This window comes from Lactuca sativa, chromosome 6 (assembly GCF_002870075.4).
Source record: "Lactuca sativa cultivar Salinas chromosome 6, Lsat_Salinas_v11, whole genome shotgun sequence".
Lineage (NCBI taxonomy): Eukaryota > Viridiplantae > Streptophyta > Magnoliopsida > Asterales > Asteraceae > Lactuca > Lactuca sativa.
This window is the reverse complement of record NC_056628.2, coordinates 169,395,990-169,457,272: the sequence shown is the minus strand read 5'-3', so window position 1 is coordinate 169,457,272 and position 61,283 is coordinate 169,395,990. Positions and strand designations below refer to the sequence as shown.

At 34.9% G+C, this 61,283-nt stretch overlaps 1 long non-coding RNA gene, 7 other non-coding genes and 1 pseudogene across 8 annotated transcripts; all 9 read left to right on the top strand.

Annotated features, from left to right (window-relative positions):
• The first annotated feature begins 7,852 nt into the window (after positions 1-7,852).
• On the top strand, positions 7,853-9,024 carry LOC128126661 (uncharacterized). The gene is made up of 3 exons (XR_008224631.1): positions 7,853-8,425; positions 8,534-8,623; positions 8,760-9,024. It is a non-coding gene; the product is annotated as an uncharacterized LOC128126661 (long non-coding RNA).
• Positions 9,025-20,653: 11,629 nt separating this feature from the next.
• Positions 20,654-20,772, top strand: LOC111895966 (U5 spliceosomal RNA). The gene has a single exon (XR_002851738.1). It is a non-coding gene; the product is annotated as a U5 spliceosomal RNA (small nuclear RNA).
• Positions 20,773-21,904: 1,132 nt separating this feature from the next.
• On the top strand, positions 21,905-22,022 carry LOC111896006 (U5 spliceosomal RNA). Its single transcript, XR_002851757.1, has one exon. It is a non-coding gene; the product is annotated as a U5 spliceosomal RNA (small nuclear RNA).
• A 5,571-nt stretch (positions 22,023-27,593) lies between these two features.
• LOC111896055 (U5 spliceosomal RNA) lies at positions 27,594-27,714 on the top strand. Its single transcript, XR_002851797.1, has one exon. It is a non-coding gene; the product is annotated as a U5 spliceosomal RNA (small nuclear RNA).
• A 116-nt stretch (positions 27,715-27,830) lies between these two features.
• LOC111896062 (U5 spliceosomal RNA) lies at positions 27,831-27,949 on the top strand. Its single transcript, XR_002851798.1, has one exon. It is a non-coding gene; the product is annotated as a U5 spliceosomal RNA (small nuclear RNA).
• An 827-nt stretch (positions 27,950-28,776) lies between these two features.
• On the top strand, positions 28,777-28,894 carry LOC111896017 (U5 spliceosomal RNA). The gene has a single exon (XR_002851767.1). It is a non-coding gene; the product is annotated as a U5 spliceosomal RNA (small nuclear RNA).
• Positions 28,895-34,534: 5,640 nt separating this feature from the next.
• Positions 34,535-34,641, top strand: LOC111896029 (U5 spliceosomal RNA; annotated as a pseudogene).
• An 18,250-nt stretch (positions 34,642-52,891) lies between these two features.
• Positions 52,892-53,012, top strand: LOC111895992 (U5 spliceosomal RNA). Its single transcript, XR_002851753.1, has one exon. It is a non-coding gene; the product is annotated as a U5 spliceosomal RNA (small nuclear RNA).
• Positions 53,013-53,887: 875 nt separating this feature from the next.
• On the top strand, positions 53,888-54,006 carry LOC111896043 (U5 spliceosomal RNA). The gene has a single exon (XR_002851793.1). It is a non-coding gene; the product is annotated as a U5 spliceosomal RNA (small nuclear RNA).
• The last annotated feature ends 7,277 nt before the right edge of the window (positions 54,007-61,283 follow it).

Genomic DNA, 61,283 nt, shown 5'->3' with positions numbered 1-61,283 from the left:
TATATTTCTTCATCCAAATCACCATGGAGAAAGGCTATTTTCACATCTATTTGCACAAGTTCAAGATCTAGATTGGCAACAAATCTTAGTACAACTCGAATAGACATCCTCTTCACAACCGGAGAAAAAATTTCATCAACGTCGATTCCTTCTTTCTGTTGGAAACCTTTGACAACAAGTCTTGCCTTATACTTCATAGTATTTCCCTTGCTGTCTTTCTTCAACTTGAAAATCCATTTGTTTTTCAAGGCTTTCTTTCCTTTGGGGAGTTTCACCAACTCGTATGTTTGATTCTTCTGCAAAGAATTCATTTATTCTTCTATGGCTTTCTGTTAATTTGCTTTGTCAATATGAGATTCGGGTTATTGAAAGCTCTTTGCTCCCCCCTCTCTCTCTCTCGCAAGAAGGATGTAGTTTGTAGTCAGATATCTTCTTGATGTAGCATGAACTTGTTCAGATCGTCTAACTTGAGTTCCTTCATTTGTAACTTCTGGCGATGTATCTAAATTATCATGTGGGTGGAAGCTCCCCCTGCTCTACACTTTCTTGATCTGCATCATCAACTTTTTCATCCTCTTTTTTAGTGGAAACATCATCTTTATTTTCATATATTATTTATGAAACTTTTGATCTTAGTCGCTCGCTAACTGATGCCTTGAAATTGCAATATTGGTTGTTAAATAAAACCACATCTTTGCTTCAAATAACCTTCTTCAGTTTTGGGTCCCATAGCCTATACCCGAACTCTCCATCTCCATATCCAATAAAGATGAATGGAGTGGATTTGAGGTCTAACTTCTTATGCAATTCACTTGATACATGTGCAAACGCTTTGAACCCAAATACTCTCACGTGAGAATATGAAATGTCTTTACCTGTCCATATTTTCTCTGGAACTTCAAAATTCAATGGAACAAAAGGTGACCTATTTATTAGATAGCAAGTTGTCAATACAACTTCATCCAAAAATGGCTTTGGGAGGTTAGTCATGTTGAGCATGTATTTAACTTTCTCAACAATGGTGTGGTTCATTTATTATGCTACACCATTGTGTTGTGGGGTTTGTGGGACAGTCTTTTCATGTCTGATACCATGTTTCGCGCAGTATGTAGAGAACTCATGGGAATAGTAGTCGCCACCATTATCTGATCAGAGACATTTTAGCTGCTTTCCTATTTGTCTTTCCACAATTACATGAAAAGCTTTGAAGCAGTCCAATTGTAACACCCAAAATCTAGAAGGTCGATTAAGGAAAGAAAAATACTCAAGTAGAAAGCCAAGTCGTCGAGTCCATGGGGGAAGAACTCGACGTGTTGGAAATCAAGGTCGTGTGTTTTTGGAATACCAACTCGACGAGTCGGATAGGGTTTGGGAAAACCTAAAATCAGGACCCTATTTTAGCAACTTAAGCTCTTGGGTTTGGTCTCAATTCCATCCTCTACTTCCCAAAACCATAATATCGAAACCCTAAGCCATTTTTGGTGATTACGAGCTAATCTTGTGCATTCTTGGAGAGTTTGAAGAAGAAAGAGATTGAATGAGGAGCAAGAACGTGTAGGAGGATTGTAGATCTAGAAGTTGGGCTTCATTTATGGTTCATCTAAGGTATAAAACTTCAACCTTGTACATGGCATGCTTAAATCTAGTCTTAGGATGTTTTGCTTCATGTTTTGGTCCAAGTATGTTGATGGTTGGGATTTGGACGTCCTATTTGGGCAAACCCTTCGGATCTAAGGTCTTGAGGGGACTTAATGCCTTAAAGGTGCCAACTTTATGTTCATAGAAGTCCCATGCAACCTTTAGACAATCATTTTGGTCTTTTAAGCCCTATTAGGTCATGCATGTAAGTAAAGATGGGAGCTTTACGTGACCAAATTGTCCCTTGAGTCCAGATCTATGACCTCATGGTCTATCTTGAAGTTTTGATGGCTTTTGGAGTTGGATCTAAGCCATTTTGGGTTAGGGTTTGAGATTATTCTCTTTAGGAAGGGATTAATGGGTAAAATTGGAAACTTTACCCTTCTAAAAGGTATTTCCAGTCTAGATCTAGAGTACCGGGTTCAGATTTGAAGAATAAAGGCTTAATGCATTGAAGAGTAAACAGACTGAAGAACTCGACGAGCTCACGAAGCAACTCGGCGAGTTGATGTGAGTATGACCCGAATCTATTAAAAAGGAAAGAACTCGACGAGTTGATACGTAATATCACGATTATGTGGTTTATGGGAACTCGTTGAGTTGTGAAATAACTCGACGAGTTGAGTCAACTCAAAGCATTGACTTTGACTTTGACTTGGATGTTGACTTTGACCTTGACTTGACTTTGACCAAGGTTGACCCCTTTAGGGTTATGAAGTACAAAATGGGTTCTAAAGGGTAGTTTCATGTAAGGCTTTTGGCCCAATTTGGAAAATTGGGCCATTGATTGGCTTTCATGGATTTTATAGTTTGGGCCTTGATGTTTCAGGGGTGAAAAGGTCATTTCACCCCAAGTAAGGATTATAGATCATGGTTTGGAACCCAATTGCTAATTGAGTGATATTTTGGTAGTGATAGCTCGAGGAATTGCCAGGGTAACAACTAAGGATTTCTTGCAGTGAGCTTCAGCAAAGTGAGGTGAGTTACATTCCCGGTAGCAGTGGGACTAAGGCACCAAAGCCGACCCACTAGTAGTTGTTTATAGTATAGATGATTGTATTTGTGATAATTATATGGTATGCCACTATCTTTAGAGATTTATGTGCTTGTATGCTATGTATTATGTGGTAGTGGTAAGGAGGGGTGGAATACACCCCGTAGCCGGTTGAAATAAACTGGAGGGTAGGTCGGGCACCCAGATATATTTGACAGTATGTTTATGTTATGTTATTATGTGATAGTGGTAAGGGTGAGATATACCCCATAACCGGTTGGAATATACCGAAGGGTAGGTCGGGCACCCAAATATGCCTAATAGGGTAGGTCGAGCACACAAATATGCTTGGCATGGGTAGGTCGGACACCCCAGGTATGCTTGAAATGGGTAGATTAAGCACCCATGTATGCTCAGTAGGGTAGGTCGAGCACCCAGATATGCCTAAAAGGGTAGGCCGGACACCCATATATGTCTGGTAGTATGTGATTATATGGTACGATGGGGGAACTCACTAAGCTAGTGAATACCATCACTACAAGAAAAAGACCCTTTTACGACGCGCAAACCACGACACTCATTGATTTATGTTTCGCAAAAGAGAGTGACATTAAATAAGTGTCATCTCTTCAAAAAATTTAAGGATTTATGTCACGTATTATTGCGTGCCCTTAAATTAGTGTCTAATGTAAAAAAATTAAAAACACGGAGGGCATTTTATCTAAAATATGCGTCCTCTCTCAGTGTCGCTTTATGTTTTTACTCAAAAGGCGCGTTTCTTAAAAGTGCGAAATGAAATTCTCTTAAAATTCTAAAATTTTTAAATACCCCGCTTCAGATCTCCCTTCGTCCTCTTCTTCCTTTCTCTATGCAAACCCTAATCACGATACCTGCTATACACCTCGACAACTCATATAACCATTCTACAATTTTTTTTCTTAAAAACTCGCGTTCATTCCCAAAGATCACAAAATGGAGACCAGCAACTATACGTATATTGTTAGCCCAATACTTTTGTGTGTTTTTTTACGGTAACTGCAATGTTCAAGGCAGGAACTTCAATCCACTTCGTGTGGGTTAGCTTGACACCCCTGATTTGTCCGATTATGCCGCATGAGTAAAGTATCCCGCCCTATCGAACTGCTATACATCTCCGCTTCAAGATATCCCATCTTAATGAAAGTGATTCAGGTCTCACTCCTCTCTCATAGCGATTTAGGTTTTTTTGGTACAAGTTATTGACTAACACACCGAAGACTTAGGGTTTTTTCATAAAAGATGTGTATGTGCACTTCCGTTGGTTCTGGCTCCCACGACTTCTCTCAGGTATATTTATTTTCTTTTATTTCAATGACTTCACAATGATGCAATGCTACAAAGGAGTAGCATTTGGGGAGCTAGATCGTCATGTTTTCTCAATTGCAGATTCTGATTTTAGGTCATCTCCTCTCCTCACCTCTTCTTTTTCTTTTCTATTCTACTTCTACATATATACTTCTTGTACAGAGGATTAACATTCTTCCATTCTTAAATATTTATAAAATCGGTATTATTTGAAGTTCAGTGATTATGGTCTAGTTAGTACTTCATATTTTATACTTGGCACTTGTATTTGTTTCCTTACCCTTTTTCATGTTAATTTAGACTAATCTCTGCCTATTTCATCTTTGTAGAGAGATTAATGATAAGGTTAAGATGATAAAATGTGTGAATTATTCTTATGCATGATGTGTATATTTTGTTTGTCTATAAGCATGACGAAAGAACTCTGATTATAAGTGCTTCAAACCCTAATTGATGAGTTCAGCCCAATTTATTTCTCACATACATACAAAAGCTGATTTTGAAAAGTTCATGTGATTTGAGAAATAAGAAAATAAATATGTGGGTCCTCGGCCATTGGATATATATTTGATGAATGATGATTTTCTCTTGCCTCTTCTTCCATTACAATCCACCTGCTAGCAAATTGTACCACCAAAAAGAGACATCAGGTTCTTCTCTCCACCAAAAAGCAAAATTTGAACCATTGACACCAATGATTCACCTTTCATCTATGAATATGTGTGTTTATGTGTAGGAGAGAGAGAGAGAGAGAGAGAGAAAGGAAAGAGAAGAGAAGAGAGAGATGTTTTGGGTACTCTACAAAGCTGTCCTATCTTAAACCTACCCTACATCTCTCATAATTTTCTTCATTTCTTTATTGTCGATATTATTTATCTTGGTGAGTGAATTGTAAGTTGTGCCCCCCTTTTCACAGGGATTTACGCATGAAAATTCTCCACTCATGGCTACAGGACAAGACCCCCTACCTGTTAAAAGACACCATTGTCCAAATACAGTTCATCTATATATTTATTGTATGCATAATATATATATATATATATATATATATATATATATATATATATATGTATGTATGTATGTATGTATATGTGTTTATTTATTTTTCGAAGAACTAACGGTAATTGTTTTTATTAGTTAAGCATGAGGTCAGTGATCTTCAAAAACTTGAGGCAACTTCTTAGATGTTTTAGCATTGCATCGGGGTTAAAATTTAATTTCAATAAGTTCATCTGGTATGGTAACCATGGCCTTGGCTGTGGTTTCCTTCCACCTTAGCAAGCACAAAGCACCACTACATATGGTACCTGCAGAGTGCTCTCTATTAATACCTAAATCTATTTGAGATGGTTAGTCTCCACATAAATTAGATTGAGAAAACAGAATAAGGCTAGAGCAATTTTCGATGATCTATTCCTAAAGCAAAGTAAAATTTTATAAACTCTTTCTCCGATCAAGATAGCAGATTTCGTTATTATGCTTGTGAAGCTTTATACAACATCACAAAGGTGAGAATTAGTTGTGAGCTCATCAGATGGTGTATAAACTGTAAACAATATATTTAGGGCTTACTTTATGCCTTTTGCAGGTTGTGAGAGGAGACTTCATTGTGTTATTAAATAAGATATTTGATGCTTTATGTAAGCTTTCAGCAGACTCATATCCCAATGTACAAAGTGCAACTCATCTGTTAGATAGACTCATTAAGGTAAGTAAATGACTCATCTTTTTATTTGTTATATTTGTTCTAATGCTGAATCACAGTTGTTCTTATTGTTGAAAATAGGACATTGTGACAGAGACTGACTAATTCAGGTGATCATCTTTCAGTTGTTTGTATAAATTTGATAGGTTTACTACTGTAAAATGTATTTAACTTGGGATCCTGAATAATCTTTATCTTTTATCAGCATTGAAGAATTTATATCTTTGTTGAGAGAGCGTATGAATGTGTTGAATCCTTATGTTCGCCAATTTTTGGTTGGATGGATCACTGTGTTGGACAGTGTTCCAGACATAGACATGCTCGGTTTTCTTCCTGATTTTCTTGATGGTAAATGATCTCACTTCACAGTTAAAGGGTATTCCCGTCAATTTGCATGTGTTTTTTTCGCACAACATTGTTGGATTCATCTGACATGTCACATGTGGAGATCTCAGGTTTATTTAATATGTTAAGTGATTCCAGCTATGAAATCCGGCAACAAGCTGGCTTGGCACTTTCAGAGTTTCTTCAGGAGATGAAGAACTCTCTGGTAAGACTCTGTAGCTAATGAACAAGGTAATGGAATCAGTCATTACATTACATTCCATGATCATGTTTAGTTGACATGTAATGAATTTTCATATTGTATGTAAAATACAACATATTGTTTTGACTTTACTCTTTATGTTATATAGTTATAATTAATGAACTTTTATCTACAAATTAAAATTAAACATAATGATATTTTTTTAAAGACCAAATAAGATTATACTAAAAACTATATAAATTGTAATTCGATTAAACCTCATATTTTTTAGTAGCAAATTTTGTCATTTATTTGTAAATTTCTGACTTTAGGAGTGGTACTGATGAAGTCTGTAGATTACGGTCGCATGGCAGATGAACTCACCCGTTGGACTGCAATCACATGGGTAAGTGTTTTTTTTCCTTTTTGTAAATTTAGTTGCACATTGTAATGAGATTTTTTTTTAGAATTCCTGCAAGTTTTTATTAAATTTATGCAGATAAATGAGTTTGTAAAACTTGGGGGTGTTCAATTGACAAGCCCCTTTAATACAACACAAGGTGATGATGTAAATCAAAGTAATGAAAAAGATGAAGACGCTTCAGAGGCTGGAAATGAACTTGTAAGTATCTAATCTATAGGTTTCTTGATCCTTGTAACCTTTTATTCAAACTTTTTACTGATTCTTTTGGAGTTGATTGTAGGTAGGAGTTGTCTCTGATGAGAATTTATTGGAACTTTTGGAGTTAGCAATGTCATCAAATACAGATGAAACTGTGAAAAGGGCCAGAGAATTGATGGAATTGGGAGTTTACCCTATGGTCCTCATGTCTCAAATGGCTACACTTATTATGGACATTATTGCTGGAACATATCAAGTAATTGAAGCTAGTGCTGACTCATTGTTTGATGGTAGAAGCTGTAAGTTCTTCTCAACTTTTTTCTTTATTATTATATTTTGATTACTATAAACTGAAACTATGGATGATTGCACAATTCTTCAGTGACAGAAGCAGAAATTGAAAGATTAAAGCATGCATTAAAAATTCTTTCTGAGTCTGAAAAACAATTAAGACTTTCAAGTGAAAGGTCAACATGGTTCACATCAACCCTATTACAGCTAGGCTCAGTCCCCTCAGCGGACCCCACTCCTTCCGGAAGCAGTAGAGCAGGTTCATATACTAGCAGGCTTGTCTGCATATAAATATGATACATATATCATTACACCTTTCAAGGTTGTTGAAGTAATGAGTAAAAATGGCATAGGCCCAAATGCCAAAAAGCAAAACGGTGAGGCCAATGGGTCCCCTGTTTTTGCAGTTACAAGTCCTGATTTTGTCAACGGTGTTGTACCATGGAGCTGTAAGGGAAGATTCTATTAAAACTACTTTAGCACAGGACAACTATCAGTTTGCTAAATTAAGTGATGAATGGAATTGAACTTATTTAACTGAAACTTATTATGTATGGTCCAGGAAATAATGCAACATAAATTGGTATTCATTGAGACATAAGATGTGGTTGGAACTACTTTAACACATGACAAATATTAGTTTGATACCGATTTTGTTTTTTCAAGTATGAGTTAGATGTCTAAAATAGACAAAATTGGAGAACTGTGTAGACCAAAATCAATGTCATTGGTTATTTTGTAAAATTGTAAGAAAGTAAGTGCTAGTTTGTGATTTAGTAGAGTTTTGTTGATGAACAGGAACTTGATCAATGAAGTAGGGTGCTATAATAAACAAATAAATGAAATTGTGTTGCTAATTCTTGCTTTTAAACTTTTAATATTGTGTTTTTTTTCTTTGTTTAAAATTTGTTAAGGTTTTTTTTTAATAGATTGTAGCCTCGGAATCCATACAAGACACTGGAGCAGTTGCAAGTTCTCGGGCTGCTGAAATTGGGCTAGCACAAACAATCCAGGTGTCACCTAGTTATTAAAGTTATATTTGTAAACATGTATATAAATACAAGGGCATTTCGGTCATTATACCCCCATAAAAGTTTTTAAAAAAGATAGGTAACTATTTGTTGCGCTTTATTTATGGATTTATAACATTAAAAAAAATCATATCTCATAGTATTTTCAAATATACATTTCTCCTTTTGTCTTAAAATTGTTATATTGAATGTTCAGGATGATTTAGATATCATAACTCGTTTTCTAATACTAGCAAGATAACCTATAATCCCAGGAATTGACAAGCCCCATAAGGTAATAAAAAAGATAATTTATTTTATTGTATTTTAAATCAAATTATCAAATCATATATAAACTACCCAAACAATATTCAAATTTTATTTTATCGCCTCAATTTTGCAGACGAGCATTGTGTTTACATTAGAAGAAGGCCCTAGGGTCTTGTTCAATGCTTTAGCTGTGTTTTCTCTAAGGGAGATCAACTTATCAAAAGTAAGTTATTTTTTTCACCCTTTTATTTAATATTTTTGTGATTGAATGAAAGTCTTAATGAAAGTAATTGACAACCCTTTTTCTGTAAAGGATGTTGTGATTGTGGGAGAGGTGTTGTGTTTTTCTCTGTTGCTAGGTAACCTTCTCAACAACAACATTCTACTTAAGCAGGTGAGTAATCAAGATTAAGGGAGACTTGTAATCATGTTTGGCATTCCTTTCCAGTACACATTAAGCAGGTGGTACGCACACAAGGCGTTGGCAGAAACAAATAACATGAAATGTTTCCAGTAAGAAAGAGAGTTGTATGATTATTTGTTAGTTTTATAGGAATGTATAACCCATGTTAGCAATGTATTATTTTTGTTTAACATTTGAATGATTCTTTGTATGACATTATAATTTGTGCAATTTATTTTATTTTTTGAGTACGAAATTTTATTTTATATTATGCAATGGATTGTATTTTTTGTATATGGTATTTTATTTCTATTATGAGAAATTAATTGCAAATTTAATTTAAAATTAATAAATATATAAATTTATTTTTTTTAAACATTTAAATTTACGATACGTAAAAATGTGTGTCATCTTCATTTATGACATGACCTTTCTTGACAAGGGCTTTCTTGATACGCATTGCGTGTCATTAACACGCGCGTCGTTAGGTTACGACACGTAAATGCGTGTCGTCTTCTTTTATGACAGGGCCTTCCTTGATACGTATTGCGTGTCGTAAACGCGCGTCGTAATTGCACGTCGTAAATGAGCGTCGTAAATGCGCGTCGTCTCTCTTTATGACAGGGCCTTCCTTGACGCGCATTTGCGCGTCGTCTGAGCCTTTTACGAAGCGCAATGAGCGTCGTAAAAGGCTGTTTTTCTAGTAGTGCATGATGGGGTTCCCATGGAAGCTAGTGAAGACCATGTAGAGGTTCCCATGGCAGCTAGTGAAGACCATGTATGGGTTCCCATGGTAGTTAGTAAAGACCATGTGGGGGTTCTCATGGCAGGTAGACCGTGCGGGGGTTCCCATGATAGGTAGTTAAGACCACGTGGGGGTTCTAGAGGCACTTGGTATAAGACCTTGGAGGGTTTCCATGGCATCCCTATATGTTGTATGCATGGCTTATGTGGTTTATGTAGCTTATATAGCTAATATGGATTATGTGATTATGTGAATTGTGTGGGGTATGCTATGGGGAACTCACTAAGCATTACCTTACAGTTTGTTGATTGTTTCAGGTACTTTGGAGCCTAAAGGCAAGGGCATGGCTTGATGGCGCGGCGTGCACTCTTCGATATTTTATTTGGGGACACTATGATTTTTTGAATAAAATGTTTGTTATTATGGATTTTGAAAACAATTGTCATTAAGACTTCATATTTTATGGGAATGTTTTGGTAATTTAAAAATGAAAATTTATTTGAAAATTTGGGTCGTTACATGGTGGGAATTGCCTATTTTTGGAGAGTCTATTCTTATTGAAGGGCTCCATCAAATTTTAAGGTTCAAAATTACACTAGTTTTGGTATATCAATAACTACTTAGGTGTTGTTTGCTTCGTAGAATGTTGCTGAAGGAATTGGAAAAGGAATATGTCATGCATTAGAATCCAATTCCATATATATTGTTTGGTTGGTGGGAAATATAATTAGAAATTTTGAATTAATTCCAGATTTTGTTCGGTTCGTAGGAAATGGAATTATAATCCATGTAAAATCACAAAATTATTCTTTTTGTTTGTTTTTCTTAATTTTACCTTGTTTTCTAACTAATATGTAAATATACATTATATAAAATAGTAAAATAGTAAAAATTTTATTTTATTGATCGAGTAACATGTTAATATAACGTGCAAAATCAAGCAAAAAACATCATAACCTAAAATCATTTCAATACACATCCCAAAAATGTTACCAAAAAACATAACAATATATTGTCTTCTTTAGTACATATCCTAATATGACTTGTCATACCTGTAAACATAACGAAAAACAAGAGATAAGAAAACAAGTATAAAAAACCCTTTAGAAAGAAAAGGTGGTTTCTCCGAACACTCATATAGCTAATCAATATATTCATGGTGATAACCAAGAAGTTATAACTTGGTAAATAACAAGCAATTAACTTCTTGTTCTACATAGCAAGCAACAAATTTCAAATCTTCACATGAAGCATCGATTTTCAGTAGCAGTTGGATTTTAAACAAGCATATCAGGAACCATTCGATCTTTGATTATGATTATTAGAAAGCAATCGATTGTAATGAACCATCAATTTCAAGGAACCAATCGATCCTCACATAAATTAATTCATGAAAAGCGACAACTCAAAAGATGGTAAAAACACAACAATCGATTTACATATCAGATAGAGAGAGAGAGACAGAGAGAGAGAGAGAGGGAGAGAGAGAGAGACATCGACATCGGAGGAACCTGGCTATCGACAATGTGAAGAAATGAAGATGACGATCGCGGTGTGTGTTACCTGTCAACCGGAAAATAAGGAGTGCATGTGTAAGGTTTAAAATTGATGAAGTGTTTAGTAAGTGCAAAATGGTAATCTTCCTATGTCCACTACCAAGGAATTAATTCCTTCAACATCTTGATGGAAACATCTTTTCTTCATTTGAAGGATTTTTTTTCATTTAAGAATCATTTCCTCCCTCTAAAGTTGAACTAAATACATAAATTCGAAGGAATTGAAATCCTTTTCTCTAGAATTTTGTTACGCTTGGATTAAGCCCGTTAACAAATGTGGATGTTGATCATGGCCCGTCAGCTTGACTGGCTAGTAAGGAAGTCCGATAGGGTGGTGGTGAAACCCGTTTGGCAGAAAGATTATCAGATGGGTAAAGTCGTGAAGTAGGATAAGATTGGTTCCATGCTTTTAAAGTATTCCTTAGGATTTGGATTTTTGTTTGGATTGAGTTTATATTTTGGGATTTCTATTGTGAACTTGATTTATCCTTACGTTGTTATTATTTAAACACTAGCAAAGAATGGAATACAATAGTTTTTTTTATCTTCTTTCTTTCAGTTTCTCATGGAGTTTGCACTCACTCAAAGTAGTTCTCGTTGACCACATAGGCTTGAGTGTATCAAATTCCATTCATTTATTGCCAGCCAAACAACACCTTATGTCTATAGTAACATGGCAATTAACCTAAAGCTTTGAACAATTTTATCAGAAGTAAATGAGGTAAAGAAATTCAATTTGGATTAAATATGAAGTATACTTAATGATTAGAAATGGATTTTGTCACAAATGTCCATTGGCTTTTCATACTTTATTTATCTTTTTATAATATTAGCTGCCATCAAAGTTCTTGAGTTTTTGGGCTTATAATGGGGTGATACATAGCTAAACGGCTAAACACAACTAAATTAAGCTTATGTTTACCTCACTTGAATAAAGTTAATTAGTTAAGAATGCGGACGTATAGGCTTATAGTTTTATTTATATTTTAAGTATACGAGTGTATATAACCTGGTTTAACTTACACCTTGTTTATATTTCTATTACAATTGCATATAAGTTTGCAGAACTCAGCCAAACATTAGTGTATCCGGAAATCAAAAACGCATTTTGTGTTCAAGCAACTCACTAATGCATGCATCTAGAATTATCCAAGCTCCTTGATCCACAATATGAAAATGCAGTTTTTACCATCTCATTACTTTAATATGGGTTCTTAGGACGTACCGGAACGCGATGCTTTTTCGTCATAATAAGTATTGGAAACATTGTTGTGTTTTCTTTTTGATACATAAGTGGGTGAAAATAGGATAAAAGAAAGGCTGTAACAGGGTAGGGTAGACAACCTGATTAGATCAAGGATAAAGTAATTAAGCACCACCAATATCAACCAAATTGACGATGGTTGATGTTAATAGTGATAAAGCAACAACACCACACTAATAACAAACAAGAATCGAATCCTTCCGTGTGTGAACATGTAACGACCCAAAAATCACGACTAAAAATTTCTTTTAAAACATTACTAAAACCATATTTACAAAACTGTATCATAAGTTATAACATAATTTCTAGAGTATTAATTCAAAACATAATCTCATTATCAGAGTCAAACATCCCCAGGCTAACTGACTATGGTGTGTGCACTGCAATCTTCCAGAGCTCCTCTTTTGAAAACCGAGTACCTGAAACCAAAACTGAAAACCGTAAGCACGAAGCTTAGTGAGCTCCCCCAATCTACCACATACCACACATTAACATATAAAGCACATACTGGGCCTTGCCCACTGCATCGGACCGAAGTCCGGGCTAACTGGGGCCTTGCCCCCTACATCGGACCGAAGTCCGAAGCTGACTGGGACCTCCGTCCCCTACATCGGACCGAAGTCCGAAGCTGACTGGGACCTCCGTCCCCTACGTCGGACTGAAGTCCGAAGCTGACTGGGACCTCCGTCCCCTACATCGGACCGATGTCCGAAGCTGACTGGGAACTCCGTCCCCTACATCGGACCGAACTCCGAAGCTGACTGGGACCTCCGTCCCCTACATCGGACCGAAGTCCGAAGCTGACTGGGACCTCCGTCCCCTACATCGGACCGAAGTCCGAAGCTGACTGAACATAGCATAAATATATCCACTAGCATGAACTCACATATACTACATCGGGCCGTAGCCCGGATCTCATAACACATAAATCCTGTCTGAGCCATGCAGACATCAAACATGCTAACTACTACATCAAATCAAATCTGGAAACTACTACTAGCTAAACGGGTCGGCATTGTGGCCTTAGACCCGTTCCTACTGGAAGGAAACTCACCTGAGACTGATGAACTGATGCTGCTAGTCCTTTGACTGCTACTTGACCTCTGACTCCGAACTGCTGCTCCACTAGCTCCTCGAGCTACCAATGCCAAAATAACACTTAGTCCAACTGACCTCCAAAGGTCAACTAGGTCAACTCTAGTCAAGGTCAAAATCTTGGTCAAAGTCAACCTTCCAGGTCAACCCTACTCGTCGAGTCCACCTAATAACTCGCCGAGTTCATATGCTCAGGGTCCTTCTATTCGCGACTCAACTCGCCGAGTCAACTATTCCCGAGTTCTGACCTGTCCAACTCGCTGAGTCTCCACCCGACTCGCTGACTCGAGTTTCAACTCGAAGGGTTTGGGGTTTCGCGACCTGACTCGCAGAGTCCAAGAATAGACTCGCCGAGCCCAAGGAAATCTTCAACCAACTCGTCGAGTTGTTCTTCCAACTCGTCGAGTTCATGCCTAACTTCATCCGACTCGACGAGCTGTTCATCCCACTCGTCGAGTTCCTCCTCATCTTCAAGCTACTCGCTGAGTCCACTAGAAGGACTCGCCGAGTCTATTCAGTCCTTAATCCATGCAGTGGCTTTTCGAGCCAAACAGGGCTTCCAACTCATAGATCCATACTTCTAAGGCCTATCCCCCACGTAAAGTGGCAAACTTTACGTGTAGATCAAGAGATCTAGGCTTAAAACAATCCAAGCTATGGTTTAAGACAAAGAGGCTTCACCATCAACCCAATAACAGATGCTTTATGACTTTCCAGGCCAAGATACACTCAGATCTGAAGTAGCAACTTCAGATCTAGGCTTATAACTCGAAATAGCTCTTAAGCATGGCATAAAATCCCCAAATCACATAGCTAAGGTTGATCTATCAAACAAAAGAGGGAAGGTAACGATTTATTACCTTTGAGTGCTCAGAAATGATCCACCAACTCTAGATCCAAGGCCCCCTTCTTGCTCCACAAAGACTAACTTCTCTCTCAAGCTCCAAAAGCTTCACTAAGGGTAGATCTTGCTCCAAAACGATTATGGCGGCTAGGGTTTTGTGATATGTGCTAGAGAGGCAGTAAAGGAACCCTAGGGGAGAGAATGAGACATATAAATAAGCTCCAAGTCCCGGATTTAGGGTTTTCCTTGCTCAGACCAGACTCGCCGAGTCACCTTGTCCGACTCGCCGAGTCGGTCGCTTACACCTCAACCCGGATCCCGCTCGGACTCGCCGAGTCCCTCCTTGGACATGCCGAGTCTCCCCTTAAAATTGGGGTTTTCTTTCTTTTCTTGGCTTTCCAAACTTTGGGTGTTACAGAACACTCAAAAACAGCTTTACAAGCTATGGTGAATTCATTATTCAAAAGATGATTTTGCTGCTACAACTTAGAGCTCCTTATATAGGGCTGAAAAACTAAAGGAAACATAACTCTAGGAAAATGAAAGGTCTAGTGAAATACCAGAAGTTGGAAAAAATCAAAAAGACAATTAAAGAAACATTTAAAACAATAATGGGGCTGATTATAGAGACTATTCAGCTTTATTGGGCTGCCAAAAAATGATACTTCTTCCTTGAACTGTTTTAAACCCAAAATAAGAATTTGATTCAAGCCCAAGGTGAGTCGGAGACATGAAATGGGCTGATTTGGTATTAGCTGAAAATAACATGGATGCCCCTTCATCAACCTCCTCTGGTTGGGAAGGATTTGCCCTCAAATCTTCCAATGGACCATCTTCAAAATAAGGAGAAAGATCTCCAACATTGAAAGTTGTTGATACGTTTGTGTCCCCCGGTAACTCTAGTTTGTAAGCATTATCCCCAATCCTTTCAAGCACTTTAAAGGGTCCATCTCCTCTTGCCATTAACTTGTTCTTCCTCTTTGAAGGAAATCTTTCCTTCCTTAAGTGCGGCCATACGAGATCCCCAGGTTCAAAAGAGCCTTCTTGCGATGCTTGTTGGCCTTTTTATTGTATAATTCATTCACATGCTCAATCTTTGCTTTGCCTTGCTCATGAATTTTCTGCATTTCTTTGGCCTGAGTCGTTGCCTCAAAATGAACTTCACTACCCTTAGGTAGTTGTATAAGATCGATAGGGTGATAGGATTCACTCCATAGTTCACTTCAAATGGTGTGCACCTGGTAGCATAAGTTGGGGATCGATTATAAGCAAACTCAACAAAAGAAAGTTTAACATCCCAATCTTTCAAGGTCTTGCTCACCAAACTTCTTAGCAAGGTTGTGAGAGTTCGATTGGTTACCTCTGTATGTCCATCCGTTTGCGGATGATAGGAAGTGTTGAACAGTAACTTTGTGCCTAATAACTTCCATAATGACTTCCAAAAATAACTTAAGAACTTGACATCTTTGTCAGAAACTATGGTTTTGGGGACTCCATGAAGATGCATAATTTCTTTGAGAAATAAATCAGCAACATGAATGGCATCGTCAGTTTTGTGACACGGGACAAAGTGTGCCATTTTAGAGAAACGATCTACCACAACCATTATAGCATCTTTCATGTGTTTCATACGAGGCAAAGCCACAATGAAATCCATAGAAATATCTTCCCATGGTTGAGAAAGAACAGGTAATGGCGTATACAAGCCTTCATGGAACTTGCTTTTAGCTTGATGACAGGTTGCACATCTAGCAATGAGAGTCATAACATCGCTTTCCATGTGTGGCCAATAAAAATGTTCATGCAACATAACAAAGGTTTTGTTGATTCCAAAATGACCAGCCAACCCTCCTCCATGCGCTTCTCTGATTAGTAGCTCCCTTATGGTTCCTTTAGGAATGCAAAGTTTGTTGTTCTTGAAAAGAAACCCATATTGGATGAAATAAGAACCACAAGCTTGACCTTTGCATTCTTGAATAACTTTAGAAAAATCTGGATCATTCAGGTACAATTCTTTAATGAAAAAAAACCTAACACTCTTGCCCCAAGGACAGTAAGCGTGGCATATCTTCTTGAGAGGGCATTTGCAACAATGTTAGAACTTCCTGTTTTATTCTTTGAAACAAAGTTAAAGGATTGGAGAAATTCTACCCATTTTGCATGTCTTGGATTCAATTTGTTTTGACCATTGATATGCTTCAAAGCTTGATGATCAGAGTGAAGGACAAACTGTTTAGGCCTTAAGTAGTGGCTCCAGTGATCTAGAGCACAAACAATAGCATAAAACTCCTTGTCATATATACTATAGTTCTTCTTAGATTCATTCAATTTCTCACTGAAATAAGCGATAGGGCGTTTATTTTGTACCAAAACAACCCATATACCAACTTCGCTTGCATCACATTCAACCTCAAATACCTGGTTGAAATCTGGAAGGGCCAAAATAGGCGACTTGCACAAACATTCTTTGATTTTCTCGAATGCATTCTGGGCAGATCGAGTCCATTCAAAAGAGCCTTGTTTGATACACTCAGTGAGAGGTGCAACAATAGTGCTGAAATTCTTGACAAATCTCATGTAAAATGAAGCAAGACCATGAAAACTCCTTAACTCTGTCGGATTCACGAGTACTAGCCATGATTTGATTGCTGCCACCTTTGATTCATCCACCGAAATTCCATCTTTAGATACAACATAATCGAGAAAGATCACCTTGGGAGAAAAGAAGTCACACTTCTCCAACTTCCCGTAGAGTTTCTGCCTTCTCAACACTTCAAATACTCTTCTCAAATGTTGAGTGTGCTCTTCAACACCTTTGTTGTATACAAGTATATCATCAAAGTATACAACAACGAAATCACCCAGAAATGGTTTAAGAACCTCATTCATCAACCGTATAAAAGTACTAGGAGCATTGGAAAGTCCAAATGACATTACCAACCATTCATACAACCCACTTTTTGTTTTGAATGCGGTTTTCCATTCATCTCCTTCACGCATCCGAATCTGGTGATCTCCACTCCGAAGATCAATTTTCGAGAACAATTTGGCACCATGAAGTTCGTCTAGCTTATCATCCAATCTTGGACTAGGATAGCGATATTTGACTGTGATGTTATTGATGGCTCTACTATCAACACACATTCCCATGGTTCCGTCTTTTTTTGGAATCAACAAAGTTGGAACAGAAAAAGGACTCATGCTTTCACGCACGTAGCCACAGTCAACGAGCTCTTGGACTTGACGTTGTAGTTCTCGAGTCTTTTCGGGGTCACATCGGTAGGTTGGTTTGTTAGGAAGCGGTGCTCCTGGGATTAGATTGATGTGATGCTCAATACCTCTTAGTGGAGGTAATTCTTGAGGTAAATCGAAAGGAAAAACATCTTTGAACTCTTCCAGAAGCGGACGGACAACAACGGGCAGAGGAACATCTTCAAATTTGTTTTCTACTAACAACAAAACATAAACAGATTTTCCTTTGGATATAGCTCTCTCCATTCATGCTTTATTGATAAATAGATTTCTCTCTACTTGAGTAACCATCTCTGGTTCTTTCTTTTGCAGCAAGGTAGATGGTAGTGGTTTGAGGATTACTTTCTTCTTATTCATGACAAAAGAGTAGGTGTTTTGATGACCATCGTGCCAAACTTGTCTGTCATATTGCCAAGGTCTTCCGAGCAACATATGGCATGCATCCATATGTATAATATCACAAAGAACCTGGTCTTTATAAGATTTACCAATAGAAAATGAGAGTAGGGCCTGCTTGGTTACCTTCACGTCGGATCCTTGATTTAACCACTGAAGCTTGAATGGATTCGAATGAGATGTGGTTGGAATATTGAGTTTATTGATAAGAGTTGTGGATGCAACATTAGTACAACTACCACTATCAATAATTAAGCTGCATACCTTCCCCTTGATCGTGCACCTCGAATGAAATATATGCTCTCTTTGTTCATCATTGGGATCCACCTCTTTTGCATGGAGAGCTCTTCGTATCACTAGAAGCTCCCCTTGATCAGGTTTAACTCTCTCTTCAAAGTAACATTCTTCATCATAGATTGGCATCTCGTCTTCTCTTTCTTCTATAATGTTAACCTCTTCAACCTCTTTCAAGGTCATGACTCGTCGATTAGGGCATTCAGCTTGAAAGTGCCCTAAACACTGACATTTGAAGCGCTTCTTCTTTGGTGCATCAGCAGGACCTTTACCCTTGTCTTGCTTTGAGCTTTCACCTTTTGAAAGGTTTTCTTTGTAGAAAGGATCATGGAAAGAATTGTTATACTTTAGAAATGACTTGGGGGTTGCCCTTTCTACATTCTTACTCCTGGTATACTTCTTAATATTAGAAGCTAACTTGCAAACCTCTTCAAAGGACCAGAAAGGTTGCAATTCAAGTTTTTCAGCAATATCATGGTTCGGTCCGCCAACATAACGAGCCATAGTTTGTTATGGTTTCTCCTGAATGCCACTACGTAACACAAGTTGTTCAAACTCACAAGTGTAATCATCAACATTAAGATTACCTTGCTTGAAATTAGTTATCTTGATGTAGAGGTCTTGCTTGTAAGAATCTGGAAGGAATCTCTCCTTGAGTAGTTTCTTGAGTTTTCTCCAAGATCGGATCTTAGACTTGTCATTCCGTTCTCGCTTGGCTTTCACATTTTCCCACCATAACAAGGCATACTTCTTAAGTTTCAAAATAGCCACTTTGTAACTTTTCTCATCAGAATACCCCTTGACATCGAAAAAGGTTTTCGATATCATTCAACCATTCAATAAAGTCATCCAGGTTGGATCCTCCATGGAACTCCGGAGCATGTACTTTGATATCTCTAAGATCATCTCTGAACCTTCTTCTACGAACCGAAGTCCGACCAGATTCACCCGAACTAGAATCAAGGCCGGTTGAATCACCACTAGCATATTCTTCTTGATGCTTTCGATTGACCCTTCGGGGTTTTGCGTCCAACAATATTGCAATATGTTGAGTTATGATTTCGGTAGTTCTTTGGAGTTCTTCGATTTGTCTATCGCGTCTGAGATTCTTAGCTTCTTCTGCATTCATTCCATGAGGAAATGCCATGTTGTTTGGGAACACAACCGAGGATAACTTGGGTTTGCTCTGATACCAATTGATACGTAAGTGGGTGAAAATAGGATAAAAGAAAGACTGTAACAGGGATAGGGTAGACAACCTGATTAGATCAAGGATAAAGTAATTAAACACCACCAAGATCAACCAAATTGGCGATGGTTGATGTTAATAGTGATAAAGCAACAGCACCACACTAATAACAAACAAGAATCGACTCCTTTCGTGTGTGAACACTCAAAAACAGCTTTACAAGCTATGGTGAATTCATTATTCAAAAGATGATTTTGCTGCTACAACTTAGAGCTCCTTATATAGAGCTGAAAAACTAAAGGAAACATAACTCTAGGAAAATGAAAAGTCTAGTGAAAGACCAGAAGTTGGAAAACAATCAAAAAGACAATTAAAGAAACATTTAAAACAATAATGAGGCTGATTATGAAGACTCTTCAGCTTTATTGGGCTGCCAGAAAATGATACTTCTTCCTTGAATTGTTTTAAACCCAAAATAAGAATCTGATTCAAGCCCAAGGTGAGTTGGAGACATGAAATGGGCTGATTTGGTATTAGCTGAAAATAACATGGATGCCCCTGCATCACTTTCAATTGGTTTTCTTTTAGAAGAGTTAAGGCTTCAAAGAATTGGAATGTCTGTGTTCAACAGCCAATTATGCCTTAATTTGTTTGTTCCTTGCTACTTTTTAACTAGCTCTCGTTTTATAGTATATAGCTACCGTTCTAAATGAAATGTTGTAATTGAAAAAAATATTTGAAGAGTACTAAAGCCAATGTGTCAAGTGTGAAGTCTAAATTTAAAACCATTTACAAGCTCTTTGACAAGTGAAACAAACAAAATGACTTAATATATTTTCACAATACCTTTGTCCAAAAGTAAAACGCACTTACCAATTTAGCCCCTTCATTTACCATAAAATGAAACTCCTACTTTGTTTTTCTTCAAAAAAGATGTTCTTCTTTTGGTCTAACTAAAATTAATGTTTCACTAAATATCTTATTCTAATTATAATATCTAGTAATTACTTTCAAGCCCCATACATGAACACTTAAAAAGCAGATAAAAAAACCCAAATCAAAGTAAGAGAAGGAAAAAAAGAAAGAAGGATGGAAGAAGTGTTTAAAAGAGTGGGATGTAGGTTTGGGGGGTCATCCCACATCGGCTGCTGGAATGAAACAGAATGGGTGAGAGTCGTTAGTTAAAGCAAGCAGCTGGGAAGTTAGAAGGCACGCAGCCATGTGGTAAGCACAAAGCGAACTATTCTTTCGCCTTTTACTAAAGAATACCGTGTGCTTGCCATACACAGTGGCATACCCCTATTTTTGGAGAGTCCCTTCCTTCATTGGTGGGCTCCAACCAATTTTTAAAGTTCAAAATTCGACTTAAACTCACTGTCTACTCTGGTCTGAAGTAATAATGAAATTAGCTTTGAGCTTTGAAAAAAAGTAAGTTAATAAATTCATTTCCTTATGAAATACAGAGTAGAGTTTATGATTAGAAACAACCTCAGATAAATTAGCCAACTGTATTTAATCATAAGTGTTGATCGGCTTTTCTTACTTTATATGTCTTTATAATACAGTATTAATTTTCCTGCCATAAAAGTTCTTGATTTTTGTGCTTATAATGGGGTGATACATAGCTAAGCCTCTAAACGCAAATAAATTAAGCTTATGTTTGCCTCGCTTGAATAAAATTAAGTTAAGAGTTAGGACTTATAGCTTCTTATTATTTTTGAAGTATACAAGTGTATTTAACCTCGTTTACACTTTGTTTATATTTCTAATACACATGTTATATATAACCTTGTAAAACTGAGCCAAACGTTAGTGTTTCCGGAACTCAAAAACACAATTTGTGCCCAAGCAACTCACTAATGTAAGGATTGATAATTATAAAACCTCCTTGATTTACAATATGAAAATGTACATTTTACCGATACATTAATACTTAATAAGTACACGAAAGGAACTCATGTTGTTTGAGATAAAGTCAAAAAGGTGTTACCAATCATTGGTTTTTATTAGTGCTAAATGTTAGAATCTGAAAACATGTTTGAACAGTAAAAGCCAATGTGTGAAATCCAAATTCAAAACAATTTAGACTCTTTGACAAGTGAGATAAGTAAAATGACTTAATATATCCATTTTCACAAATCACAATATCTTTGCTCAAAAATAAAACGAACTTACCTATTTATCCCCTTCATCCACCATAATATGAAGCTCCAACTTCGTTTTTTTTTTCGAAAGTATTATTTTTTTGGTCAACTAAGATTAATATACAATAATAACTTTCAAAACCCATGTATGAACACTTCCTAAAAAACAGGTCAAAACCAAATCAGAGTAAGAGAAGGGAGAATGAAGAGAAAAGTGGAAGAAGGGTTTGAAAGAGAGGGATGCAGGTTCATCGGCTGCTAGAATGAAACAGGAATGAGAGTCGATACTTGAATCAAACAGCTGGACTATGATAAGTCATGCAGCCATGTGGTGAGCACAAAGCGAACTACTCTTTCTCCTTTTACTAAAGAATACCGTGTGCTTGCCATACAAAGTGGCATACACCTATTTTTGGAGAGTCCCTTCTTATTGAAAGGCTCCAACCAATCTTTAGAGTTCAAAATTTGACCAATCTATCGGTATCTTACTTTTCTTGCTTTGCCTGTTTTACTTCAAAACCCTATAGAACTTAACAAATATAGATGTTGTCTGATATCACAAATGCAATGGGTCCTACTAATTTGACCCCATATTTTCTTAGAGAACCCCTCATTAATGATTTTTTAGGCATAAATTTCCGTGCATTTATAATATCAATAGCTTGTATGATTACTAAAAGTTAATTTTTTTTGAAACTCGTACCTATCATTTAAATCCTATAAACTTTTTATTTATTATATATTTTATTTTTTTATAATCAAATAATAATACAACATGTTAACGTTTTCTATATATTTTAATATTTTCTATATTTTAACATTTATATAAACCAAAAAATAAAAATAAAATGATATTAAATATTTAAATGAAAACTAAGTATTATTATTATATCGTATTTGAAGTCACTTATTATTATGCTTTCATATACAATTGATATTAGTAAATTGCACTAAAAAACCGAAAAACATTAAATTTTTTTGTTTAGAATATTTTATTTTTATAAATTTGAAAAAAAATAAATATATTTTTATTTTAATACTTTTTTATAAAAATGATATTTTTTTCTATAAACAAATCTTTATATTGGGCCCTTTTATTATGTAATGATTAGTTTTATTTAAATTAAAATATAAAATAATCATGAGGGTCTAATATTATGTAATGATAATTAATAAAAAGATAATTATTTGGTAATGATTAGCTTATTTTAGGAAAAAAGTTAAAGTAATTATTAAAAGGTCCTTTAAGAAAATAAAAAAGGGTTCGAATAGCTGAACCCAAATGCAGTATTATCTTATTAGAAAAGAGTAAATTACACGATTCCTCCGTTGTTCAAGTGACAAAAGACATTGTCGGTCTTTATTTTCAAAAACTAACTCGGACCATTGTCATTTGTTTTTTTGCATGTTTCATCCTTGCCATCATGAAATGTCTATTTCCCTTACCATTTTTTTTCAATTTTTTATTTGTTATAATTTATCAATTATAATTTTTAGAAAATAAAATGGCCTCTCTCTCTCTCTCTCTCTCTTTAATTTTCTAGAAAATATGTTTCCTCTTTCTCCTCTGAAAACCATAAACAAAACTGCCAATCTCCACCACCACCATTGATGAACCCTACATATGATCACCAAACATCAAAAGCCAAACCCCAAACATGCGTTCAGATCTCATACTCAAACCCTTCATGAATCTTCGGGGTAGGGGTTACTAGAGAGAATGAGATGAAAGAATGGGATACAAATCGGAGAAGAAGCAGATTCATATTGGAAACTCGAACCCAACAATTACCATCAATCTCTTCCACCACATCATCATCTTTGAAACTCAAACCATACCGGTGATGGAGAACGATAGGAGAGAGATGCGAGTGGTTGAGTCTGTCGACTTAAGGACTGCTCGAAAGAAGAACAAGAGAGGAAAATATATGTTGGTTTCAACGACTCTAGGGTTTTAGGTGAAGCTATGGTTTTCAAGTGGTGACGACGACACTAAGATTTTAGGTGAAGATCAGAGGGAGTGAAATCGGCAATGGTGATGGTATTTTCGACGGTGGTCCACATTTTTGGTGGTGATGCAATTTCCGATGACGATTATATTTTAGATATTAACTTAGGAAGGGAAATGTGGTGGTCGGTGGCATAAGTCAAGGGTGTTTTCGGTGGTGGTTGTATCTCTGGTAGTTGCATTTTGACTTCAAGAGGATGTGATCTTGTCAGAAAAAAGATGGAAAGTCAGGAAGGGAGATATGTTTAGTTTTTTTTTTATTTTTTTTTATTTATTAATAAATGTGAAAATAAGGGATTGGAATCCATTTTTCGTTTTTTTATAAATACAAAATAAAATAGTAAGGACAATAGTCATTTTATATCAAACAAATTATGAATGGTGCAAATTTAAACTAACGAGGGACGAAGCATGCAAGTTTAAATCAAACGAGAGACGATCCAAGTTAATTTTTAAACGTAGGGATTGAACATACCTTTTGGCACTGGCACAATGGATGATTTGTGTAATTTACTACATAAAAAATATGAAACAACAATAACTAGTTTGATTCACCATTGAAAACCAACTAGGTTTTATGACGAGAGATAAAAAGTGATTGTCATAGATCTTCTTCGTTTATTTCAAACATAAAATCAAGGTTTCCTTTTTATGAAAAAATCAATCGAAGGGTCCTACCGAAACATTAAAGAAAAAATTACGATGCGTTATAACCTTTTTAAAATTGAGGTAAAAAATAAGGAGATGTGAGTTTAAGGTCATCTCCAACACAACACCAAGTCTTTGTTTGATGTAAATAATCTAACAAATTGTAATTTAGGGTTTGGCAACACCACAAAAAGGTAGTTTATCAAAGCTTATAAGATAGCTTTTTGAAAACGTAATTTGATATAGCTTATTGATAAGTTAAAAACCAGCTTTTCGATTAACACGCCAAATATGGCCAAATCATATTATCTACATCAAAATAACCCATTCACATAATTTTGGTGTAAATGTTTGGTTTTGGTACTGTCGTATACACATTTATGCATATTTGCTTCTAGTTTTTGAAATCTGGCACCCGTCACCCTCATAGTTGGAAAATCCATTAGCCTAGGTATAACATCCCTAGATCAAGTATACCTCATCAACCCTTGTTCTTTTGACAATTGTCAAGTTTGGCCCTTTATTTGAGAAAAGGTGGTAAATGAGTACGCAGGGTGTATGCGTGTGTACGCTCAGCGTACTCATGTGCATGTTTTTAACGAGAAAGCCACCTAGTACGCTGAGCGTACCAGAGGGTACGTTGGGTGTACTAGGCCCAAAGTGAAAACCCTAATTAAGGGTGTGTCCCTTTTTAAAGGACATGATGGCCTCATTTATGGCCACTATTCCCAAACCTCAACCCTCTCAAACCGTAGTTTCTCGTCCCTTGAATTTGTGTGTCCATTTGTGAGCTATTAAGTGTTCTTGTGGTTTCTTTGAAGTAAAGAAAGAGCTTTGAAGAGGAAGGAGTGGGAGTCCACACTTTGGATCTGAGCTTATCTGTGGTTGGAGCTTCAGTTAGAGGTATAAAGCTCAAAGCTTTCTCACCCCTTTTAATTTGTGCATCATTTTAGTCCATTTTAGGGTTTTGGTCCAAAAGTTGGATGCTTTATGAGATATTGAGCTCCAAAGTTTATTATCAGCTCATTTGAGTGTTTTTAGCGGTGTAGAGTCATAAAAATCGAGACTTGGAGGTTTGAACCAACCCATGCATGAGATATGAGCATTCTTGAGAATAGAGAGTGAGAGTTTTGGTGTTTGTGACTTTTTCATCCATGCAAAGGCTTAAGGTCACAGACTTTATGGAGTATGAGCCTTTAGGGAGTCGAGATCTGAGATTTGAGCTAAGGTCTTAACGGATTAAGACCAAATGAGTAGGAAGAGCAAGGGGCGTACATTGAGCGTAATCCCAGTACGTGTAGCGTAGGGTCGAGAATCCCCAATGCATGCATGGCATAAGAGTAGGCCCAACGTAGAGGGGTTGTACGCACTGCGTATGCGCTGACGTTGACTTTTAGGGTTTGGTCAATTTGTGGACTACTAAGGCCATGGAAGGGTAAAATGGTCTTTTATCCTTCTGTGAGTTTGTATAAGGGTTTAGTCTAGCTTCTTTGAGAGTCGTTATTAATTAGAGATAATTATCGTATGTGTTAGGCGAAGGCTAGACCGATGATTTGAGTTCGAGGTTATCTGATTTCTTACGAGGTGAGTCTTCTCACTATACTTACCTAGAGTGGTAACCTTTGTGTGACCGGAGGGTCTTATGTGCTTATATTGAGTATTTTGATATCCTGCATTATGTCTTTATGATTTATGCTATGTATTATTTTGAGCTTACTGAGTTAGGATCGGAGGGTCCACCCGAGTTGTGGGACCGGAGGGTTCCACTGAGACACGTTGACCGGAGGGTCTTATTCGAGTATAGCCATGAGAGGCTAATGAGATGTGTGTGGTATTTTAGGGAACTCGTTAAGTTTCGTGCTTATCGTGTTATGTGTTATGTGTTTTAGGTACTTCTCCGCATCACGGGGAGGCACCGGCTTGATTGTACACACACGAGTTGGAGATATGTTTTGGAGGATCCTGGATTGTGTTTTAAACAATTAATGAACATGTGTTTTTGATAACTCGGTATTTAGGGATTTTTATGGTTGTGTTAACAAAATCCATGTGATTTTTAAATGAAAAATTTGTTTGAAAATTTACGGTGTTACACTTGGTCCTCTACACTAGCACCATTATATATATATATATATATATATATATATATATATATATATATATATATATATTATTAAGCTCAATAAATTTTTTTCTTACTCTTGGAACATAATTGTTAAAAGCTATAAATTAGATGGGCCATTTTTGAAAAAAAAAATCTTAATTAAAGCATGTTAAGGCCGTCTTGTTCGCCATAAGCATGTCGCTTTGTCTGTCATGTTGCTAGAACTTCGACAACCACCCTTTCTCTACTTATGTAACCCCTCCTCTCTTACTGATATCCTCATCTTCTATTTTCAGTTATAGCATTCTTTTTGATGTCTAACGTCCCTCCGTTAACATCAATCACTATTGTACATGACCACCTCATGTAACAACTCCTTCGCCTCTTCATATATGATCCATGTCCTCATAAGATATTATCCTTTGCATATATATCACTGTGATGCCGGGTCATAGCCACCACACCATGCAATGAAGTTACTCGCTTTGGTCTAATAGATATTTGATACTTGATTATCCATTTCCTAGCAACCACTTTCAAATCTTATATCTTAATAGTTCCCAAAAAAATAACAAAAAAATTAAACCAAAAATAGGGAACAAAGAAGAGGGGACTAAGAGAATGATTTGAAACAAATGCATGTAGATTTTGGGTTCATCGCACATTCTAAGATATATGTGGAGTCATTGGTTTACTCTCCAAAAGATTCACTACGGAAAAAAATGAGACTCCAACATATATAGTCACTTATAAGATCATATCACACTAATATGGAATACACTAACACTCCCTTTAGAAATGAAGTCTCAATAAGGATATAAAAGGACATGGTAAGCCATAGAGGTGCAGACGTTGACTCTAATAGTATGTAAGATATATGTAGAATCCTTCATTTACTGAGCCCTTATAGACAGAATGAAGAGTCCAACATATAGCTACTTATAAGGTATCTCACATCAGGGGGACATGGTCCATTATGACTCTATATATGTTGAAGTCTCCATCTCTTAATTTGAGCTCATTTGGAGAGACAATTTTGCACTCCACACACACACACACACACACACACACACACACACACACACACACACACACACATATATATATATATATATATATATATATATATATATATATATATATATATATATATATATATATATATATATATATATGGCTTGCAAGCCAACCCGCTAAAAGATGGAAATGTACATGACCATGTTGTGCTAAGATGTGTAAATGCACGCAACCATGCATGTTGTGAGCAGAAAAGCTAAGTATTATTTTGCCTTTTACTAAAGAATATCGTGTGCTTGCCATATATAGTGGCATGCACTTATTTTTAGAGAGTCCTTTCTTATACTTAAGGGCTTTAACCAATTTTTAAAGTTCAAAAGCCCCTTAATTTTATATTTGGCAAATGAATAAAGGACTCCAATGCAATACACAAACCAATCAGCTAGGATATGGAAATGCACACAACCATGTTGCGACTTGTGAGCACAAGCGAACCATTATTTTGCCTTTTTTCTAAAGAATACCGTGTGCTTGTGATATATAGTGGTATACACTTATTTTCATAGAGTCCCTTCTTATACTTAAGGGCTCCAACCAATTTTTAAAGTTGAAATTTCTCTTATTTTTTATGTTTGCCAAATGACGAAGTGTTAATGGTTAGCCCTTTTCTTATTTTTGAGCTTAGAATGAAGTGTTAAATGGTTAACCCCATCCAACCTCTAGACCCCACGTTTTATTGTTTGTCTCATCTGTCTTGTCTTAAGCAAGTTTTTGTTGGTTTATATTAAAAAAGCATTGCCAAACCAGTTTGATAGAATCGATGGTTATAGTAAGATTAATAATTTGATAGGTGCGGTTTAGAATGAAATTACTTGCTTGGTTGGGATTTTATTGATCCAACTTGCTAAAACGGGCCACGAACATGCCTACCCTGAACAGAACTTCATATAGAAATGTATGATATATGAATCATACCTTTTTTACGTTTACTAATACAACTATATATAACAATGTGTTACCAAAACTCAAAAAGGCTTTTAATTTGTTCTCAAGATTGACCCAATACTCAAGTAACTCATTAATGTATGAATCAATAATTACCAACCACCTTAATTTACATAATGAAAATGTACATTTTACCAATGCGTTATGACCTCTTATATAATAAAAATTGTTCCTTTCTGTTGATCAAAATTTATCCATCACTAGATTTTTTATTTTAGTTATCCAATATCATGTATACTTTCAGAACACACTTTATAGAAAACAAAATCAAAGTAAAATAAGGGGAAAAAGAAGAGAGGAAGAAGGGGATAATTGTTTGATCAAGAGAAATGTAGGTTTGAGGTTCGTCCCACATAAGAAAATATGAAAGTCATTACATAAACCAAGCAACTGGGAAATTGAAAAAACATGCAGCCATTTGGTGATACCAAAGTGAACTATTTTTTTGCCTTTTATTAAAGAATATCGTGTTATCGCCATATATAGTGGTATACGCCTATTTTTGGAGAGTCCCTTCTTATTGATGGACTCCAATCAATCTTAAATAGATCAAATTTCTACTAATTTTTGTGTTTCCCAAAGGAATCTAAGAAAAAAAATTATCTTTATTCTTCAAGACCAAAAAAAGGAATTTGTCAAATTCCCTCTTTTGCTTGTTTTGCTAGTTTCTTACAACCTTATTGTTTGTTTGTATATTTTTTCTTTAATCACAAACCACTTTTTATTTTCTTCATTTGAACCGAAGAAAATAGAAGGCTTTTGGTTATCTATGAGACTTGTCCCCCTTTCTTCATATAGTGGTTGTCTGCTCCCTACCCTCCCTTTAACCCATTTTTATGGGAAATGGGTATTGATATTATATTTATAGTGAATATTTTACTAGGACTTGCTGCCATGGGAAACATTATGTGATAATCATGGAACAATTCCCTCCAAATCTTAGTGGCTCACAGGAATCTTGGTATTTCTTGTTTTTGGAAAAAAGAAAATAAATGTTATGAATCGTACTTGATAAGTCCTGAAGTTAATAGAAATAAGTATTTTATATTTCAGGAAGTTATCATTTTTCCGTTTTTAACTTTGGTAATTAGGATCGTTTATTATTTGAGTCGATTTTAGAGTATTTATTTCCTTATTTGACTCTTTTGTTTATCCCTATTTAAAAGTAGTCATTAATGAAATAAGATATGTTGGAATTTCAAAACAATCAATAGAGTATTATTAGTTTAATAGCTTAGTTTAGTCTCCTGCAAACAAGACACTAGGTTACAAGGGTGTTCACGACTCCTTCAATGGTCCTGTCACGAGGTCTAGATCCTGAAACATTACAGTAAATGAACAAAAGACAAAAATACTATTGCATTATAACACACTTTTCAATTAGTACATATACGGTATTTGAAAATGATTAACTACTAAAAAACATTCCTTGAAAAGATTACCCTTTGTAAATTGTGATGGTTAGTTCAATACATCACTCATGGCTTGTACAAGTTTGTTATCTTCCATCGCATTCGTCTTTCTTTTGCATTTCCTGAAATTCTTTCACTAAGGATATGAGATTCCATTATCCATACCTTTATAGGTAGCATCATTGATATAAGTGGAATGAATATATATATATATATATATATATATATATATATATATATATATATATATATATATATATAGAGGTCCGGTTTAGGAATGGCAACGGGGCGGGTTCGGGGCGGGGCATGGTTTCCCAAACCCGCCCCGATATCTTTCGGGTTTCTTATCGGGCCGCCCCAATGGGTTCGGGTTTTCCAGTCGGGTTTCGGGTTTCTTATCGGGTTTACAACAATTCATAACGAAATCTTTATTCCGTTTTAGGGTACCCCGATGTCATAAAAAATATGTGTTCTAGCCTCCCTTTTAAATTAAAAGTATGATGAATCATTTTAATAAAATTAAATCGAAGTTATATTAAAAATTATTTTATTTAATTTTAGTGTAATACGTCAAAACATAAAAAATGATCATTCACACCGGATTGTTAATAACTAAAAAGATTGTCCACAGTAAGTATTTTATCTTTGAATGCGTGTCATTAACATATATATATATATATATATATATATATATATATATATATATATATAATCGGGTCGGTCGGGTCGGGGCGAGGATAACCCACTCCCTGCCCCGAACCCGATAACGACCCGTTACCCGACCCGAAATAATCGGGTTTCGGGTTTCCCCGTCGGGTTCGGGTTTTTTTGCCATCCCTAGTCCGGTTCCTATGATGACTAATTTTAAAGTGAGAACACCTATAAAAAATTGAAAAAAAAATCTAAAAAAATACAAATCATAAAATCAAGCATAGATCTATGTCCGGGGGAAAAAAATTGAAAATTGTTTTTTGCATCATTAAAATTAATCCATGATTCAATTTTAGTTTTTTATTTTGCATCATTATGATCTATGATTCAATTTTAATGATCCAAATTTTTTTCCAATTTTTTTTCCTCCCAGACATAGATTTATGCTCGATTTTATGATTTGTATTTCTTTTTAGATTTTTTTTCAATTTTTTTTAAGGTGACCGGACGAGTCCTCACTTTAAAATGAGTCCTCATCCGATCTTATCTCTATATATATGGTTGTAACTTTTATGCTAAATTTGCCTTTTGTCTTGTTGATATTTTATCAAGGATCCCAATTGTATTGGACAAGTTTTTTACCTTCTTACAACAACGAGTCTATTTCAAAAAACCTTATATTCGGAATCAGTTGCATTACTTTAAAAGATTCACTCCATAATGTAGACAATAACAACACAAAGCAATACAGTACTTGCTTATTCGATATACAAGAGCACAAAATTGAACTATTAAGCTTCAAGTAAACAAATCGAATCCTATTATGATTCGACATTTTGTGTATAGGATGAATCCTGAAAATCGGAAGATATGCATGCATTAATACGTTATTTTTAAGAAATCTAAATACCAATGCATGTCTTAGAATCCACTTGAAATGTTTTAGTTGCACAATACCATTGGAGTGACGAATATTTGATTGATTTGAATTTTCTTTGAAGCTCTGAAACAGTGCAAATGGAAGCTCAAATGAATGTATCATCCGAATATTTGATTGATTTCAAATAGGATATCCAAAATATCATCTCCTTAACTCCAGAGGAAACTTTCATTTGAACCTCCATTTGCTAAAACAATCACTGAATTCTTGAGAGGTCCCATTTCTGCAACTAAAACATGAATATCTGATTGATTTGAATTTTCTTCGGAGCTCTGAAAGACACACATTAACGTTTGTAGGGATGGGAGGGTGGGGTAGGAAGGGAGATACATAATCATGGTTCATATCTTTATGATCATCATAGTCTTTACAGTTGAGAACAGAAAGATCAGCAGCTGATATGTGGTTGCTCCCTCCTGTAACTCGTGGTGGCTCATGTTGCAACTCTACTTTGGTGGGCGTGGAGGATCTATATGTGTTACCAAGCTGAGTATGAACAGACTTCACTTGAACGTGTTATATATACACAGTTTGTAAGTAACAAATTCAAGTAAAATCTGTTCATACACAGCTTGGTAACATATATAGATTTTCCAAACCCACAAAGACAGAGTTACAGAGATGGCATGGCTGCAGCAAGAGCCACCAGAGTCGCAGGAGGGAGAAAATCACTTGGATGTGTTACTTATACACTCCAAAAATAGAGTTCTGTAGACAACAAACATCCCGATTTGATGATGTGCTTCCAGATTTCTCTACTCACGATATGATGACATACTCACGATTTGATGATGTGTTCATGATTTGATGACGTGTTCCTAACTTCTGTACTTGCGATTTGATGACGTGCTTCAGGATTTCCTGTTGCTAAAAGTCTATAAATACTACTAACTTTTGTGAGAAATAATTAAAATTTCAGCCGTCATGTCTTGTTTAGTATCCCTGGCCAATTAAAGATATTTGTGAATTTGTAGTCAAGCACGTCATTTTTCTAATCCTAAGTAATCGTTGTTTCGTTATATGGGGAGCATAAAGTTATGATTATAAAGATGCCAAAGATCAAATATGATAATTTATTGGGACAATGGTTGTTTTGCAACCAAGCAACTAAATATGAACTCGTACCTGTTTCACCAATGCTAGAGGCAATTTCAAGAAATATATGTGAAAATTTAGGGTGGTAAACGAGCCGAGCCAATCCCGAGCTCAGCTCATGGGGATCAAGTCCAGCTCCTTTCGAGCCTAATTTTGAAACGGAGGAGTTAACTGGCTCGACCTCTGACTCGTTTTCCAGCCACCCTAAACAAGCCTAAGCTCGGCTCTATCCAACATGACCCAACCTTGTTGAACCTCTATCCAACATATTCGTTTTATCACTATATCTATACATTATAAACCAATCAACAACTTTGTTCCTAGATTACAAACCAATCCCAATATCTTCATATTACATTCGATTACAACTTTAACCAAACACTCCCTTGTTTCACATACGCTTATCCAAAAGCTAAACGAACTTTCAATATAATATATATATATATATATATATATATATATATATATATATATATATATATAGCAGCCTTATGAAATTAAAGTTTAATATTTTATTTAGTGGAAAAAAAATGGAAAATGTAAAATAAAATATATATATATATATATATATATATATATATATATATATATATATATATATATATATATATATATATATATATATATATATTTTATTTTACATTTTCCATTTTTTTTCCACTAAATAAAATATTAAACTTTAATTTCATAAGGCTGCTATTTTTCTTTACAGATTATTTTCTTTTTGACCAATTAAAACCGTCACAAACATCCTATTCTGATTATCAAATCTCTAGTATTTAGTTTCAAAACCCACTGCCTAAAAAACAAAAATCAAGGTAAAAGAAGAGGAAAATAAGAGAGGAAGAAGGGGTTGAACATGTGGAATGTATATGTGGGATTCATCCCACATCGGCTGCTGGAATGAAACAGAAGGTGTGAGTCGTTACTTAAACTTAATGACCATAGTGGGATGTTAATGCGGAGGTTTCATACAATTTGAATTTCAATGCTCATGATATATATTTTTTAAAATATATTCTACTGAGCTTTATAGAGTTCTATGTGTTGTACGAATTAAATGAAAACTTGTATTAAAAGTGGAATGTTGATATAGAAATCTATTAAACTTATAGAATTTAATGCATTATGAATTCCCTTAGTTTCACAAGGTCCTAGCTCTTCAGCAAAATTTTGTTGGTCTATATTGGAAAGAAATGTTGCCAAACCAATTTCACGGAATCAGTGGTTCTAGTAAGATTAACAATTTGATAGGTTTAGTTCATACATATGTTATAATGGCATTGCTGGTTTGGCCGGAGTTTTACAAATCAAACCTGCTAAAACGGGACCTGAGCATGCCTAGCTTCAATAAACTTCATATAGAAATGTAAGAATTAGAACTATTACCTTTGTTGGATTTCTAATACAGTTAGATATAACTATATAATGTTGTGTGTTCAAAAGAGTAGGCATTTCGACTTCCTTCCTCTAATGAAACCCGGGAACACTAATTTCTTTTACTTTCTTCTCACTTCCATCCATTTCCTTTCTTTTCTCTTGTTAAGTAGAACTCGGGAACTAGGTGTAAGAGACTCTAATATGAAATAACTCAGTAATGCATGAATCGGTAATTACCAACTTCCTTAATTTACAAAATGAAAATATACCTTTCACCGTTGCGTTAATTATCAACTTGTACAAAAAGGAACTCATATTATTTGAGAGTAGTCAAAAAGTTGAAGGTTCACTTTATTTTTTTTTTTATTATTATTGAAGGTTGAAATCTGGAACATATTTCTTACAAAATGGAAAATGATCTTTTTGGCTGATATTGATTTATCCATAACTAAATATTCTATTTTAATTATCCAACATCTAGTATTTAGTTTCAAAATCCACTTCCTATAGACACAAAAACAAATTCTAAATTCTAAGTCAAAGAAGAAATAAAAGGAGAGGAAGAATGGGGAAGTAGGGTTTGGGAGAGGGGAATGAGGATTTGGGGTTCATCCCACATAGGCTGCTTACAACAAACAACATGTGTGAAAGTCATTACACAAACCAAGAAGCTGCAACATGTAAAAGTATGCGGCCATATGTTAAGCACAAAGTGAACTATTCTTTCCCCTTTTACTAAAGAATACCATGTGATTGCCATATTTAGTGGTATATGCCTATATTTGGGGAGTCTTGACTCTCTTCCTTTGGTGGAGGACTCCAACCAATCTTAATTAAAAAGCCCAAATTTCTATCTTTGATGGAGGACTCCAACCAATCTTAATTAAAAACCCAAATTTCTATCTAACAATAGAATCTTATAAAAAAATTGCTCACCTACAACTTCTCATTTGAGCTTATGTTTATTTTTTTTAATGTAATGACAATTATTATGTTATTTTTTTATATTCTGGAAGTTATAAATGAGAAGATTGAGAATGATAAGCAACATCATGAAAAGTCAACTGGATGAGTCCTGCATTTTTATATTACATTTTATTACTTCTTTAATGTGTTTTATTCATTTATTAAGTTGTTATGTCATGCAGGCATGCAAGAGCATATTGATAGTCCGCAAATGAAGCAGCAGAGTCAACATTTTTAATCATATCAAGTCGATTTGAATAAAGATGTATGGAAATGGGAATGAATATAAAGTACATAATGTTCGATAAACTTATTATAGTAATATATTCGTATTCACAATATGTTTGATTTTTCAAAGAAATATAATGATCTTGGGCGCTTGCATCATCATAATTGGATGAGGTTATTGATATTGAAACTTCTAAAGTTTAATAATTTGAGGAGAACTTGACTCATACCGCTAACACATTGGAAGATTCTCCAAAGAATGTCAATATGCCTCGGTGTGGTTTGTAACATCTTAAAGTTTAAGACTGTGTTCTTGAATTAATAAATTAAATAAATGAAACATTATTTATATAAATAAATCATCAAGGTATAATCATATCGTTATTTGATATGAAGTTTAGAAAGTTATGAGTGAAAATAATAACATTTCAAAAGTTAAAGGGCCAAAAGTGTCAAGTTGGCAAAATGAGTTAACCAAAAGGTTGACTTAAATAATGGAATGAACTACAAAAGTTATAAAATGGATGATGAATGACTTATTATGTCAAAACTTAAGTTAAATCACAAAAATATGAGTTTATGGTGGAAATTGGCAAAATGAGCAAACTTGAGAGACTAAATGGTACACTTTTAGGAAATAAGATGCATCATTCTTCTCTTATGGATGAAGAATGTGTTTGAAGTCCACCATACCTCATCTAATGGTGATTTTAATCCTAAGAACTCCTAGGGTTAGATTCAAGTGGAAATTGGAGCATTCAAGCAAAAGGAAGAGAAATCAAAGGCTTTCTAGGTATAATTTCTTCTCCTTCTAACCTTGAAATTCGGAATATTGATGATAAATATTTATTAGGTTTGGTTTTCTAGCCTCCCTTTATTGGTTTCCATGGTTCTAATCTCAATCCAATCATACCATTGATGGATTTGGTGATTTGGGTAAAAAAAAACTCCATGTACCCTAAAAAACCCCTAATTGGGAATATTTCAATTGATGATGAAGTGAGATTAGATTCTATGACCTAGATGATGTTTGAAAATAATCAATATAATTGGAATTGTCAAACTCACCCATGACTGTAGAATCATGTATAAGCTTGGATTGAAATGGATTTGGGGACAATATGATGAAAACAATGGAATCTTATGTAGTTGAGCAATTGTTGAGAAACTGAAGTTCATAACAATTAATAGATGTTATTAGAATGATTTGGTGCAAAATACAAAGTGTTTATTGATTATTGGATGAATCCGTGGAATTTGTGGTCATACGGGCATTTTGGGAAATCTATGGATAACTTTATGATGATTGACTTATTCTCAGTGAATAACATTCATGTATATGAATTGACACTCTAGATATGATGTTGGAACATTAACATGAAGGGATCCTAGTGAAGTTCTAGCCCTAGTGATTGTTTTGGCCTAAAGGGCAATTTGGGAAACATATAATGGAATTGAGGATTCATGTACATACAAAGAGATTGGTTGTGGTTTTATGTAATTGACAACACACAATGATGTATTAAATGATTTGGGAATAATTTATATTGGTTAAAGAATGTTATTGATCAACTTGGACTCTTAACCCTTTCATTTTAGTGTTTGTAAGCATTATGAACTTAACATTTTGATAAAGGTCTTAATGATTAACTTATCACGAGGATAACGGTTAATTGAGTATTTTAGAAGTTAATAGTCCTTATTATGTCCATAATAACCTTGTGGTGAAGTTTGGTAGCCATTGGAGGTGTAGAAAACAAGTTACAAAGTTTTTAGCAAAATTCTACACAAAATGGTGACCTGCAATTTTGACACGGGGGAGTGTCAAATAGTCCGTTAAATGTATTTTTTTTTTGTGGAAAACCTAGTAAATGACCTCCGATTGCCCTCAAACTTTATATATAAGCTAGTAGGAAGTAAATAAGCTTATGGGTGATATCTAAATGTTAAAAATCTTGTAAGGTTACTTTGGTCATTTTGTTGACCTTCACCTATATGTTATATAGGTGGTGTTTGAGAAGTCTTGATCTAAGCAAAGGAACTAGAAGAGGACTAGCTAATCTATATTGAAGAACTAGGTGAATACATGTTGGCATTTTTCCCACTTTGGGGTACATGGCAAAATTATTTTATTACAATGAAATGCAATGTTTTGATATATGAAATGTTTTGATAAGGAACTGTTAAATATTTTGGAAAGAGTATTTTGAAACAATGCCTTGAAGGCAAAAATGTTTTAAAAGCAAATAATGTTTTTGAAAGAAAGAATGTTTTTGATAACGTGTTTGAAATGTTTGAAGTATAGATGTTTTACTTTTGAAATGAGTATTATAATGCTAAAGTATGAAATGTGTAAAGCATGGAAAATAATGATAAGAAACAAAAGTAATGACAAGAATTGGAAAGTAAAGAAAGAATGAAAGTTGCCTAGGCCATGATGCCTCATAAGTGGTCTAGAGGAATCTATTAGGGTGGTGCCTCCCCTTCGCGAAGTAGATGTCCTATTTAGCACGATGCCTTGGTGGATTGATTTGTACTTTCCACCTTGGTCTAGACTTGGGGGTACCCTAAGTATAAAAAAATTGGCAACGGTTTAATATCAGAATTAGCCATTGATAAAAAAGAAAGAAATGTAGAAAGATATCTTTTGAAATGAAATGATAAAATGTGATATAATAAGATATGAAATGATATTTCTGATGCGTATGAAAAGAGTTTTCCTTGAAAATGCTTGAAAATGTTTTATAGTTTAAAACTATGTTTTGCAAAGATGAAATGTTTTTTGATGAAAATGTGATAAATGTTTTGGGTCATAAACCCACATAGCTCACGAGACATTATTGTCTTACGTATCTCTTTTATATGCCATGTATCTTAGGTTACAGTTAAGGAAAGAGGATGATAGATGAAAGTTAGAAGTCAAGAGATATGGAATGGAGTGGAACTTGTTAAGTTCCTTATTAATTGCATTAATGTGATTCTTATTTGCTAGACATGGTTGTAATGATGCTTAATGGTAACACCTAATGTTTTAATTATAAATGTTTTTGTGGGAATGAATTTTTATTAAATGTGGGTTAACACCCGAATGCTTTTAAAACCATAGCATTTTAAAGTTGAAAATTTTTGGGGTGTTACATGGTTGTTGACCTATAATTAGTATTGGTCACTAAGTTTCACCTAATTGGTGATTTAGGTGGTTTGTGTTGTTGATTCGTTCGAGGTTACGAGTGTGTGGTTGTTCTTCTTCAAATTCAGGTGAGTATTCTCACTATATTGTGTGGGATATTGTATGTCCAGTGTGGTAGGTTGTGTGTGTACTGTTAGGGTACAATCATTTGATTAGTATTGGTTTTTCTTATTGTGGTATGTATCAGACCCTAGGGTAAGTTGGTCTTAAGCCTTTAGGCCCATTAATATGATAACTAAAAGTTTAATAGGTCAAATTGGAATGAGAGATTTGTGCCTATAAGCCCATTGAGGTGTTGCTTGTGAGCTTGCTAAAAGTATAGCATGTCAGGTTGTGATGATAGTATCATACATATAGGTCCACTGAGGTGTTGACTATGAGTTATTTGTATGTATGCATTGTATACATGATATGATATATGGTATATTGGAGAACTCACTAATCGGTATGCCTACTCTCTTAAGTTAAATGTTTTTTAAATTGTTCCAATGACAAATGTAATGGCAATGCTTGACTGCTACACATCGATATTTTGTTTATGTTTTGAGACTTCAACATATTCTGATACATTTTGATCGGGTTGGGTTATATGATGATTGAACATTTTGGTACTTGGTGTTTTTTAATGAAAAGTAGTTCATGGAATGTTATGATTATGCCTTTAAAATTATTACTTTTTTTGAAAATTTGGTACTTTAAGTATTAAGATCCATTAATGAACAGTAAAAGACACATAGAGCTTATTGTAAAATATGAAAGAGGTTCTTTTTAATAAGTTTATATTCACATAAGCTAGAAGGCAACTTGTAACATCCAAAAATATGGTCCAAAAATTATTATTTTAATAATAGATAAACTCATAAAAGAGTATTTTCAAATAACATCCAAACATTTAAATAAAACTAAATGTATCATTTTGTCATAAAATTAGAGTAAACATCATAAATGGAATCTCAACGGTGTGGGCGATGCAGTCATCCCGAACTCTTCCATTTACAACTAGAAGTACCTGAAACATAAAATGAAAACCGTAAGCACAAAGCTTAGTGAGTTTCCCCAAACTACCCCATACCATATATAATAAATCATATACTGGGCCCCCGGCCGACATCGAGCCTCACTCGGTATACAGATCTGTTATTCATAGGCATCACCTGTCACTAGGCCTCTCCCGCTATACACATACAATAAATATCATATAATCATGTTAACACATATAAGAATCATTACAATAGCGTATGTTCCCATCCTCAGGCCTCGCCTGGCATCGAGCCTCGTTCGGTATATATAGTAACACATAACACATGAAAGGGTCGCGAAGACTCTTAACATCCTAACTTATCAACAAGGGGCGGCATTGGTGCCTTAGACCCGCTAAACCCAATGAGGAAAAATCACGTCGAATACAAAAAGATAGTTAAACGGATCCCGACTCCGAGTATCGACTCTACTCAACCCCTAAACATAAAAATTTCCTTAAGTACAACACAAAATGCCCAAAATCCCCTTATAGGTCGAAATTGGTCAAAGACTAAAGTCAAATTCAAAGTCAACAATTTGAGTTGACTCAGCTCGTAGAGTTTCCCCCAATCAACAGAATCGTGAAAAGTCGATCCAACTCGCTGAGTTCACCCGTGAACTCGCCGAGTTTCCCCTTTAGTCAGCAGTATCGGGAAAATTCAGTCCAACTTGCCGAGTTTACCGATAAACTCGCCGAGTTCTTCAAGAAACACACATCTTAATCCATTAAGTTACCATTCTCGAAACTAAAAGTTCCACCACTCAGATCTTAACTGAAATAACGTCTAGAAGGGTGAAGTTTCCAACTTTACCCTTAAGAACCATCCTAATGGGTTTAGAACCCAAACCCTAATCTTAAAAGGTTAAGACTTAATAAATAATCACTTATTCATCAAGACAAGGCCCCACAATACATATTTGGTCCTTAAAGGTTGCATGGTCACGTAAAGTTTCCAACTTTACTCTCATGCATGGCTATGAGAGACTCAAATGTTCAATATAAGCCATAATAAGAACCCAATGGAAGCATGGAGCTTTTAAGACCATAAAGTTGGCACCTTTATGCCAAAAGAGCTCATGAAGATTATGGATTTGAAGGAATAACCCCTTTGGGACGACCTACACTCCATCACCCACTCAACTTGGCTAGATCATGAAAACTATCCCCAAAAAGATATCTAAATGAATACTAAGCAAGGTTAGGACTTTATACCCAATATAGGTTGAAAATGGAGCAAGGAATAGAGATATGAATGCTCCTACTTGAATCACCACATTGCACCAAGATCCTCTTCCTTTATCAAGCTTCAAACACACCAAAAAGTACTCACAATAAACTCACAACACTCAAAGGAGGCTCTAGGGTTTCGAGATTATGGTAAGGGACTATGGAGGATGGAAATGAGGCCAACACCTAGGACTTAAGGAGTTTAAATAGGGTGAAAAACCTTGAAATTAGGGTTTCTTCTCCTGCTGCCAACTCGTCAAGTTGAGGCATCCTAACTCGTCGAGTTGGTTCATTAAACCAGGACGTCAAACCCACTCCAACATGACGAGTTGAGGCTTCCAACTCATAGAGTTCTACAAATAATTTCAATAATTTGAAGGTTAAATACATACTAGAAACCAGGCGTTACACAACTAGTCATATCCCATAAAAGGAGACATATAGAAATACATAGTTACATATACAAATAAATAGCCAACAAATAAAGAAATTAAATTCCTCTTCTTTTAACCTAACATTATTGAACACTTTTCCATCTTTAATGACCACAATACCTTCCTATAAAAATATATTTGAATTAGGCATGTTTGGTGACAAACTTAAAGGCTTTTTCTTAAACAATGAACAAAAAGTAATACCTATAAACAAATTTGATCTGCTTAATACATGTTCATTTATCATCAAGTAAACTTCAAACTACTATGAACTAGGGTGAGGTTGTTGCTGATATTGAATAGATTAGTTGAAGAAAGCTTAATGTGAAAGATGCACAATAGATGAAGAGAATCAAGGAGATGCATGATAGAGAATATAGTTGGTATATGAAGAATGATATTTATTCGTAATTAATAAGGGCGTGTAGTGATGACTATTTCCAAATTTCCTCCTCGTCTTCGGTTATTATAAGGTGTGTGGATGCAGTGTTGCTAGGGAGAACGAGGAGTCAGAAGCATACGCATGGGATTTAGGTGCGTCATTGCCCCCTCATTTTTTTCTCATGTGAACGATAACTTAACTCTTTGTGCTAGCGGATCAAAAGCAGGCCTAAATATGATATACCCATAACAACCATATGGAATCATAAGCCCCTTTACAACCTGTTGTACTAGGTTGTGTCCAACTTGCCCTAGGTTCGGGTCGGCCATGTCATCATCATTTATAAGTTTTGAAGGGAGAATGTTGGATGCGAAGCTTTCCATAAAGGATGACAAGAAGGATTGGATTATTACTTTTAATATGCGGAGAATATTCTCTTATGCCTTGGACACACACTTATATATCGACATATATGCATTTGTTGGAAGTGTTTAGAGATTTAGTTCATAGAAAGTTGTTAATTGAAAGTTGAACTTGGATTTATATCTATTTCACAATTGTACTTTCCTAAAAATAATTGAATGCAACTTTAACCCCGAAATCATATGTTGTAAATTATGTCGCTCTTAATTTCTGCATATAAAATTCTGGTTTTTTGTCGTCAAAATCTACATTATTTATAGTTAAAAGGCATTAGCTAAGTAATATTAAAATATTGTGATATTAAACAAACCAATTATCATGAACAAAGTTATTAACAAAAACAACCAAGTTTTTTTGTGTTTTAAGAACATAACAACTTAGTTCGGAATGGGGAATTCTGAATTCATTCCGGACTGACTTAATGTCACATCAAAGTACTTTTTTCTAACAAAAAAAATACATTTCGGACGGACATTTGGGATTACAGAAAAAAAAATTCAGAATATTTTGAAATTACAAGAACAATTCCGAAATCCAATACACAATTTTGGAATTTCGAGAAGATGCTTCGTTTTTCACTCAAATCCAACAAAAATTCTAGAGAAACGTAACTGATGGTAAGTAGATACGATAAAAGAACTTAAAATGTGATTCAATTGAAAAACAATGATATTAGACATTTCGAAAGGATCATCATGAACATGAAAAACACAAATTATATATTTGATTAGTCCGAAGGAGCCATCCCGGCGGGACAAGTTGGTTATTTTCACAAATCACAAGCAAATTATCATTTTTGTTAACAACTCTATTCCTATTGGTTAGTTTAGTTAGTATGCATATAATATTTATAATATTTATAGCGACAACTCACAAAACACATAAGGCAAAAAGTTCAAATACAAGGAAGCCTCAGTTTAGGATTAAGGAGCAGTCAAAACAGTTGAGGCAAAAGGTTCAAATACAGTTAAAACCAATCAAAATTTAAACTAGCACTATATATTTTATTCTAATTATCCAATATCTAGTATTTACTTTTGAAACGTAAACAAAACAAAAACAAAATCAAAGTAAAACAAGAGAGGGAGGGTTTGAAAAAGAGGAATGCAAGTTTCTTATTCATCCAACATCAACTGTTGGAATGAAAGAGAATGTGTGAGAGTCATTACTTAAACCAAGCAACTGAAGGATGTAAAGGCACGCACGCAACCATGTGGTAAGCGCAAAGCGAACTATTCTTTCACCTTTTACTAAAGAACTAGATTATGACCCGCTTTAAACGCGGGCAATGATTAAATACATATCACATTAATAGGTGGCTTTGTCTTAGGTTGAATTTTAATAAAAAAAAATGTTAGTTAGATTCATTGTTAGAGTTTTTGAACCAAACTTAGTAGATAAAAATATTTAATATTTATATTAGAGCAATTTGGTTTTTTAATACAATAATTTTTTACATAAATAATATATGTGATCTTTAATGCGACTTCTTGATTAAAACATGTTGTGTAGTTTCTTTATGAATTAAGTGTGTTCGGCGTACCAACCCTCATGGAGGCTGATACGGCTCTTCTCATATCGACCATGTAAAACCAAAAACAACAATAAGTTGTTAAATGTACCGGCAACATTAAATTTTGCAAAAAAATTCGATAAACATTACAAATAAAGTGAATTGTCATAACCATAAACATCAAATTCATACATTGTAACTTGGTCGATTTCAAAGTATTTTTCCTTATAAAAATTAAAATATGATTTTTTAGGCTACACCAATCACATATACATATCTTCCAATCATATAAATTATTACAAAAAAATGTTATTAACAAAAATATAATATTAGTTTCATAATTTGTTAAAGGTTAACACTAATAAATAATAATGAAATTTCACAAATCTTACATTTTGGTCGGTACATCCAACTAACAAATGAAATTCGGTTTAGATGTTTGATTCAAGAAGTGCATCAATTTAGAATGCTTACCAGTTTTGAATGTTTCCACTTGAATGTGAACATTAATACTCTTGTAGATAAATGGAACTTCAAATGAACTCTACATAGCCAAATCAGCAAACATGACAACACAAAAAGAAGCCTAACTTGGCATATAACCAAATTTCCAGCAAATTTCAAAATTTTAAGGTTTTGTTGAACAATTTTTTCAATTTATCAGAATTTTATTTTTTTTACAACCTTATATGAGTAATCAAGAATTTAAATCAAGAGAAAGAAGTAATTATTCATTTAAATCCAGTAAAAAAAATTACAATATTGCGAAATTGCATATAATTTACATGTTTGTTTATTGTCTTGGAGGTACCCGACCACTTGGATATGTACTATTATTTGATTAATTAGTGCATAAATTACATCATAGAATATGAAATTTAACAATTGTTCAAATTCATTTACACTTGATTTAACAATAGAAAATAGACAAATTTATAATCATGAAAGTATGCTTAATTCAACAAATTTGTTATTAAAATTAATAGAAAACTAAGTTTCTTGAAGAAACATTGATGGACAACGTGTTTGACCAAACATCGGTCAAGATGACGTAAATAATTTGATCTAAGGGTGGAAAAGGTATAAGTGAAATACAATAAAAAAATATTTATTGCTTTAGATGATGAAATAAAGATTCTCTTTTAAACATATAATTCAATCTTCTATTTTGTATATGTAATGTCATACACTTGGGTTGTGGTGACTTCGTAAGACATGTGGAAGATATGGTGGATAACCTATTGACTCATGTTCAAATCACCGCACTACTCGGCCTCTGTGGCCATAGAGTTTCGCGTGCAGTGACTCCGTGTCATGAGGCATAACATCATGTTCGCAGTGGGGGATTAGTCGGTGCGTGGAAGCTGGCCCGGAAACCCTCGTTAGGGAAGTTCCTTTCCCAAAAAATGTAAAAGTCTTAGTCTTTGCCTCTCTCTAGCGTCGTTGTAATGAGTTTTATTATTTAAATCTGTAAAATTGTGGATATCATTAATATCTAAAAAATAATAATATTTCAATGGTAAATGTTTACTAATAAATTTATTAATAAATTCACAAGGAACTATAAATAATTGTTTTAGAACGGTTAAAAGATTTATAAAAGTTTATAATTTCATAAAAAGTTGTAGTTTGCTAATATTTATATTGAAGTTGTAATGAATAACATTGTAACAATGTTGACAAATTCACATTCAAACGGAATAATAGAGTAAAAATGATTAAAATTATAAATTCATATGAGTTTAAACCCAAAAGGCAAATAGATGAATAATTCAACATTTCATAAAACCCAAAAGGTATTTAAATGATAAAAATTCTAACCCAACAAACGAATAGTATTAAACAAAGTAATCAAAAAACAAACCCAAAAACCAAATGGTATGTAAACATAATATGAAATCAATTGTACTCAAATCACTCAACTGTTCATATAAAATCACGTAAATCATATATTATTTTTCTTTATTTGGAATTAACAGTTTTGGTTTGCATTCTCCATAAGTACGATCTGCGATTTATGTTAATGACCGTTTGGTTGAGGACATTGTCTCCATATTATCAACATCGTAAACACATTCCAAGTTGTGTTTTAATTCTTCATGTCTAGACATTTTTTTAAAGGATGTCCACTTACTTAGTGGACTTGTTACAATACTTTTATCAAGATTTGAAGCCGGTGTGACATTATCACCAGTAAAATGAAACTGCATCCTAAATATACAAAATAAATTCATATGTCAATCTAAAAGTTAATAATATTAAGTATTTAAAATATTAGATTTAGTTATATTATATTTAAAACCTTTAAATTTAATGTGTCTTGACATTCGAATTTCGTCGATAAAACGTTAAACGAATCAGATTACGACACCTATAATTGTAGTACATAGACATATGTTAGTTGATCAACTAAAATATAAGAAAACGAATCTAATAAGTGTAGTGTTTGTAGTATGTTTCGTAAAAGAATGTTACCTGTTCGATGTTAATTTTTTTTCCAATTCAAAAGTGATTTTATTATCAATATTGTTCTTCAAATTATAATGAGAAATTTGAATTTTGATCGACAACTTTTTATCCAAAAATAATTTCAAATCAGACAGATAAATCTTCATATTACCCTCCTAAAAATGGAAAAACTAACGATTATAAAAATAGATAGACAAATAGTAAATATTAGTTTTATGTAAATGAAGTTAATATCGATAATCTCATTAAACTTTTGAAGCAACTCTAGTGTGTTTTTTTTCAGAAGTTTCTTTGCGTCACGATCAAATAATGTAAGTAACACCACGCCGGTAAAGTTTTGTACTATAATGGTGATTTTGAAACTAAAACCATTGATAGAAACAAATTCAATAATATAAAATTTGAAAATTTAATCGAAGATTATAATAATATGTATAAAAGAGTTATTGAAAACTTTGGAACAACAGATACGTCTTTGTTCATGCAAGTTGAAGTGTAACAATAAAAAAAAAACTTATTTATCTTGCTTTTGATCCGTTTCACTATCTTTGTTCATTTTATATGGGATATACTAGAAGATAAATTATGAATAATATTGATTTTAATTTTGACTCTTAAATATTTTGCTGATTTAATGGGATTATATTAGATTTTATTGGTTAATAACTTAATTATTGATATTCTTGTTTAATGAGTTTTTTAAAAAATAAATAAATAAATAATAAAATATAAACGAGTTTGAATTTGGAAATCAAAAACTATAAATAAGGGAGTTAAATTATGAACAATATTAATTAGAGAAACTGATATCATGTATATAAATAGAATGATATGTTTCAATTGATAAAATAATTACTGAATTTAAAGATGCTATAATTATTATAGATTCTATAATTAAATGTAATTTTGTTTGAATTTTATCTGGGGAATATGACGTCAGCAGTTTGATCTAATGGTGGAAAACATAGGATTTAAACACAATCAAGGGCCCTGATTGTTTCATTGGTGAATTAAAGGTTCTCTTTTAATAATATTTAAAGATGAGTTTTTTAAAAAAGAAAAAATTGAACAAGTTTGAATACTGAAGCCAAAAACTATAAATAAGGGAGTTAAATTATGAACAATATTAATTAGGATAAATGATGGCTTAGATCATCAAAAGATGGAGATGCTTGCTTCAGTTTGTAGAGATTTGTGTGAAGCCAAAACACAAGTGCGATAATTGAAGATCCGAGTAAGAGGCAATACACAAATTCTAAGAATACATGAGAAAAAAGGAACCAACTTATGGTGCTACATTATGTTATAAACACACAAAGCATCAATAGAAGCATAACCATTAACATGAGGACGAAGAGGATTAGACAATTATGGTTTAGGAGAAAAAAATAGAGGAGAAATATGGGGCGGCTATTCATGTTTTTGACAAGATTTATGGGGAAACCGATACTTAATATGTAGATAGAATGATAGGCTTCAATTGATAACATAATTGCTGATTTTAAAGATTCTATAATTAAATGTAATTGTGCTCGAATTGTGAAATATATTTTAGAAAGTATGATAGATTCTATAATTAAAGATTTTATAATTAAATATAATTGTGATTGAAATGTAATTGCTAAATTTAAAGATTCTATAATTAAATGTTTGATTTCTATTTGGAGAAGATGATGTCAGCAATTTGATCTAATGGTGAAAATCATAAATACAATCAATGGCCATGATTGCTTTATTGGTGAATTAAGGGTTCTCTTTTAATAATATTTAGAGATACCGTGTGCTTGTCATACTCAGTGGCATACGCCTATTTTTGGAGAGTCCCTTCCTTCATTGGAGGGCTCCAACCAATTTTTAAAGTTCAAAATTCCACTAGGTCTTGACAACTGATACAAGAAATACAGTGATTATTTTAACAGAAACCCTGAATGTTTGACTTTTTGAGCTTGTGATCGGAAACTGCATCATAGAAGAAACCAACTGGGTTTTGTTAATTTATTTATCTTTATAATATTAACTGTCCTGCCATATTTTGACTTTACAATACAAGAAAGGAGCTAATGTTGTTCGAGATAAAGTAAAAAAGGTTAACAAATCATCTGTTTTTTTAAGGCTGGTAGGAATACCGACACCACACACCACGGTAAAGTGAGGTCCCAAAATGAATTCGGCGCACCTTCTTCCTTTCCTCCCCAACGGCTACTTTTGGATTTTATTTTATTTCACACTATCTAATACTTTGTTACACTTCCTACTACTCATTTCACACAAACACTACACTTAGTATCTACTACCAAAAATGAATTCAAACAATCTTTCCACCGATTTCACCCCAAGATTCGGGCGAAACAAGCCGCGTGCAAGTGGTTCTACAACCCCGAGTCAAAATGTTTTCGTTTTTGATCCGTCGGTTTACCGACCACAACTTGATACCCCTATGTTTTCAACCCAAACAATTTCACTATTAACAAATACCACAATAATACCTTATGCCGCCCTAATAACGGTACTTTCTATGTATAAGAGCACGTGCATAGTCTTAGTCCTAGTCATACTTTCATACCGGGTCTAATGCTTGTATTTAGGAATCAATTGTATTTTTCTGTATTTATACCAACTCATATAAATGTTATTATTCATTCTCATTCAATACAAGAACTCTCAATGTTCATCAATTTACATGGTATCCAGAGCCTTGTAATTTTTTTTCTCCGTCGTCTTCTTCCTACCCATGGCTAACAATTAGCTTATTCTTGGTCTCGCTACAAATTCCACCTTCCAAATACCAACCATTAACATCAAATTAGCCACAAAAAACTACTATCCTTGTTGTTCCCAAAATAACCAAACGCTTGCTCAGTGTCTCTAAACTGAGTAAAGAAAATAATGTATATTTACAATTTTGGCATAATCATTGCTCTGTCAAGTCATTGAATGGACACACTCTTCTCACAAGGGACATTAAGGATGGTCTCTATCGTGTTCCAGCCTCCCTCACCACATTGTCCAACAATTCAACTCTTATCATTGCACTCACTGGCGTTCGTACTTCTCTTCACGGCTGGCACAAAAGACTTGCCCATCCTCATGCACCTCTTCTCAAGCATATGTTATCTTCATTCAAGCTTCCAACTTCATCAAATGCCTTCCTTGTTGTCTGCTTGGAAAGAGCCACCGGTCTCCACTCACTAGTTCTCATGTTGCATCTTTAAAACCTTTTGATTTAGTTTATTCTGATGTATGGGGTCCCTCCCCACATTTTTCAATAAATGGAAACCAATATTTTGTTTTGTTTATTGATGATTGCACAAAATATGTGTGGATTTATTTCTTATATCAAAAATCTCAAGTTCTCCCTACTTTTATACAATTTCATCAAATGATACAAACTCAATTCACTACTACCATCAAAAGTCTACAATCCGATTGGGGAGTTGAATATCGCAGTGTTTAACCCTATCTCTCGACACACGGTATTGATCATCGCATTTCTTTTCCCCATACACAGGAACAAAACGGGACAGTCGAGCGGCGCAATCGAGTCATTGTGGAGAAAGGTCTTACTCTCCTTGCTCATTCCTCTCTTCTTCTTACCTTTTGGGAACATGCGTTTAAAACAACAACTTACCTTCACAATCGCACCATAAACCCTGTTCTAAATTATCAATCACCCTACCAAAAGTTATATTCTAAAATTCCCGATTATGCATTTCTGAAAACTTTTGGATGTCTCTGCTACCCATTTCTCAGACCTTATAATCAACATAAAATTGATTTCATATCTTTACCATGTGTGTTTATTGGGTATAGTGCCTCTCACAAGGGATATTTGTGTTACCATCAACCTTATTTTGCATATTCATTGCCAAACATGTCGTTTTCAACGAGGATGTTTTCCCGTTTTCAACCACTTTGCCTCCCACCCCTCCTATTCCATCTTCACTTTCGCCCAAATCTACTACTGATCCTACACTTCTTCAGTTAGCCACTTCTTTAACCCCTACCCTTCCGCCTTCCCCACTTCACACTCCTAATTCTCCCAGCCTAAGTGTTATTGTACCCTCCAACAACACATCCCCACCTACTCCTAGTACTTTCAATTATCAAAACTCTATAGTAAGCTCTCGTGCCAAGCAGGCTTGTCCTTCCACCTCTCACTATCGTTCTTCAAATACCACCACACATTCCATGACAACCGGAGCACGAACCAATTCACTCAAACCCAAAGCTTTTTTTAGCATACACTAATTCTCTCTCTACTATTGAACCCTCAACATTTAAACAAGCAATTAAGCACAAATGTTGGCAAGATGCAATGCAAAATGAGTATGATACCCTTATGCGAAATAAAACTTGGTCACTTATTTCCTGTCCCACTAACATTAATCTTGTAGGCTGCAAGTGGATTTACAAGGTTAAAAGAAAGGTTGATGGCACAATTGAAAGATACAAAGCCCGTCTCGTTGCTCAAGGATACAAGGATACAGTCAAGAGGAGGGTGTCGACTACTTTGAAACTTTCAGTCTCGTAATCAAGCCTACCACGATCCGTTTAGTTCTATCTCTGGCTATTTCAAATGGATGGGGTATACGTCAACTTGACATCAACAATGCATTTCTCAATGGTGATTTACAAGAGGCAGTCTACATGAAACAACCGTGAGGATTTGAAGATTCAACAAAACCCAATCATGTTTTTCGCTTGCATAAGGCACTATATGGCCTTAATCAATCTCCCCGATCTTGGTTTACTAAACTAAAGACATAACTAATCACTAGAGGATTTTGTTCCTGTCACTCGGACACCTCTCTATTTGTTCATCATTCATCTTCTGTGACTATCTATGTCTTGGTGTATGTTGACGACTTGATTATCACAGGAACAAGTGCAACTCTTATTAACCGCTTCATTTCACAGCTAAATGGTGCCTTTACTCTCACAATGAGTCAAGTTGGGGATATACATGATATACTCTTACGAACACACATGCATGAAGCAACCCCAGACTCAACGCCTGTTGATAGTCAGTCTCGTTTAACAGTTCATGGCGATCCATTTCCTGATCACACCCTATACCGACAAGTCGTTGGATCCTTACAATACGCCACCATCACCCGCCCAGACATCACTTTTGTTGTAAATAGAGTTTGTCAATATATGCACTCGCCCACTATTATACATTGGCAGTCGGTTAAACAAATTCTCAGGTAACTAAAAGGCACTTTAAACCAATGCTTGCACTTCAAACCCACAAGCACTACCTCTCTTCTAGCATACTCGGATGCTGGATGGATTTCAGATCAAGACGATAGCAGGTCACAATATGACTTTGCCATTTTTCATGGTTGTAATCTCATCAGTTGGACCTCGCGCAAACAACGAGTGGTTGCTCGTTTAAGCACCGAAGCGGAATACCGTTCACTTGCCTACATGGCTGCATAATTGATATGGATTAAACAATTGATGCATGAGTTGCACTCTCCTCTGCTCCGCTCCCCCTTATTACTGTGTGATAACATTGGTGTTATTTTTATGACAAAGAAGCCAGTTATTCGTACAAGATCTAAGCACATTGATTTGGATTTTCACTTCATCAAAGAGCAAGTTGAAGCCAAGGAACTCCATATCAGTCCCGTCTCCTCAGTTGATCAGGTAGCGGACATCTTCACGAATCCTTTACACAAAGATCGCTTAACGACCTTAAGACACAAGCTTCAAATTCGACCCGTCTTTGAGCTTGCAGGGGGGTAATAATGGTACTTTCTATGTATAAGAGCATGTGTATAGTCTTAGTCCTAGTCATACTTTCATAACGGGCCTAATGCTTGTATTTAGGAATCAATTGTATTTCTCTGTATTTATACCAACTCATGTAAATTTTATTATTCATTCTCAATCAATACAAGAACTCTCAGTGTTCATCAATTTACACGCTCGTTTTTCTTCTCTCCCCGAATACATTTTGGCAAGCCAACCCCTGACGGAGCCGGAAATGGAATTTGTTCGGGAGAAGAACTAAAAATGTTGCAATATGAAATTTCTAATAAAAAACATTGACCATTTTCAGGAGACGACCTTGTGAAGGTTTGGAGGACAAGAGAGGAGATTATAAAAAATTATTTCAAATAATTGTCGTTTTTTACTATGTAACGATTTTTATTATTAAGTTAATGAAATATTCCTCTTTTATTATTATAAATATTTAGAACCTTATTAAATTATAATTTTATATATTTAATAAAAAAAGAAAAACATGAGAGGTGGCCATTTCCTATCAATGAGAGAGGTGAAGGGGGAACTGACATGATTACGATGTCAGGCAAAAAGTGCGAAGTGGTGAGAAGGTACACTCACTATGCCTTACGCCTTGTTCCCAAATTCTACATAAAGAGAGATATGGATGTATATGGAGGGAATGTGAGTGATGTCGAAGGAAAATCGTGTACGCTGAGTTTAATTGTTGTAAGGAAAGTAAGGGGAAGGAAAGGATTTTAGAGTCATGTTTTCATTCTAAAATTTCCTCCCAAATTGGGTGGATTTTGGAAGATAACACAAAAACTTACAATTTTTCTTTTGTTTCCATCCAACTCAGGAACACGAAATAAGAAAATTTCTCCTTCCCCTCCCTTTCTTCCTGTCAATATTTTCTTTCTCTTTCTTTTACTAAATTTACTAAAAACTCATGCACAAGGCGTTAGTGCTAAATGTTGAACTATGAAACATGTTTAAACAGTAAAAGCCAATGTGTGAAGTGTGAAGTCTAAATTCAAAGCTATTTAAAATCTTCGACAAGTGATATGAATAAATTGATTTAATGGCATATCATTATCCATTTTCACAAAACCTTTGTCAAAAAGTAAAACGTACTTACAATTTATCCTCTTCATTTACAACTCCAACTTTGTTTTCTTCACCAAAATATTATTTTCTTGGTCAACTAAAATTAAAATTTCACTTGATATCTTATTCTAATTAATAATAATTCCTTTCAAAACCTATATAGGAGCGCTTCCTATATTAAAGACAAATCAAAAATCAAGTAAAGAGAAGGGGAAAGAAAAGAAAAGAAAAGTGGAAGAAGGGTTTGAAAAAGAGGAATGCAAGTTTCTGGTTCATCCCACATAGGCTACTTAAACTAAACAGAAGCTATCAAATTCATTACTTAAATGAAGCAGCTGAGACATGAAGAGGCACGCAGCCATGTGGTGAGCACAAAGCGAACTATTCTTTCGCCTTTTACTAAAGAATACCGTGTGTTCTCCATATATAGTGGCATACTCCTATTTTTGGAGAGTCCTTTCATTTATTTGGAGGGCTCCAACCAATTTTTGAAGTTTAAATTTTCACTAGTTCTTGTTTGTTAACTGTCACTGATCAGGTCTAATGTAATCTGGCGCTAAACCTAAAGCTTGTAAAATTGTTGTCAAAAATACAAATGCAATGATAATCAAGATAGAAGTACAAAGGAGGAACTCATGTTGTTTGAGATAAAAGTCAGAAAGGTTACTGTTCATCTGCTTTTGACTTTTGAATGATGATTAAATGTTGAAATCTGAAAACCTGTTTGAGCAGTAAAAGACAATGTATGAAGTTTAAAATCAAAATTCAAAACCTTTTAGATTCTTTGACAAGCGGGATGAATAAAATGACTTAATGCACATCATTATCCATTTTCACAGAACATTTGTCCAAAAGTAAAACGAACTTTTACTTATTTATCTATTTCATTTACCATAATATGAAACTCTAACTTCATAATACTGCCGTTTTTCATCAAGAAAATATTCTTTTTTTTGGTCAACCAAATATCCTTTCCTTAAAAACCCATATATATGAACACTTCCTAAAAAACAGATCAAAAACCAAATCAAAGTAAGAGAAGGGGAAAAAGAAGAGAAAAGAGGGAGAAGGGTTTGGGGGCATCCCATATCTGCTACTTGAGTGAAGCAGAAGGTATCAAAGTCATTACTTAAAGCAAGAAGCTGGGATATGAGAAGGCACACAGCCATGCGGTGGCATACAACTATTTTTGTAGAGTCTTTTCTTATTGAAGGGTTCCAACCAATTTTTAAAGTTCTAAATTTCACTAGCTTTTGTGTATCAATCACTACTCATGTCTCTTGACTGCTTACAACAAACTGAATGTTGAAACTTGTTACTTAAAGCATCAAGCTATGACATTGAAAGCCACACAGCCAAGCAATGAGCACAAAGCAAACTATTCTTTTGCCTTTTACTAAAGAATACAGTGTGCTCGCCATATATAGTTGCATACCTGTTTTTGGAAAGTCTCTTTCCTTTGTTGTAGGGCTCCAACCAATTTTAAAATCCCAAATTTCAATCTAACAAAATAATCCTACAAAACATTTGCCCAACAAGATTACCCCCACACCTTCATCTCTACAAAAACCTTAACCTGCCAATGGTAAAAAGATTTTGGTTGGATATTTTAAATAGTATTTTTTTTTCAATAAGCTTGCATTAAGGATGCTCTCATTTAGGCTGACTTTTTTATTTACCGTAGTGGATAATTTTATTATAAAAATGGAGTCAATATTTTGTTATGACAATGCAGTGATAAACCAAAACTGGAGTTCACGGTAACAAAACTCAAATCACATTCATCACATTCGTGGAATGAACTCAAACCACAAGTGCTTGCTTATTCATCGACAGATTAACAAACCACAAGTGCTTGCTTCGTTGACGGACTAACCTGGAAGTACTTTTTGGAAAAAATTTACAAACGGTTTGGTATAAAACAATAGATTCACCAGCTAGAAGAAGATCATATCATACTTAAGGAATGGGGGACGAAGGTTGTAAAGTATAATACAAAGTTACACATTCCTCAAACTCATGGGCCTCATAGGGAGACTTGCTCTAGATGTGAGATTGAAGACAAACTAATTCATTTATGGATTACTGTAGAATTTCCAACCCGCAATATAAGAATTAACTACTCCAATTCAAATTGTTGGAGAACCTAAGAGATTTGAGGAGACCTTGGAAGGGAGGAACAAAGAAGAACTAAGTAACCAAGGCCGCAAGAGAAATGATGGAGGTAACTCAAGAGGAACCGTAGGTATCTTTTGTTTCAAATGTATATTAGAGAAGGGGTAAGCCTTCAACATATGTACTAACAAAACAAAATGTTTATGTTGTTGGTGTTAGCCGTATTTGTATTTCGAATAATACTATTATGTTGTATCTTAGATAAGAATAGTTTGTTTCCTAATTTATAGGTTTTCTTTGTATATATATGGTATTCCTTTCAATGAAAGTCTTTGACCTTTTCTAAAGAGTTTACATGGTATCAGAGCCACGACTCTATACCGGTCCTCTTTTGCCCTACTCTCATCGCCATCAAGCTACGACTTAACATCTGTCGTTGACCTGACTCCTATGTTTTCTTTTGTCTACCCTACTTTTTCTTTGTCATTTGAAATGACTTGAGACAAATCAACATCTTCTTCAAACCAAAATCGATTCACCTGTCTATATCGTGACCAACATTCATAACAAGGTCAAGGTACTAAATGGTCTTTTTACCCTGGTTATGAGCCAAATAGCTTAGACTTCTGGCTATGGGTCAAATAGCTTAGACTTCTGGTTATGGGTCATAATCCACTTAATAATTGGATGTTATTGATTTAATAGCGCGGGGATTTTTCCGGGCCAGTAGTTAGAGATTCAGTTAAGTGATTCATCAGCTAGAGGTGAGTTTCCTCACTATATTTAGCGAGTCGAAGGCACCAATGTTGGCCCATGGTTTATTACGATAGGATGCTAGATGTTTGCAGGACTCTTGCATGTGTTATGTGGTTGTATGCTTACCGAAGTCAGGCAGGGATCAATGACTATCATGTATGCTATTATCTTTGTGATTATCGCATGTGTTGTATGATTATAAGTTTATATGTTTATATTCATACCTGGCGGGGCCTAATGTTTGTCGGGGCCCGATGACTGACAGATCTATATACCGAGCCGGGTCGATAACGGGCGGGGCCCGTTATGTGTTTATTATATATGGTATGTGGTATTTTAGGGAACTTACTAAGCTTTATGTTTACGGTTTTCATTTTATGTTTCAGACTTCTGGTTCAAAAGGGAAGAATCTGAGATGATTGCAGTGCACACACCACCTCGTTCTGCATTTTATGATTACTTTGACGTTACATGATGTATTGGACACACTTTGTTCTATCTTGATTTTATGATGATGTTTGGGTTACAGTTTTATTAATTTAAAAACAAAAAATTTTGGTCTTAATTTTTGAGACGTTACAAAAATAGTATGTTAAATGTATTCTTTTCGTGGAAAACCGAGTAAATGACCTCTAATTGTCCTCAAACTGTATATATAAGCTAATAGGAAGTAAATAAGCCTATGGGGATATCTAAATTTTAAAAATCTTATATGATACTTTGGTCATCTTGTTGACCTTCATCTTTATGTTATATAGGTGGTGTTTGAGAAGTGTTGATCTAATCAAAGGAACTAGAAGAGGACTAGTTAATCTACATTGGAGAACTAGGTGAGTACGTGTTGGCATTTTTCCCACTTTGGGGTACATGGAAAAATTATATTATGACATTGAAATACAATGTTTTGATAAGGAATGGTGTAATAAATAATTGGAAAGAGTATTTTGAAAGAATGCCTTGAAGGCAATAATGTTTTAAAAGCAAAGAACGTTTTTGAAAGAAATAATGTTTTGATAACGTGTTTGAAATATTAGAAGTATAGATGTTTTACTTTTGAAATGAGTGTTAAAGTAAGAAATTGTCACACCTCCAGTGCCATTGAAAGATGTGGGTTTCACGTTCATAAAATCTTTATAGGAACACGCCTTCTGGTGTCCGTGACCACCTTCCTAGTTTTGGTGTTGGGTACCACCTCCCGGCCCGCCAGAACCACCAGAGTTCATTTGTGACATTGCGACAGCCACAACAACAGTAACGGCTGCCTGAAACATGGCAAAATCGAATTGGGAGGGAGGTGGTGGCGGAGGATTGTTGTTCTTTGAGCTGGGTCTTTTATTTGGAGGCATCTTGATCTAAAATGATAAGGAGACAGAGGATGGTAAGTCCTCTGGATGTAATCAAGAGATATGGAACAAGAGATATCTCATTATGGCAGGTAGAGTGTTCTACTAAGCGATAAAACAGGAAAGACTTACTAAAGCAAGTAAACTATCGTTAAGGAAAGAATGAGTAGCAAAACTTGGAATGAATTTCTACAACGTATTCGACTCTGACTAAAATACTCCTATAGTATATGTTTTGTTGCGACGATGACTCGTTATTTGGATATTTGGTAAGTTTTAGGCCTGCTTTACACCACAGTCACTCCCAAGCACATGTTGGTCGTGTCTCGAATGAATATAGTTGATTAGGCTATATTGACCCTAGACACGACTACATAACTGCCCAGGTTTAATCGCAGTGCCCAACATCCAATTACTTTTGTTTTGTTCTACTCGTGGTTACTGATTCTGATATGTAGGTATACTTGTACACTTGGAGTAAAAATACTTATATTTTTAAAGTATACTTTTAGTTCTGAGCACTTCGGCCCCTTAATGTTTATAGTTGTATACCATGTAAGGTTCGGTATACTTAGTTCACTATAAACAAAAGCTCTGATACCAATCTGTCACACCCCGAAACCGACGGCGGAAACGTTCCGGGGCGGAGGACGTCATGCGTAGTATCACAACCAGTGTACATAGCAAGCATAGTAAACACAACCATTACATTACATAGAAATTCTTACATTTGTTTGAAATCAAGTAATACATGTTTTATATATACATCAGTATAACAAAAGTATAGACGAGACTTCTATATGCACCGTCTTCTCCAAAAGTAAGCGAAATACCTGTCTAACGAGAACCTGAGAATACAAGCAGTTTTAAAATATCAACATAAAGCTGGTGAGTTCATAAGCAGTTGCTTTCTGGTGAAAGAAAATGTTCCTTTGATTTTATGAAAAGTTGTTTCCCAAGAAAATCCCATATTTTCTTATAAAAGAAGTTCAGTTATCCATTTGTTAAACAGTCTGTTTATGAAAAGTTAAGTTATCCCAGGAAAAACCCTTATTTTCCTTAAAAGTTAATGTTTGTTTATCAATCCGGAATGAAGTGTACAAGTATATACCATACTTGTTTAGTTAGGCAAAGTTTCCTTGAAAGTCGGGTTAATCTTGATAAAGTACATTAGTTTTAACACGTATATAAAACTAATAAGTAGGTAGTGAACTAATTCCTAAGGGTATTGTTGATACCCTCTAGTAATCAAAACAGTTATTACTTTGAGGTTAGTTCACTAAGTTCATTATTTCTAAAAGTAAATCTCCATTATCTAAGTTGCGAGTTCTATAACCATACGATAAACTAGATATGGCTTGTAACGGGGGCCATATCGTTTTATGACTTTGTCACCCGTAGACCTGTCGGTCCCACTGTAGCTAGCAACAAGGTGCGGGATAGTCAGTCCCGTATAGATCTATACACACAAGTCACGTTCTCCATCCAAGAGATTTTGGTTACAGGGTCAATCCTCCACTCGCGTATCTCTGTGGAGTGTTACCGAGGACGTGTCTCCAATCTTAAGAATAACGAATTTACAAGTAATAATATGGAAAATCCAATTTTATGATTGGCGTGAATCCTTTTTGAAATATAAAATATAACATTTTATAATGAGTTTCACAAATTTCCTTGTTTTAGTTTGAAAACTAACTCTACAAGTTAATCTCTTAATCAGTTGGTAAAAACGGTTTTCTGTGTTAAAAGCGTACAGAACATATAAGTATTTCATACGAAATAATAAGTTTTGAGTACAAGTTCCCTTTTACTTTTGCTTGTATTCCCCCCCCCCCCCCCCCCTAAAAACATGAAAAACTCGGAAAAGGGTAGGGGTATGAACTCACCTGACGTGGGTGTGCCGGGTAGGACGCTAGGTGTCAATTTAGGATTTGAACACATGAAAGGATCCTATGTAACATGAAGTGATACATAATTGTATCTAATTAGCTATTTAATCACTAATTAAGCAAGTAAATACACTCTAATGCATGGAAACACTTTATTCCAAGTGTTAGGAATAATACGAGTTGCATCTAAGGAGCGTATGGCCTTGTTAAGGAATTTACTCTTCGAGTGTAAACCCTTAGGGGTGTTTACGGCCCAAAGACCATATCCCCATGAGTTTACAGCCATAAAATCATGGGTGGGGTGTTATTGGGTGCACAAAGGTCTTATATTGCACAAGGGAAGGTTCTAGGGTTGAATCAAAGGCTAAGGAAGTGATCAGGACTTGAAATGACCTTGGAAATGGGGTTTACGGTTTATGAATGACCCTTGGTGAGTTTATTGCCGTAAACACATGAGTTTACGGCCGTAAACTCATGTTTGGCTCATTTTTGCATGGTTTTGTGCTTCAAATGAAGGGATACAAGGTTCTAGGCATTAATCCAAACTATAGGAGGTGTTTAAGGGCACTTTAACACCATGAAAGAGATTTTACGGTCCATGAATGTGCTTCAACTATAAAATCATGTTTACTCCCTTTATGACATGTTTTTGGGGTTTTAAGTTTATCCATGTAAGTTCCTAAGTCATAGCTAAGCATTAGAAGTGTTTTGGAAGGGTTTTGGGGCATCAAAACCCCCTTATGGGAGTTTACGGTTTTGGAGGGTGTTCCTCAACCATAAACACATGATTTTTGGGGTATTTGGATGATTCAACCACGAATTTGCATGAATACAAAGCTAAACAACAAGCCAGGAAGGATTACTTACGATTTTGGAGCTTGAATGGGGTATTTCTTGACCAAAATCCAACTTGTAGAGAGAGAGAGAGTAGAGAGAGAAGGCTATAAGGGCGTGAAAAGGCTCATATGAAGGCCACTCATCCCTTATATAGGGTTTGAGTTTGTGGCCAAGTGAGGATCCACTCAATCCCGACGTTAAACGAAGTTTATGGTCCTACCCGATTAAATGATCGTAACTCGACTTGGTCGTAAACTAGAAACATTCCAAAGGAATATCGAGGGTGTTTCACGTGATTTTATTTCGTTCTGACACATATGAAAAACACAATATAATTCTTAATTGGTTTGCCTAATCCAAAAGTTAACGGAAAGTTTCAATAAAAATAAATTTTATTAACGGAAATGGGTTACAGTGACGGAATAAGTTTCAGGTTGTCACAAAAATGTGTAAAGCATGGAAAGTAATGATAAGAAACGAAAGTAATGACAAGAATTGGAAAGTAAAGAAATAATGAAATTTGTCTGGGCCATAATGCCTCGTAAGAGGTCTGGAGGAATCTACTAGGGTGATACCATGAGTAAAGAAAGAATGAAAGATGTTCGGGCCTTTGTGGATTGATTTGTTCTTTCCACCTCGATTTAGACTTGGGGGTATCCTAAGTATAAACAAATTGGCAAAGTGTTAATACCAAAATTAGCCCTTGATAAAAGAGAAAGAAATGTAGAAAGGTGTCTTTTGAAATGAAATGATAGGATGTGAAATGATAAGATATGATATGATATTTGTGATACGTATGAAAAGAGTTCTCCTTGAAAATGTTTTATAGTATAAAACTATGTTTTGCAAAGATGAAATGTTTTTGATGAAATTATGATAAATGTTTTGGGTCATAAACCCACATAGCTCACGAGACATTATTGTCTTACGTAACTCTTTTATATGTCATGCATCTCACATTACAGTTAAGGAAGGAGGATGATATATGAACGTTAGAAATCAATAGATAGAGAATAGAGTGAAAATTGTTAAGTTCCTTATTAATTGCATTAATGCAATTCTTATTTGTTTGCTATGGTTATAATGATGCTTAATGGTTATAAATGTTTTTGTGGGACCGAATTTTTATTAAATGTGGGTTAACACCCAAATGTTTTTAAAGCCGTAACATTTAAAAGTTGGAAAATTTTGGGGGTGTTACATGGTTTTATATGGTGTGGGCTAATACTCATTAGTTAATGGGCTAGGCTTATATGGAAGTCCATGGATGATCCATGGAGCTTTTAACCCATGGATCCTTGGAAAGGAAAAGACATGGGTTATTAGGGTTTCACCCTAATCATGTACACTATATAAGCATGCTTATGTTGCATGAAATAGCCACTAGTGTGACTAGTGTGACTAGAAAGTATGTGTGTTTGTGTGTGACCGATTTTATAAGTGTGTATACACTCTCTCAAAGTTTTCCAAGAGTTTGTGGTGATTTGTGATTCCATTTGAGGCATTCACACTATTGGTGCTTGGCCCTCAAACTCCTTATGAATCAAACTCATCATCAAAAGGTATGTAATCTCATCTAATTCTTTTATGTTTAAAAGTACCCCATGCCATGTTAGATAGGTTATGAACCTTGGAAAAATTATTATTTTGCATGTATTTAGACAAACATAGATCCAAGGTTTATTAGGGTTGCATGCACACTTAGGAAGTGTTAGATTGCTCAAAACCCAACAGATGTCACACCCCAAAACCGAGAACGGCGGAATACGTTTTGGGGTGGAGGACGTCTTGTACAGTATCATAACAGT